The 60,948-nt window shown below is 34.5% G+C and overlaps 5 protein-coding genes and 1 long non-coding RNA gene across 6 annotated transcripts; 2 read left to right on the top strand and 4 right to left on the bottom strand.

Annotated features, from left to right (window-relative positions):
• The first annotated feature begins 2,534 nt into the window (after positions 1 to 2,534).
• LOC108225866 (formin-like protein 5) lies at positions 2,535 to 3,336 on the top strand. Its single transcript, XM_064079594.1, has one exon. The coding sequence runs from the start codon at positions 2,673 to 2,675 to the stop codon at positions 3,183 to 3,185; it is 513 nt and encodes a 170-aa protein (XP_063935664.1). The 5' UTR covers positions 2,535 to 2,672; the 3' UTR covers positions 3,186 to 3,336.
• Positions 3,337 to 5,681: 2,345 nt separating this feature from the next.
• Positions 5,682 to 7,615, top strand: LOC108224347 (protein NODULATION SIGNALING PATHWAY 1). Its single transcript, XM_017398927.2, has one exon. It carries the CDS (start codon positions 5,819 to 5,821, stop codon positions 7,469 to 7,471), a length of 1,653 nt encoding a protein of 550 aa, XP_017254416.1. The 5' UTR covers positions 5,682 to 5,818; the 3' UTR covers positions 7,472 to 7,615.
• A 176-nt stretch (positions 7,616 to 7,791) lies between these two features.
• On the bottom strand, positions 7,792 to 11,142 carry LOC108224348 (E3 ubiquitin-protein ligase SPL2). Its single transcript, XM_017398928.2, has 6 exons — positions 10,670 to 11,142; positions 9,898 to 9,999; positions 9,480 to 9,650; positions 9,185 to 9,306; positions 8,588 to 8,707; positions 7,792 to 8,274 (listed from the first exon to the last, which is right to left on the bottom strand). The coding sequence occupies exons 1-6, from the start codon at positions 11,021 to 11,023 to the stop codon at positions 7,983 to 7,985; spliced, it is 1,161 nt and encodes a 386-aa protein (XP_017254417.2). The 5' UTR covers positions 11,024 to 11,142; the 3' UTR covers positions 7,792 to 7,982.
• Positions 11,143 to 12,185: 1,043 nt separating this feature from the next.
• Positions 12,186 to 16,631, bottom strand: LOC108228022 (probable GTP diphosphokinase RSH2, chloroplastic). Its single transcript, XM_017403481.2, has 6 exons — positions 15,715 to 16,631; positions 15,423 to 15,608; positions 14,423 to 14,883; positions 13,639 to 13,797; positions 12,991 to 13,342; positions 12,186 to 12,773 (listed from the first exon to the last, which is right to left on the bottom strand). The coding sequence occupies exons 1-6, from the start codon at positions 16,288 to 16,290 to the stop codon at positions 12,465 to 12,467; spliced, it is 2,043 nt and encodes a 680-aa protein (XP_017258970.1). The 5' UTR covers positions 16,291 to 16,631; the 3' UTR covers positions 12,186 to 12,464.
• Positions 16,632 to 21,791: 5,160 nt separating this feature from the next.
• Positions 21,792 to 22,178, bottom strand: LOC135147200 (uncharacterized). The gene has a single exon (XM_064080059.1). The coding sequence runs from the start codon at positions 22,176 to 22,178 to the stop codon at positions 21,792 to 21,794; it is 387 nt and encodes a 128-aa protein (XP_063936129.1).
• Positions 22,179 to 26,450: 4,272 nt separating this feature from the next.
• LOC135147370 (uncharacterized) lies at positions 26,451 to 28,295 on the bottom strand. The gene is made up of 3 exons (XR_010284932.1): positions 27,642 to 28,295; positions 26,930 to 27,065; positions 26,451 to 26,731 (listed from the first exon to the last, which is right to left on the bottom strand). It is a non-coding gene; the product is annotated as an uncharacterized LOC135147370 (long non-coding RNA).
• Positions 28,296 to 60,948: the final 32,653 nt, after the last annotated feature.

Here is a 60,948-nt window from a genome sequence, read left to right as displayed (position 1 = left end):
GATCCCCATCTTTTTCTTGTCTCTAGACTCTATAGATATACACAGCCTTGAAGCATGCATTATAATTCTTCTTCTTGTAACCCGTGATCTTGATCTTCTCTCCCATTATTCTTGTTCAAAGATTCCATCTCGTTGCCAAAATAAACAAGCTCAATTTCATAACAATGAACCTGTTATTATCCAAATGAAGAAGTCATTCAAACAAACACTTAAAAAACACATAAAAGAATATCGGAGAAAAGGATGCAAAGTTTTCAATTCAAACGCTATTAAGAATCTCAAATACATAAAATACAACACCAACAAGAATCTTTTCGAGTATGAGAAAAACATCATCAAGAACAATACCTTAAGTCCCCCAAAGATATAAACAAACAAGCTGTTTTTTCCGGCACAAATATGCATAGTAAGTTACAATATCATAGAAACAATCTTTGTTGGTGTATCAGAAACGGAACCCATAATCTCTCTTCAGAGCTCTTCGTTAAACTTGCAGCGTCTATATTAATTCTGTAAGTATCCATGTGATATAGATTTGTGATTTATAACGCATATGTGAATTGATTGAAGATATTATTTGATTTCCAATTATAAAATATTCTTGCATTAAATGTAATTCCAAATTTCGCGTTGCTTCTATATATGATGAATATACGCAGCTTGTATAATACAAAGAAACATGCTACAGCCTTTAATTTTTAAGAAAAATTACAAGATTGCCATTATTATATGTATAAAGTAATTTATTAGAATACTTAATTATCAACGGCTTAGATGGTGGTCTCTTGGGTCTCTTTAAAAGGCTGGTCTCCCTGGAACTCGACCCTATATATATATATATATATATATATAGGGTAGCACTCCATAGCATGCTCTCTTATATGGAGTTACGTAGCACATCATTATAAATATACACATAATATATATTCTATTATATTTTTTATGAAATATAATTGCAAATTTTGATTATTAAACCGAAAACGATGTTATACAATTTTTTTTTATTCCAAAGATCATCTAAAATTATGCAATATCTCAACATGATTCTATAACAGAATAATAATCATCCAGAATTATTCTGTTGTAGAATAGTTTCGAAAATATACTTTTTTTAATCAAATTTTAAGTGTTAAATTACTTAAAATAGATTTATTTTATAGTATTTTATATTAAAATCACATTTTATATGTATTCTATAACAGAATTTATTATAAAATTGATGATTTATAATGGCGCGCTATGTAACTCCATATAAGGAGTCCCTCTCTGGAATGTTGGCCTATATATATATATATACACACATATATATATATACATATACATATACATATACATATATATATATATATATATATAATAATAATAATAATAATAATAATAATAATAATGAAATTTTGGCGCTACTTTTTGATTTGATTTTATTTCAAAATTTTCTGACTCCAGAAAACATTCGCCCTTGGCTTGATTCTATCCATTCTTCCATTAATAAGTACAACTAAACAATTGATGTTTAGTGCACTGGTCTTGCTAAAAATGATTAATACTGAAATCAAAATTTGTATCATATTGACCGGTTAGCATTGATCAGTCTATTTCAGGTTAAATATATTTCAGATTTCAATTATGAATAATCAGGTTGACGATACGGGAATCGAGTGACAATTCATACGGAATATATAGTCGACTTCTGATCCACTTTATTCTTTAATGTGGCATGAACATATTAATGAATTTTTTTTCTGTCGATTTTGGATCGAATATGTGACTGATTCAGTTTATTTGATTGTCTGAAAATGTATGTAGGATGTTCATTATTCTATCATAATTTATTGTTTCATGTCTTATTGCAGGGTTGAATTGTCGTTATTACATTCTATGTTACATTATTTCAATATCAGTGTAACTTTTTTTTTCCTAAAAGTAAGTATATTCTTATAATAAATAAAAACATAATTTTTTTTATTTATATCAATATTTATAACCTATAATGTATTTATAAAATATTTGAAATTTATGAAGAATATATTTTGTTATATAATCTATAATATGTGAATAAAGAAATATATTTGTATCGAAATAGTGAAAAAATATTTTAAAATAGTGTAATGACCAGAGAGTTGGGTTGGGAGGTGGGCACACATCGCATCAGCATCAGAATTTACATCTGCCAATTTTTCTGATTATACGAAGTCAACAAACATATAGAGGTAAGTTGACCATTTAATTTATGAAAACCCGAAAACTAAAAAGAAAAAACAAAGGGTGGGCCCACATTATTACACGATCTATCTCACTGCATCTCATCATGTCCAAATTCTCAGCTGGTAAAGTAACTAGTACAGCTCTGTCTTACTGTATGTCTGTATCTATATCTGTATGTATATCTCTGTTAAATTTAACAATCAACTTAATTAATCAGCCTATCCTTACATTCTCTTCTCTTCTCTTCTATTTACATAAACAATTACTAGTAAAGATCCCATCTTTATTTGTTTTGTTGCTTTCTTGATTTATGAACCCTAGTTTCTGTTTCAAGATGCAGCCCAGATCCTGATTTATATGAAGACATATGTGTTGTAGACTTGCGGTGCTTGTTCTATTGATTTCAAGATGTGGGTCAGATCCTAAAATTTGATTACTTGTGAGTTGCAATTTACTCTACTAAGTGTTTGATGGATTCCCCTCTGTTAGCTACTCTAGTTTTAGTTGTTCTGGGCATTTTTAATCTGCTTGCTGATTCGCAATCGATATCGAATCTAGTCCCACCATTTCCCCCTCCCCCACCACCGCCTCCCCCTCCACCTCCACCACCACCACCATTGTCACCCCCTCCACCTCTAACACCCCTCATTCCACCACCTCCTCCGCTAGCTATATCAATGCCACCTCCACCTCCACTCCGTCTTCTTCGGGGCGAAAGTCCTTCACCCCCTCCTAAGAAAATTGAGAATCTTTGGAATCCCCCACCACCTCCACAGAAGAAGCCTGTACTACCACGACATAGTTTGCGTAATTATCATAAGCATAAACCTCCGCGAAGACTACCACCTTCCGAAGAAAAGCTCAATTTGGGGAAGAAAGTTGGATTGCTGTTTACGGGAATTGTGGCTATATTGCAAGTTTGTGTGGTAGCTTTCTTGGTTATTAAGTCCCGGCAAATGTTCAAGGACCAAGATGTTCATTAAACATTCGATCTTTCTTAAGAAATTATAATCAATTCCGGGCATTTGATTTCTGAGGGAGTGTTTGATGGTGTTAGCTAAACATGGATTTACAGATTCTGGATAACTTCGAGTTGTGGGCATCCACATTTGGGTCGCCGCTCTTGTAAATGGGTAATCTTATAAGCATTCTTTTAGGATTTGTTTGATTCATTTCACTGCTCTTAACACGGCCTATATGTAGATCTTGAGATATCTCTTCTAGTCTTCTTCTTTCACTTTATGTTGTTAGCCACCATTTTTCTTAATATAAACTGGGAGGTGATTCTTGGAGAGATATTGTCTTGTTTGATGATCAATTTTTAGATTTCTAATATGATATTGTCTTAAAATTAAGATTATCCTTATATTGTACTTAAGTATCAGTTAGTATTGACGACTTTGTTCCATATGGCATGCGTTTATGCAATGATTTTTACAATACTACATAAGAGTGTCAACTTCGCCCTGGTTTAAGTGTTTATGAACTTTTCTGTTATGAGCTGATTTCTGTTTGAAGAAGCATGCCTTTTGTTTGTTTTTTTTTTTTTTACTGGTATTGGGATTACATACCTAAAGTATTAGATACTTAATGCTTGTAGCATTACATGGTAGTCTATTGTGCTTTATCGAGTCGTAAAAGTTTGGCTTATATACATTAATGCTACATCTTACTGTTAATTAGTATGTACCTATCGGACTGAGTTGGTTCTCAAAAATTCAACCATAGTTCCCTAAGAGCAACAGTTTCTGACTGCAAAATAGAGTTGACTAGTGCTTTACATGTCTTCTTTATCCTCTTAAAAAGTAGAATGCAAATCTGAATAATAAATGTCATCTACATTACCCTATTACAGTCCTCGCGATTTATATAATTATGTACTAATTAAAAATGGGTCTGATGTAGAAGAACGGTTAGTCCTTCCTGATGAACAATTGTTTTCGGCAATATGTTCATCTGTATTTCCGAGAGCTTAGGATTGAGTTTCATAGGCAATACCCCTCACATAAAAGAGCATTATATTTTCCATGCATCAAGTACACTTCATATTAGGATATTCTTGGAACTAGTAGTGGATGATTTCAGACTGTGGCACCAATATTTGCAATTCAGCATAGTAAAGTGACCAAAATGGACTTGTTGAAGTTGAAGGCTTGAAGCTGTGGTAGGCTTGGTAAATAGTTAGCAGGGTGGCTGTGTTTGCAATTTAAATCCAATTCATAGTGGCTACTAGTGCAATGACTATCAATGCAAAAGCTTAAAATTTGGATATAACTATATAGTTAAATGAGATTATTGCTTAAAATTTGAATATAACTCTATAGTTAATGAGATTGTTGCGTATACTTATGATAAGCGTAGAACTCTAGAACCAAACATCAATATACTCCTATTTTGATTATTCATATAACAAAAATCAACTTGTTGATCATCAATCACAAGGTATCTTCACTTGATCGAACATGAATTATATGAGTTTTAAAATTATGCTTTGAGTTACAGAAATAATAAGTAGGATTTGTATGATATTTTTAAGTGATCAACATTAAGAGGTTGATCATTTAGTTGAAGCAAGGGAGATATGATGAGAAATGAAAAGTTGATCCTCCATGTCAAAGTTGATTAATAACCAAGATTAGGTCCTGTGATTCTATTTTTTGTAATTGAATGTGACAGCTACTCAGGAAATTAAAATGGTGGAAACAAGCTATGTATCATTTCATTGCTAAAATGAGCTGCTTAAGGACAAGTTAGTTGATACATATCCTGATGCTTGCCATTACTATTTTATGCAAGAAACTTCCCTTTTTTTACAAACTAAGACAACTGTTTGGAACACCTAATCAATGTGTTCCAGAAACAATCATGTTCGCTCACAAACAGTTTGCTTTTCGGCTTTATTCATAAACGAGTTGAACTTGAACACAATATTGAAGTTGGGTTGGAATTTTGTTTATTAAATAGTTCGGCGAACCAAATTGAAAAACAATGACTCAGCTTGAGTCGAACTTGGACACAATATCAAAGTTGGATTGAAATTTCATTATAAAATAATTGGTGAACCGAATCGAAATGACTCAGCTCGAGTCGAACTTGAACACAATATCAAGGTGTTGGGGTGGAATTTGGTTATAAAATAATTGGCGAACCGAATCGAAACACAATGAGTCAGCTCTTCCCTCTAATGGGTGGGTTACAAGTCAATGAGCTTCATGGAAACATGCACTAACCAATGAATGGCCCGGAAAGAACGAGTCCTGAGACAAAAACACCTCATATTTTTTATCACTTGATTTGTTTTGTGAGCCGTCTCCTAAAAAATAAAACACAAAATCCACCAATCACCATCCCCATGACTAGAAAACACTTGCTGTCTCCCATGGATCTCAACAACCATGACAGATAATTGCATAAGTTAATCCCCAAAACAAGATGAACACATCTTCTTCCGCTAATAAAATAGCCTTAATACAACATCACATCTTACGAAAACAGCACGCCTAGGCCTGGCCTTCAATATGCCATTCACCGTCCTTTGTGAAACCAATTAAACATTATATATCACCCTACCAACAAGATTACAGCAAACACTTTACAACATTTCTCAGTTTCCACAATGACTCTTGAAGAGCCTGAGCCTGAGCCTAACCCCACCTCGGATTACACTTTGGATTGGATGGAAGGTTCGTTATCGTACCTTCCATCGTTCTTCGAAGATCCTTATAGCTCTGGTGATCCTTATAGCTCTGGAGATCTTAATGATGACTCTTGGTTGGATATTGGTCAGGACCTTGATCAAGAATTGCTCAACACTAGTCTTGCTTCTATAAACTATAACTCCACCTCTACGACCACTACCGCGACAAGCACTCCGCTCATTCATCCTGTTGTATCCGGTCAGAAGAAGCGGAAAATAAGTGATGAACCGAATCAGAAGCCGTCTCAGCCCAACAAAAGGAGTCAGAACCGGCCTAACAACGAGCCGGATGATGGAAACCAGACGGTTTTAGATCAAGGGGTCCCGAAAAAGGGTGGCAACAGAAGAGGAAGTGGCAAAATAGTTGGGAGTAACTGCAGTAACGGTAATAACAAAGAAGGGAGATGGGCAGAACAGCTGCTGAATCCTTGTGCCATAGCTATCACCGCAGGAAATCTGAACCGTGTTCAGCACCTGCTCTATGTTCTTCATGAGCTTGCCTCGAGCACCGGGGATGCCAACCATCGCCTCGCATCACACGGCCTCCAAGCACTCACCCGCCATCTATCTCCGTCTCACACATACTCTGCTTCGGCTACCACCATGAATTTCGCTTCTGCCAAGCCCAGGTTTTTTAAAGAATCTTTGATCAATTTCAATGATATCAACCCATGGTTTACTATTCCCAACAACATTGCAAATTCTTCAATACTCCAAATACTCTCTCAACAAAATTCCTCAAGTAATCTTCATATTGTTGATATTGGAGTCTCTCATGGAGTTCAATGGCCCATACTTATCGATGGCCTCACTCGTCGACCAGGGGGGCCGCCTCCGTTGGTTCGACTCACCGTGATTGCTCCGGTTGTCAGCAATAATCAATCCTTGGACACTCCATTTGCTGTTGGTCCACCGGATTACAATTTCATACCACAACTCACTGCATATGCAAAAACATTGAATGTTAACTTGCATATCAATAGAATCGAGAACCATTCTTTACAAAGTCTAAATGCTCAAGTCCTTGGTTGTTCTTCTGATGAAACGTTAATCGTTTGTGCTCAATTTAGAGTCCACCAGTTGAACCACAACAACCCGGATGACAGAACAAAGTTCTTGAAAGTACTGAGGAGTTTGGAGCCTAAAGGGGTGATACTAAGTGAAAACGATATGGACTGCAGCTGCAACAACTGTGGGAATTTTGCAACCGGATTTTCACGGCGAGTGGAATATATGTGGAGGTTCTTGGACTCTACGAGTGCAGCATATAAAGGACGAGACAGCGAAGAAAGGAGGATGATTGAAGGAGAAACCGCAAAGGCATTGTCAAATGCCGGTGAGATGAATGACAGGAAAGAGAAGTGGTGCGAGATAATGAGGCGTGTAGGGTTCAGTGGAGAAGTTTTTGGAGAGGATGCCGTTGATGGAGCTCGAGTGCTGTTAAAGAAGTATGATAGTAACTGGGAAATGAGAGTGGAAGAGAAGGATCGATGTGCAGGGCTCTGGTGGAAAGGACAACCAGTTTCATTTTGCTCCTTGTGGACTATTGATAGGAAACTGAACCAAAAGTGAGCAGTTGATTAAGAGTCTTGAAGATGAGTGAGAAAAAATGTAATCTAGATAGACAAAGTCATGAGGGCAATTTATTCTCTAGTCTGCTTAGTTGGTTAGAAGGTTCTTTTAAATACATGGTATGAATATCACCATTATTGTTCATACTGTTTCTGCAAGCAAAAATTTGGTAAAATTCCCAGAACAATATTCATGGAGGCTAGTTTTCCAGACTCTTATAGCATAGATATTAATTTACATTGTTAACCCACTTTAATTGAATAGAGAGCAGGCCATTCTTCAGATTGTGAAGAATACTAGTAAGCAGAACAAACAGGACAAATAACTAAAATTTCTTCTACTGAATTTAGCTCAAACAAAATGTTTCAGTTATCACCTATATTATAAGAAAAATATAACACACAGTTGCAAAAATCTCTATCCCATGTATTCCAACAGCAAACAGTTGCTTTCAGTCATCTAAGTCTATACACTACATTTGTACCGGAAATGTACCCAACCCTAGAAAATCTCAAGAATCATATATCCTGACTGAAGTGCGAATTGACTGCCTGCAAACTGGACATTTGGGTGATATTTCACGCTCTATAGACAGTGCACAGCGCTGGCAACAAACTAGATGCCCACATGGAATGAATGCGGACCTTCGCCTCATCATTAGGCAGATCACACACAGCTCCCCATCTGGAATATCCCCAGTTTCCTCATCTGCTATAACCTGAGCATCCGGCTCATTGCTAGCAGCAGAATTATCTTGCTGGATGCGCCTAACTTGCCTCCATTCTTTCCATCTATTCCAGTTCCTAAAACAATTTAAAGGTTTTGAGTCTTTTGACTGATCAGATGTGTTCCTTTTATTTACACATATATATATTTTAAACTGATTTATGAACTAAGCTCAACAAGGAGCACACACGAATATAACTACATACAGGAGTGGTCAATTCTTTCCCTCACATTCTGTTTTCTTTATATAGAAATGATCATAAATACCTAATCCACAACCACCTCGAAAATATACCAATTTTTTTATATTTCTTTTTTGTATTTTGGAACCTACCATCCTTCATGCTGTCTAAACAAAGCCTGAAATACAAGTGAATAATATTATATTACCTTACAGCCGCATAACTTAGCACGCCTATTGCTAGAGAACTAAGAACCACTCCCCCCCAAAACAAAACTTTTGTTCTAAACGCGAGATCTACCAACATCTGTTCCTTGGTCATGTCAGACCTGCAAAAGCACATCAAAAAGAGAGAATTACAAGATCATCACACTATTGAGATGATTAGAAACTATGATCAGAAAATCTGACAGAAGGAAATCTGATATGTCCTATTACATAAGGTGTCCGTAACTTAGCTTTTTACTCATACCTAGGAATACAAGAAAAACTATAAAATACACCATCTAAAATTGAAAACGATAACAGGCTGGGGCACATGCATATATAGTTGGCCTTCCTAATTTGCTACAGAGCAAAATGCTAATTGACTTTAAATCTAATTATGTTTCACCATAACTTGTCGTGATGCTTATAGAAGATTATAATAGTTTTGAACATATTCGGCAAATGAACAATTATGGGGGACAAGAAACACTGAATATTGGTCCTGAAATATTAAGAGGGATGAAATAATTCTCTTAAACATAAAGCTCCTCAGAACAGTACTATATATCAGAGCACCACAAACTTATTTAAGTCCGTACATGAAATAGGGCAGATCCTTGCACGATTTGATCTCAGGAGTCCCATTTTTCAAACTGCAAGTCCCAACCGCAGTAATATCTTTTCCTAATGGAAGAATTTTCTCTTCGTCCAACAGTCCGACCTTCAAGTAAAAGACAAACTCGATTCAAAGGTTTCTGATAGTATTAAACATTAATAATATGGTGAAAAACAGTTGTTGTAGATATCAAAGCAATGAGACACTCGAGCTTTATATAGAACCATATTAAATGATTAGCATTTATTCTTTTAAACAAACAATTAAATAGAACTCACAGGGTACTCATGGCCAAAAAGTGCCTGTAGAAATGTATAAGGAGAAGCTGTGATCGGCTGTAAGTGGTGATAAACAGTTACAAGAGGTATTGGATGTCTTGAGCCGTCCATGTTTACAACGACATAATCAGAATATGGCCAAACTCCACCATCAACAAGAATAAAAGGAACCTATTAGAATATCATGTCAGAGAAGAAACACAATTGGCGTTAACAAAAAAATTGCTTGACCTAAACGTATAAATGAACCAATAAATTCTACAAAGTATTAAGTATAAGTAAGTGATGACAGTCATGTCCATTTCAAAACAGAGAATTTACTAAATGAGGAATTTACAAAGCTTCATTTAAATGGTACAAGCATCTAATATATAAACCAAGAAGACAAAAGAAAAAAGAAATAATAAGTCTTCAATACCGTTCTTAATGATGAAGACTCTTGCTCTTTCCATGATCTTGCAAAGAGGGAACGTATATCTGATGTCCATCCAAAAAATCCTCTCCATTCGTTGTATATACACTTCAAGGTCACCCCATGGTATCAGAAAATAAGTTCACACAGAATGTATATACTTTACGAACATAACATACATTAGAATACAATATTCGATAGAACTCCCACCGATTCTAATCTGCTAGATTTAATCTTAATTAACTTTTTACTCAAATATCCTATCTTAACTTACATCAGATTAATGATGCTTTATTTTTTCATACCAATTATACAATTGTGCTGTTCTCAATTCAGATACAGCCATGAATTTTCAATTAAAAAATTAATTCTATCTTGGAACTGATTGTATTTTCAATTCAATAATACCTATAGCTATGTTTTGTTCTATTATCAATTCGATTATAGCCATCCATAATTAATTATATTTTTGAACCAATAATATTATTAAAAACCTATAGCTGTGTTTCATCTATTTTCTTAACAGTTACTCATTTGTGCTATGAATTGATTGATCATTATGAAAATTTAGTTGTATATGTTTGCTACATTGCTCTATCCACTTCAGTGAACTAAAGTATGATATGAGATACGAAACAGGTTAGCTACCTTTCACAACTTAAAAGTTCAATAAATTAGTTATCCTAACCGCTTCCACATCCTAAAATAAATATTGAAATCTCATCGCAACACTTCAATTCCAATATATTCATACGAACTTAATTAAACACAAATATACCGTTTGTGTTCGCAACAAAACAACGCCTTTCTCGCCGGACTCAGGCGAGACGAGAGCATGATTAGGCCTCAAACTTTTCCAATTGCCTTCTACAACCGACTTTGCCTCAACCGAGCCACGAACAACGATGATCCTACCTTCATCGGAGCCTTGATCGGAAGAAGATAGCACCGACCGGAGATCAGAGACGCGAACGGCCGGAGCGTCTTGAATTTTCCGCAACGCCGACGAAGAAGAGCTGTATTTGAGAATGCTACGAACTGCCACGTAAGCTAGGGTTAAACCGAGCACAGCGCCGTCGGCTGCGAGCGCGATTTGCGACAGAACCGCCGCCGCGGCTTGGTCCACAGACATCGGAGTTGATTCACTTGAAATTCAATTGCCTGTTATACATACACTTTTCCTGTATCTATAGTTGTGTACACTTAGATAAGAGAAGAGAGTGAACAACACAGTAAACAAAGCAAACTGCTACTGTGTGAGAATTTTAATCACTCGGGCAGATAGGTTTTTTGGTGCAAATTTTATTATTCGAAAACATAATCGGATTTTTTTGATTATAGAAAAATTATAAATAAGCTAAAGGTTGTAAGACATCAATACTATCTATATTATACTATAATATAATTTATAGTCGTACAAATTTTTCGTTTGGTTATATTTGTTTGATTTGGTACTCTTTCTATAGAACTAGAAGTTTACAATATATCAAGATTGTTAAACAATCTTAAATACTAAAAATACTCATCTTTTATTAAAAGACAAAAACTTTATCATTATCCTTTTAAATTTAATTTATAATTAGTTGAAAAAAATTGAAACTATTTTTAATAACATATATTAATACTAATAAATACTTATAAATATATGTATAACTTATAAAAGACAAATTGAAAGTCAAATAAAAAATTTATATAAAAAAGCGTGAATATTCTTAACTAATATTCTTTTTCTTATAAATAAAAAATAAAGAATTATATACTAGCATGGGTTAAAAGCTAGTATTTTAAATATAAGAAATTCTATATACTAAGAGGACTTTATATATATTTAGTTTCACGGTCAAATTTGTGCTTATCAACATTTTCTACAAATTAAACACAAGTATCACAATATTCCAATACAGATGATTCCAAGAAAAAATGAAAAATATAATAGTCCTCACACGAATGAATCTTCTAATTTCTATCGATTATTATTCCTTCGATCATTCTCATTTCTTTATATTTTTTTAACTGCCCGACACGCATTTTAAAACGTATATAAAACAAAATTTCATAATTATTTTTGAAATTCTTTTTCTTATAATAAATTAGATAGTAAATATTTATTCAGAAGCAAAAAAATTCAAAATAATTTATCAAAGTATATTTTATAAAAATATTAAAAATGTGTGCTTAACCCGGTGGACGAAAGCAGTATTAGCAGACCAGGCCACAACTCAAGTTTATAATAAACATTTTGTACTATGTTTTTGTAGCAGAGCCATGTTAGCTTAAACGTTCTTCACAGAATATATCTTGAATCCAACGTATCACTTGAAAATTGATGCAGAATCAGTTGTTGAATCGAAGCCTGCCATGACAAATTTAAGTCCCCTCTACTCTACACAAGCTTTGTACAACTTTTATATACAAGAGGTTTACATCCATGGAAAGGAATTTATAATTGTCAGCTCCATAAAATTCGAGTCCCAGGCCGGACAAAGGACATACTTTACAATGACTTGTGGTGTATATGCAGATATTTGGTGGTTGAGTGAAATTTGTACTAGTAAAAGGGTTACACGTAGGAATTATCTTTTCCACCCGGCCATACTATTGGTGGCAGGCGCCATGCTCGACACAGATAGACCGCGGTCATACATACGCTGAATCTCTTCTCTGTACACCGGCAATGACTTATCGGGGATGGTGGGGGTTAGTTCTACCACATCCCCCATTTTCAGCTGGTAGTTGGGGTCAGTTATGGGTTCATGGTTCAACCTTGGGCGCAGTTCTTCTTTCATCGGGATTCCATATGGAGACCACCTAGCAAATCCTCGACCAGTTTTTTCAAGCAAATCATTGACAGTAGAATTGGCCGGAAACTCCTGAACTGACATCTGTTTAGCAAGAAAAAAAATGTTAATAACAATGCAATGGTGATGCTTTAAGCAGCCTACATACTATCAAATTTCCCCTTGCAGAATATCCTGTCAACTAAGTGATCTTGTGTGTGAATATTAACTATCTTCATTCCATTTCAGAAGGACATAGTGGACTTACATAACATTCTGAATATGAGAATTTAGGAAAAACATATGAATGCAAGTAACAAACCTTATCGTTTCCGATCAATATGATAAAAACCGGTCCATCTGCCCCACAATAAGGCTTTAAGCTATGTGGACAATCCTTGGAATGTGAAGGGAAAGTGCAGGGTGGCTTTACTGATTGACGATAACCCATGGTTGATTGGTCTTTCACCATGGTTTCACATTGCCAAGTAACAACCCAGCGAGCCCACTCAACCATTTGATGTACAAATGAAGAGTATCTGCAATCACCTTCCTTGTATCTCCAATGAGCTGCAATTCCAAATTCCGCCTGTAGGTGCATCTTTTTCGTTCTAATCTGAACTTCCAAAGGGACAATGTCTTCCCCTACTACTACTGTGTGCAAAGACTGATATCTACAAAAAGCAAAATGGCACATCGTTTCAGTATAAGACTCCCGCCAGAAATGTTGTTTTTGTGCCTGGTGCAATGATTAAGTGTCTACTTGCTATCTGATAGGTCAGGGGTATATCCTCCAAGATTCTTTTATCTTTGTTTTGTCTTTTAGAAAGGTTTAGTTTGCATACATGAAGACATGTCCCTGCATAAATGGTGGAGCCTTGTGCACTATGTAAAGCCATATTTCGGGTATAAGATTTCTAAAAATATATATTTCTGTAAGAACTATGATGATGATCAACATATTACTTACCCATTACACTTCGGATAGATTATATAGTCTTTAAACTTTCCAGGTACTTGAGACCATAATTGATGAACAATTCCCAGCGCCAGATAGCAGTCATCCTCATTTTCAACAATCAATCGCAGCCCATGAATGTCATGAACTTCATCCATGCTCAACCTCTTTCTGCACATTATATAAAATATATTAGAAATTTAATTCAAATAGCAAAAAAACAAAAAACAAGAAACAAAGTGCAACTCGGTAATAAGTTAGTATAACCTCCAGGGACTTTTTAACTGATTTATCTTTTGTTTCTTGAACATTTGGGTTGGTTAAGATTGTATTCACGGAAAATTGTAAAGTTGGCTCTTTTTATAGCGAATCCTTCACTGCTCTTCTGCTCAAAATAAAGAGAGACCCTTCCAGTCTATACTCGATCCCAATTCACTGTTTAGAGTAATTTAAAGGGGAAAATGTTTCTTTATAAGGGAAAAAACCATATTCAAGCTTGTCATATAAGTGATATCCTCCCATACCTTATATATCGTTAGCAATTTAACAAAAGCCTGATTCAAATTGGGTAGAGTAATTGCTTGAATGTTTAGTCAGTTCATGAAATAACTAGCAATTACGTCATAAACAGATTCACCAATTTTAGAATCTAATGTTGATTGTTACCTACTTTTCAAAGCCTGCACACGCTGCACATGCAACAGCAATAATGTATTTCAGGGGGATACTTACACACATATGGTGAGTGTGTGTGTGTGTGTGTAGGGAGAGAGAGGGAAGTAGAGAGAGACTATACTTTATCATCTTGCGATGGATGCTGTACAAGCTTTTGTGCCGCCCTGATAGAACATGATACGGAATGGCTCCATTCTTGAGAGCAGTCTCCAGTCTTTCAAGGGATAAAGTGATCTTTGTCTCATCAAAGGATTTCACAAGTTTTGAGGACAACTCTTTGTGCTGTTCAGGATTAAGATGTTTAAAACAGAGATTTTCTAGCTGCTCTTTCCAACTATAGATTCCCAAACGGTTGGCAAGTGGAGCAAATATCTCCAAAGTTTCCTTGGCAAACCTCTTTTGCTTCTTCAAGGGTAAAACATCTAGGGTCATCATATTATGCAATCTATCTGCCAATTTTATGAGGACAGCCCTAGCATCAGCCATAGCAAGGAACATCGTGTGCAGACGATCAGCCTCAACAGTCTTACTTGCTGTGTTGCTTTCTCGGGCAAGCTTGCTCAATTGACTTAACTTAGAAACCTGCATAAATACAGCACAAGACGAGTTATTACCTAAGGACAAAATTTGATACAATGATCATTTCAACAAGCAATAGTGCAATACTAATAATAATAAATAATAATTAAAAAAAAAAAGCTCCAATGATGTTGTGAACATCTGTATATGTTAAATGCTGCATGGAATTGTAGAGAGACTCCCAAGGAGAAAAATAATCTTAAGATCTGCAAATATATCAGTGCAGTGTACTGATATAAACAAGTATATGCACGCAGCCGCTTTAAGCTTGAGGTGATAAAGTCATCCGTGATATATCAGTGCGGCGTACTGATATAAACAAGTATATGCACGCAGCCACTTTAAACTTGAGGTGACAAAGTCATCCGTGATGCCTTAGCCAGAGCACAAAATACATAAGCATCTGCCTCTCCCATTTAAAGTAAGATAATACATTCTAACTTATTTGATTATTTTACAACACTAAAATTTGCCAAATCATGATAAGTGATAACACTATGACAAGTTCAGGTTGACAATTAACACTCAATGAAGTATCATACCCCTTCTACTAGATCAGCAACCTCAGCTCCAAACGTCCCGTAAATATAATCGAAGGTCATAAAAGAATCATCAAGTGTGTCATGGAGAAGACCAGCCGCAACTACGGTAGAATTGGCACCTATTACCGCCAGCAAGATTGCAGTCTCCACACAATGTTGCAAATAAGGATCCCCACTTGCTCGGATCTGCAATTTCACAAAAGTTAACAAAAATTACAACAAAAACACATTTCCTCATCCTTGGTAACTAACGGTCAAAGGTCCTCAGTAACATTTAAAGAGCAAACTATACCTGTCCTCTATGAGCTTTCTCGGCCTCGTGAAAAGCCTTTACTACAAGATCATCATAAAACATACTATGCCTCGACTGCGCATTCACCAACAAATCCTTGGCAGCACAATTATCCTCCTCCATATTAAAAGTCAATTCATCGAGTTCACCTAAATGTCGATAATCGACACTAACAGCACGACCAATAAACAATCCATTACTCCTCCTAACCTTACCGCAACCACTAAACTCCCCACTCTCCTTCCCAAACTTCAACGGACTCGAACTACACGAAACCGGTCCCTGAAAAACCGAGACAGGACTACAATCTCGCTTCGCAAAGGAATTCAAATAAGGCGAGTAACAATACGAGCTAGTCAAGTCATCGATCTTCTCGTGTCGTAAATCATCAGTTACGCATGTAGAGGCAGCGTTTCTCCCTGAGGGCGAAGAAAACAGATACGAGAGGCCGCCGATCATCGGAGACGACGATCGGCCGATTGAATCGAAATCATACGAGGAATTCGATGAAATTGAACACGGAAACGTCGTCGTATTTGGTGGATTTGCGTATAGCGCGGTCGTCGGAACTGCCATTGAAATCTGGAACCCTAAACCCCCAATTATAAAATTAATGAGTTGAAGAAATGTTAATCTAAAAAACTTTGAAAGAAAAGAATTTTGGAGGTGGATTTGAATTGAAAGAATGAAAAGAAACGAAGAATAGGAAAGCTGGGAATCTATATATAGAAAGTTTACAGATACTAGTACTTTCCAAGGTGTAATCGGGATACCTGAGCTTGCAAGTAGTTGAATTTAATGGCGAAGCATAGATATTTAGCGAGTTGGTTATACAAAACAAGAGTTTAATTACGGAAATGTCCAGGCTGTGAGGTTGAAATAACGGATATTGTAAAGGAAGTTAAAGCATTAGTCGTCGACTGGGCTAGTGGGAGTTATTTTATTTTTATACTAATAATTTGTTATGGTTACTGAGATCTGAGTTTAGCGAATCAATCTAGGATAATACTACCTCCATCCCAAATTAACAAATGAGCTAATTAATTTTGGGCACGTAACTTAAGGTGCATTGATCGTATAGTTCCGAAATTTTTTTAAAAAAATTTTCTTTGATAAATGAAAATTTCATATTTAAATTTTTATTTGCAAAAATAAAATTTCAAAAATAAATAATATAGCTATGCGGTCAATAGACATTAAAATGCGTACCCGAACTTATCGAGCTCATCTAATTTGGGATGGAGGTAGTAAAAAAATTAGTAACAATTAAATGGATTTAATCCTTACGAATCTGATGATCGGTTGATTACAGCATAGAGGAGTCCACTTAGTTAAAATATGTTTTCTTTTTCTTCTAGAAGGGCATAACGTCATACACAGTATTAAAACAACAATAAATCACATACAAGTACAATATTACGTGCAAATGGGGTAAACATATTCGACATATTGTTGTAAAAAATTTATTTGTATGGTTAATTTTATATAAAGATGTTAAAAATCATTCGGGATAACCTCAATATTAATAATTAACAATTTTATATAAAGATGTTAAAAATCATTCGGGTTAAAATACTTTCGATTTTTTTTAAAATAATAAATAACTTTTTTTATATTTAATCAAAAATTGGTGAATTTTATTTCTGTAAAATTGAAATAAGCATGGGAGAGAGCAGTTAAAATTAAAAAGTGAATTTTGAAAATTTCAACTTATTACCCTTGACTCAAGTGCTCTAATATTCGTTTCCTAGAATAACCTTCAAAGTAACACAGGGACTGAGGTTAGAATACAAGTTGTGTAACCTTCTGAGCAGCCGGAGACTGCGGGGGAACATAGAATCTACGAATAAACAGATGCATGCAATGAGGCAGAAAACGTTAACTTAACGAGTTGCTTAACCACTTTCCTTATTCTTTGTTCGAGTACCACTACCACCCATGACTCTTCCTTTGTTTTTATTACACCACCGATGTCTTTGATTTCTCAAGCGTTCATATCATCCTATTTTCAACGCATGCTACGTCCACATGCCCCGTTGTTTGGTTTGTCGGCGCTTTCTTAATCAACTCATGCTCACGAAGTCTGACCGTTAAGTAATAGTGCTAGTCGATGAAAAGGCAGTGAATTGGGTTCACTAATATTCGTACTCCCCGTAGAATCTGTATTCCTAAAACTAGGGTTTTGAGAATCGACTCCCAAAACTAGCCGTCACTTCTCCATTCTTCACTTTCATCCTCTTCATCCATCAAATCCTTTTAGCTCTCCCATCTTCTCCACTATTTACAGTTTTTTGTTTTTCAATAAAATCGAGTCTTGTTTAAATCTCGAAGATTCCAATCGAGTTTTATTCTCGGATTTGAGCTTGGGCTTGATTGTTTTCTGAATAAATCAGATTTTTTGAAATCAAAGGTCCGATTGTGTTTTCCTGTCTCGCCTTTTGGCGTGTGTTGATTTAGTACCCAAATTTTGGATGATTCTTCGTTGTTATATTTGTGGTTGTTATGTCTTTCTGTGTTATCAATGAGAATAATTGGGATAGAGTTTTGGGAGATCTGGCTTATCACATCATTAATAATTTCGGCATGTTTATAGCTGGCTCCCAGCATGTAGATAGCTGGGGTATGTTTGGAACGGTGGCGATCGCATGTGCTCACCTTTCACAAATTATAGTTGTTCATTATTCGAGGACTCTTGTTGCTCATTGCTTAGTTTTTACAACTGAGTCGCCTGAACACCGCAACAGCCATGAAACTATTGTGAAGGTCAATTGTGAAGCTATCATTTTCGGGATTGATGTAGGCTGGATTACTCGAGAAACCTTTGTATTCATTTTCAATTTCAAGAATCCTTGGATTCAGTGTGTTAAGCAGTCTGGAAATTTATTGTTTATCAACCTGATTGCATTGTCAGTTGGGGATTTGTCCCGACTAGACTTGTTTTAATTTAATAGAATGAATTTACATTTTGTCAAAAAAAAAAAATATTCGTACTCCCCGTACGGCTTCCTATTGTTTGAATTTTAATTCTTCTTTGATTTTACATAATTCTTGTTTTTTATGTATATTTAATTAAAAATAAGTTGGCTGAGTCCACTGTTGATAAATATAATTCTTGAACAACTTATTTTATTATTATTAAAATAAAAAATAAATTCATCATTTAAATAAATAATAAATGAAATTTTTTGTCATTATTATAATTTTAATAACTTAAAAATTATTTATAATAATTATTGTTCAAGTAGAGAATATTAACTACACACTTAACATATTAAGTCAAGTCATTATAAATTATAATCATATTTATAAAATCGGTTCTAGTGCATGTGTAAGCTAGTAATATTATTAAATTTTGGAATATTTTATCAATATACCAACTTTTTACAAATTATTTATAGAAATACTGTCAAGCTGAATTTTTTAAAAAATACAATTTTTTTTCGAATTATTTACGAAAATATGACATGCAACTTCTGCAACCTTATTTGCAACATCAGTTTGCAACTGTTGCAAATAAAGTTACATAGTTGCAAATGAAATTTCTCATTTGCAACTGTTTCAAACGAGGTTGCAGAAGTTGTAAGTCGTCATAGTTGCAAATGAAAATTCCCAAGTTTCGCGTGGGTTGTAAGAACGTCCAAATCCGACATCCGGAACTCAAGATATGGCCCAAACAGTGCAGAAATCGGGTTGAACCCAACAAATCCGAATTTTAATAGAATTTAGCTACAAAATAGCTATTTTAGCTTTAAATCCTTCTCAACTTGGAATTCTTTATTCCATACAATAAAACATGAAAATATATTAAATAAATATCCAAATCAGTGCAAAATATAATTAAATATGAGAATAAAATTATATAGAATATATATAAAAATATATTCTATCCACACTAAGCTTTTGCACGTCCTCGGGCAAATAAGCGAAATAAAAACTAAGTCCTAACTAACTAACACCACTTTCGTAGATGACACGATTGCATTGAGCGTATGCAACAAGCCGTTAAACCCCTCAGCAGCCCTAATAGGACGAGTTTTGTCTCGTGAGGGTTTATAGTGAATATACCCACAAAATTCATTATTTTCTACCAAGTCTCAAAAATGCAACTAATATGGATGCAAACTAAATGAAAATGCATGTGATACAATCATGAAAGTTTCAACCTCGTCAACGAATATCCTCAGAATTACAACAATCAAGGCATTCATCTATCCAACATGTCAGTCATACAACTCATCCACTGCAAGTGCGGAGTGCATCGTGTGTGTGCTTAACATGCTCTCTAGTGAAACAAAACAGAGACCAACAAAATTCAACAGAGTTTTAACCATGAGTCGTTTATCAGAATAATGCTTAAACGCTTCGTTACATTAGAGTCAACTACAGCTCAGGGTCGCAAAAGAACTTCTATGCCTCTCTTATTTTTTTTCTATATTTTTTTTATTCTTTTTTTTTTCATGCTCGGTCTAAGGTCAGGACGCTTCTCAGGGTAAGTGAGTTACGACCACCATAAGACTTCGTAAACTCTTTTTTTCCACTTTTTTTTAAGTCAAGTAATTCTCCAGTAATCAATGGTTGCGAAAAGTCACCAAGAAAATTTATTTCTAGTACAATTGCACTTAATACCAGCACAAGTACCTGGATCGTCCCTTTCACATGACGATGCATTTTTAACTACTGATCTCAAAGGAGTACCTGATACTTTATTTTCAATATTCTATTTTTTTTTTCCATTTTTTTTAGAAAGGCATATACATCCTAAAGTTCCCCTAAACTTAAGATTTACATACTCTAAGCTCAAAAGGAAATAGTCAAAATTCTACACTCGACTCATAGATAAAACTCAAGAATTAAGTTAGTCTAAGTCTTGTCTCTAGAGCATTTTATAGTGTATTTAAAATTTCCGCACAAACAATTTCTAAGCATGCAAGAGATCACATATGATCAAGACTACTAGCCAAGAAATTATGCAAATAAACTCATCATAAGAAGTCAACTCGGTATTATATACTTTCATGAAATTATGCAAGCTAAAAGAAATTAAAAAAACTACTCAAAAAAATGCATACAAAATTAAATAACTACATGCTCTAATTTAAATGCAACTAACATGAATTTCTAATTTTTTTTGGATTTCATAATATATAATTTTTTTTGATTTTTTTAATCATTGAGAAAACATCCCCACACTAAAGTGGTTCATTGTCCTCAATGAACAAATATGATAGATATATAAAATATATTAATATAATTATATAATATTAATTAGAAAGAAAACTTCCCTGAGATTGCTTGAAATGGCTCTGGCTTTCTAAGAGTTTTATTAAAGTAATGCACTCCCCAAACAAATGCATTGGTTGGCACACCGGTTGGATGTGGCTCCTAAATTCTTCCTCCCTTCCAGAGGTGCAGTGTTCGAATTTCCTGTAAAGGAAGCAAAATGGGCTTGAGTTATGTGGGCCGCGCAGCCCAAGTCGCTGCTATGTACTTCTTGTGGAAAGTAGGCTAGTCTAGATGGGCTTTAATACACTGGGCTGGACTGCGATACGGAAAGTAGGCTGGTCTAGATGGGCTTTAATACACTGGGCTGGACTGCGATACGGAAGAGTAAAGCGCGGAGACTGTTAGCGCTGAAAAATGGTGGATGGCCAGTAGCTCTAAACCCCAGTGTAATAAAAAATAATCGCCGGCATTCGTAGTTGCTTATGCGCGCAAAGAACCTCATAGCTTTGCACCGCGGAGTAGAAAAAGGAAAACCCCGGGTTTGATCTACTGCTCATTGCTTCTAAAATACACATGCCCTGCTTTTTTTCTTCAAAAACAATTCTTCCAAAATTTAAATAAAACACCGAGTGTTTTAAATAAATTATTCTCTCAGCTAATAAATTACCTGAAACACTTCATAAAAAATTCATCAAGGCATCTCGTGGGAGTAAACAAAATAAAAATAAAAATCCTAAAATCCTAAAAATAAATTTACAAAAATATATTATATAATATAATTAACTTACAGAGACCTTGGGTTGCCTCCCAAGAAGCGCTCTTTTAAAGTCATTAGCTTGACTTTTCAGCTCGAATTAAGCTTTCAAGGAGGGGTTGTCGAGACAAAATGTCTCAATTTTTTCGACAAATGCACCATCCACATACAATTTCAAACGCTGACCATTCACTTTGAACTTGGTCTCGTCTTGTCCCATAATCTCAATAGCACCATCAAATTTAACATCAGTCACAGTGAATGGTCCGGACCATCTAGATTTAAGCTTCCCAAGGAACAGTCGAAGCCTCGAATTAAACAATAACACCTTATCACCAACTTGAAAGTCTCTTCGTTGGATCAATTTGTCATGCATTTTCTTTGTCCTCTCCTTGTAAAGTCGAGAATTGTCATAAGCATCAAAACGAAGCTCATCCAATTCATTCATTTGAAGAAGCCTGACTTCACCTGCGGCCTCTAAATCCATATTTAGCTCTTTTATCGCCCAAAAAGCACGATGTTCGAGCTCAACTGGCAAATGACATGCCTTTCCATAGATTAAGCGATACGGAGTAGTGCCAATAGGAGTCTTGTAGGCTGTCCGATAAGCCCATAAAGCATCATCCAACTTCAAGGACCAATCCTTTCGGGATTTTGCAACAACTTTTTCCAAGATGCTTTTAATTTGACGATTTGAAACTTCAACTTGGCCACTTGTTTGAGGAAGACTAGCTTTTTTTTGCCCGTGCTACGCACACGGGTATTGATTCTTTGATTTTTTATCAACTTAACCTATACTTTCTGTCTTGATTAACCCCAAATCTGACGGGTAATTGGCGTGTTCAAACTACTTATTATGAGTTTTAAGTTATAAAATTTAACGTGTTTATTAGCATTTTGGGCGGTGCTACACACGTGGTATGATTTTTTGTTTTTTTTACCTAGTTAACCTATATATTTTTTTATTAACAAACAGTATGATATAAGATATAAGTTATGAAAGGCACGCATGTAAGAGTCAAAATATTCAAGTTATGTTATTTGTGATCAGTACGTTTTAGATGTTAATTATAATATATACGAATGTCGATTGAAAAAAATAAAATCACGCAACAGAAATTATAACGACGCGGACTATATAAATCTTTGTATTTAGAAACATGAATAATTATAAACTTAACCTGATTATGCAGATTATAAAGCTTCCATCCATTCCTTAATTGTAAAATTAAGGTGAATATGCTAATGACAGAGTTTCCTCCGTCCTTAATAAAAATTAATAAATAGGTTAAAAAATAATTAACCTTAATCGAATACATCAATAAAGGAATACATATGTAGTCATAATTCAGTTACATTACTAAAATTATATGTTACAATTATTGCCTATACTGAAAATTAATAATAAGAAGATATACGTGATAAATATCTACAATGGAATAGATTATGTATTGACTTTATCACGGAATAGATTTTTCATTTGTATCATTAATATAACCAAATATTTAATATAATAATGATAATAATTCATTTTTGGAACAAAAATTTATAAGTTTATGGATCTATCATCAAATCATTATTTGTATAGTTAAAATAATAAAATAATAGTAGGTAATTGTTTCTAATATATTTATAAAAGACATGAAAATAGTAATGACTATATAATTAAAATTTCTCGGCGTCGCCTAACGGCGACCCCTCGTATCTTAAATAAAATAACAAAAAAATTATAATAAACTTTCTGCGAAAAAATTTATTCTTAAATTATTTAAATGAAAATATGCTCATTTGTAAAAAAAAAATTAAAATAAAATAATGCTCATATCATTTTGGCCCATGCTACGCACACATGTATGAATTTTTTGTTTTTTTTATCAAGTTAACCTATACATTTTTTTATTAAGAAACATTATGATATGAGATATAAGTTATGAAAGGCAACATATGTAAGAGTCAAAATACTCGAGTTATGTTATTGATGATCAGTACGTTGTAGATGTTAAAGATAATATATACGAATGTCGATTGAAAAAAAATAAAATCACGTAACAGAAATTATAACGACGCGGACTATATCTTTGTATTTAGAAACATAAATAATTTTAAATTTAACCTGATTATACAGATTATAAAGCTTTCATTCATTCCTCAATTATAAAATTAAGGTGAATATGCTAACGATAGAGTCTCCTCCGTCCTTAATAATAATTGATAAATAGGTTAAGAAATAATTAACCTTAAACGAATATATCAATAAAGGAATACATATGTAGTCATAATTCAGTTACATTACTAAAATTATATGCTACAATTATTGCCTATATTGAAAATTGATAATAAGCAGATATACGTGATAATTATTTATAATGAAATAGATTTTGTATTATTTTTATAACGGAATAGATTTTCATTAATATCATTAATATAACCAAATATTTAATATAATAATAATTTTTAGTGTTTTGAATAAGAAATTATAATTTTAAAGATCTATTATTAAATCATTATTTGTATAGTTAAAATAAAAAAAATATTAGGTAATTTTTTTTGAAATATTTATAAAAGAGATAAAAATAGTAATGACTGTATGATTAAAATTTCTCGGGGTCGCCTAATGGCGATCCCTCGTATCTTAATTAAAATAACAAAAAATTATAATTAACTGTATGTAAAAAATTTTATTGTTAAGTTATTTAAATGAAAATATGCTCATAGCATTTTGGCCCGTGCGTAGCACACGAGGTATGATTTTTTGTTTTTTTTTATTTAGTTAAGCTATACAATTTTCATTAACAAACAGTATGATATGAGATATAAGTTATGAAAGACAATGTATGTAAGAATCAAAATAATCGTGTTATGTTATTGGCGATAAGTACGTTGTAAATGTTAAAGATAATATATACGGATTCGATTGAAAAAAAAATAAAACTACGCAACAGAATTTATAACGACGCGGACTATATAAATCTTTGTATTTAAAAACAGAAATCATACGAAAAATTGAATGTGGTGAAATGGAAACTGCACAAATTATACGAAAAAATATTGTAGTGATATATGCTAAAATTAGTGAACATTAAATTAAGTTTGATTATATTTTCTTATTTGCATATGGATTATAGCTTGCTAGATCCATGTACTTAGAAATTTAAAAAATCTAATATATAAAAACTTCATCATCAGGAACTAAAATTGTGGAGTTAAAAAGTGTTCCATTGATATGAAATTATATAAATAAAGTCTAGATTTGAAAATTGAATTTGGTGAATATGGAAACCAGTACATATATAAGAAAAAAGAATTGTAATAATTAATGTCAAAATCAGTGAAAATTAAATAAACATCGACTACCTTTTTATATTTACATATGAGTTATAGCAGGCTAGACCTATTTATCCAGAAATTTAAAAAGTCAAATATATAAAAACTTACTTATCAAGACCTAAAATTGTGGAGTGAAAAGATACTCTATTAATAATGCAATTATAACAAAAAGTCTTGATTTTAAATTTTAATATAATGAACATAGAAACCACATAAATTAAACGAAAAATTATTGTAATAATAGATGTCATAATCAGTGGAAATCAAATGAAGCTTGATTTCCTTATTCGCATATAAGCTATAGCAGTTCAGATCCATGTATCGAAAGTTTGAAATATCTTGTATATGAAAACTTCCTTATCAAGAGCTGAGATTATGGAGTGAGAAAAGATTCCATTAATTTAAAATTATAACAAAAAGTATTGATTTGCTTATTGAATACAGTGTATATGGAAGCCACTATATTTATACAAAAATGAATTGTAATCATAAATGTCAAAATCATTGAAAATCAAATAAATTTTGACTATGTTTCCTTATTTACATATAAGTTATAGCAAGGTAGATTCATGTATCTGAAAATTTAAAAAGTCTAATATATAGAAACTTCCTTATCAAGAGTTAAAACCGTGGAGTGAAAAAATACTCCGTTAATCAGAAATTATAACAAAAAGTCGATTTGAAAATTGAATATAGTGAAAATAGAAACCGCACAAATTATACGAAAAAAATATTGTAGTGATAAATTCTAAAATAAGTGGACATCAAATTATATTTGACTACGTTTCCTTACTTGCGAGTTATAGCAGTCTATACGCATGTGTCGGAAAATATAAAAAAAATTAATATATAGAAACTTTATTATCAAGAGCTAAAATTTTGGTGTTAAAAAGTGTTCCATTGATTAGGAATTATAACAAAAAATCTTGATTTGGAAATTGAATGTATTAACTATGGAAACCAGTATATATTATACCAAAAAAGAGTGTAATAAAAACGGCCAAAATCAGTTAAATCATATAAACTTTGACTACTGTTCCTTATTTAAATATGGGTTATAGCAGGCTAGACCCATGCATCCAAACATTAAAAAGTCGAATATATAAAAACTTCCTTAGCAAGAGCTAATATTATGGAATCCAAAAAAAACTCTATTAATTTGAAATTATAACAAAAAGTCTTGATTTAAAAATTGAATATAATGAACATAGAAACCGAAAAAATTAAATGAAAAAGCTTTTTGTAATTAATGTCAAAATCATTGGAAATCAAATAAAACTTGACTTTCCTATTTGCATATGAGCTATAACAGTCTAGATCTATGTATCCGAATATTTAAAAATCTAATATATAAAAACTCCGTTATTAAGAGCTAAAATTGTGGAGTGAAAAAAGACTCCATTAATTTGAAATTACAACAAAAAGTCTAGATTTGAAAATTGAATATAGTGAAAATGGAAACCACTACATATTATACAAAAAAAGATTGTAATAATAAATGCCAAAATCATTGAAAACCAAATATATTTTGACTATATTTCTCTATTTACATATGAGTTGTAGGAGGTTAGATCCATGTATCTGGACGGAAATTGCATCATATTCATTCTCGGTGTCTCTTGTCAATAAAGCAGATGTTGAGGAAAAGTGAATACAAATCTTCACACGATGAGCATCCGATGGTGGCCGGGACGAATCATCTCTATTCAGCAGCTGCAAGGAAAACTCAATAACAAAAAGTGGCTCAATAAATACAGTGGAGGACACATATGCATCATCATAATCATTATCAATACGAAAGGAAATTATGCAAAAATAATGTAAAATAAATTAATTACAAATTATCATGCCATCTATACAATATAAAAAAACTCAAAAACTGGAACAGAAATAAAAAAAAAAAAAACATACACCAATGCTAAGCGACAATCCCATATGTGTAGGTCGTATACTTTCATAAAAGCCTCTCCAGCTTTCCAAACTTTCAGTCAGTGGCTACCTTAATCCATTATCATGTGAATCAAATGAGCGCCCCACATGAAAACACCTATTAAATAACATACACAAACTTATTACAAATTGTTGTATATCACACAAATGATTCTGCATGAAGACATTAACAGCAATACGATCACGTCCAAGACTTTTTAGAAATCAAGACCAAGAGTACTGTATCTTGAAAATAAATACTTATGGAAACTTTACTCTAGTGTGGAAATCAATCATGAACTCATTTGTGATACTTGAACTGATTTTACTCTAAGATCTTCATATATTTCTTTTAATATTAATCTGAAACACAAATAGAGTTTAAAGAGATTAACATGTTAGGAAAAGAAAAATATTGCATGAATCAAACAACACAAAGAACAAACAGTTTTGTTTAGACATTCTAACAAACACTTTATGACTTATGAATTATACTAACCATAAATCAGAAATCATACATGACAAACTATAACAACATCAAAATAAATTGAATCCAAAAGAATTAAAAGACAAAACACAGAGATTATTTTATGCACAACACAAATCCCAACACGAAGAGTTAAAAATGATGTTCAAAAAATAGTCCCAGGTTCTATACCAAATCGTGCATGTCGTTGAACAAACCATCAAATACCTGGTGCATGTGTTTTCTTTTGATTCTTGGAAATTGTCTCAACACTTGGACCACGTCCTTTTCTTTTGGCACCTGCAGAAATAAAATTTTACGATTATAATCGAGGATTTCGATGCTGCAACATAACGTACCATAAAAAGGATTGCAAAACCTGTTGACGACGTTGAATCTGTCTCCATGCTAAAAAAACACGACCACCGTTATCACTGCAATATAAAACAGATGTTACTACCAAACACTATGCAAATCGAGAGAGAAAAAAAACGATCAAATGATTACAGATGCAAACGGATTATAAGAATCTCAAATAAAAAACAGCATAGAGCGTAATGGAGGTGGAAGAGATTGATTGAGATAATTAAGTATGGATTTGTTCTGATTAACTGTCATGATTGATTGAGATAATTAAGCGTAATGGAGTGGCATGATTGAAGGAACTGCATTCAATGCTATTTTCAAATTTTGATATGATTGGAAGATGTTGTAGATCCAATCTAATTTGGTTCGGGTCACATAAAGATCCGAAATATCTTTTCATAATGTTAATTTGAATGAGGAAGATGTTGGGTCGATCCAGAGCTTAATGGGTTGATCCAAGAGCATGTGAAATTACCGTATCAGCCTTAAAAAATGACTCATGCATTAAGAAGTATATAGATAAGCTAGGCCAACCTTGTGGGTAACACCATATTTCTTGAGCAAAGTTTCAAATTGTCGGTGGCGAAAATGAGACCCGCCATCACTAATTACAGTCCTTGGAACACCAAAGCGTGGAAATATAATCTTTTTAAACAGCTTCATAACAACCTTAGAATCATTGGTTGTTTATGCAATAGCTTCCACCCACTTGGAGACGTAGTCAACTGCAACTAAGATGTATCTATTTCCGCAAGAAGCTGGGAAGGGTCCCATGAAGTCAACACCCCATACATCAAAAATCTCAACCTCTAGAATCCCGGTTTGTGGCATCTCTTGACGTTTAGAAATATTACCCGTCCTCTGACAAGCATCACAAGAAAGACAAAAAGCACGAGCATCTTTGAATAGAGAAGGCCAGTAGAAACCAGATTGAAGTACCTTTGCAGCAGTCTTCGAAGGACCATGCTGACCTCCACATGGAAGAGAATGACAATGTTGGAGAATGTCGTTTACTTCACCCTCGGGGACACATTTACGAAAGATTCCATCAGCACACTTCCGATACAAGAAAGGGTCATCCCAAAAGTATTGTTTAGCATCATGATAAAACCTCTTTCGTTGTTGATAAGTCAAATCTGGAGGATGGGATCCACTCACACAAAAATTTGCAAAGTCTGCATACTATGGGGTTCTTGCGGCAACAGCAAATAAGTGGTCATCAGGGAAGAAATCATCAATAGGAATGTCAGGAACAACATCAGATTTGAACTGCAATCATGAAAGATGGTCTGCAACCACATTCTCAACACCCTTCTTATCTATGATTTCCAAGTCAAATTCCTGGAGTAATAGAATCCAATGAATAAGCCTCGGTTTTGCTTCCTTCTTGGCCAATAGATATTTAAGTGCTGAATGATCAGTGTGAACAATGACTTTGGAACCGATGAGATAAGTTCGGAACTTATCAAGAGCATAAACAACAGCTAAGAGTTCCTTCTCGGTAGTAGCATAATTCACCTGAGCTCCATCCAAGGATTTACTTGCATAGTAAATTGCGTGCAAAACCTTATCTTTCCGTTGACCGAGAACAGCTCCAATAGAATAATCACTCGCATCACACATGATCTCAAATGGAAGATTCCAATCTGGAGGTTGTATAATCGGTGCACTTATCAAAGCCTATTTGATCCTGTAAAAAGACTCCAAAAAAGCATCAGTAAAATCAATTGTGGCATCCTTAACCAACAATTGAGTTAGGGGTTTTGCAATTTTTTAAAAATCTTTAATAAAACGTCGATAAAACCCCGCATGACTCAAGAAACTCCTAACTCCCTTAACATTAACAGGAGGAGGAAGTTTCTCGATCACCTCAATTTTTGCTCTATCAACCTGGATGCCATGTTCAGAAATAAGATGACCAAGTACCACTCCTTCAGTGACCATGAAGTGGCACTTTTCCCAATTTATAACCAAATTGACCTCTTCACATCTTTTAAGCACTTCTGAAAGATTATGCAAACACACATCAAAATCAGAACCATAAACACTGAAATCATCCATAAATACTTCCATAATAGACTCAATGAAATCAAAAAATATGGATGTCATGCAACGTTGAAAAGTAGCAGGCGCATTGCACAGTCCAAAAGGCACCCTTCGATATGCGAAAGTACCATATGGACATGTGAATGTAGTCTTTTCCTGATCATCAGGGTGTATAGGGATCTTGAAGAACCCTGAATACCCATCTAGATAGCAAAAGAACTTATGTTTAGCAAGTCTTTCAAGCATTTGATCAATGAATAGGATAGGATAATGATCCTTTTTGGTGGCAATGTTTAACCTACGATAGTCAATACACATTCGACAGTCTGTGATAACTCTAGTGGGAATCAATTCATTTTTATCATTCTTGATTATAGTGCTCCCTCCTTTTTTAGGAACTACCTGAACCGGGCTCACCCATTTAGAATCAGAAATTGGGTAGATGATGCCCGCATCAAGTAGTTTTATCACCTCTTTTATAACTACCTCTTGCATGTTAGGGTTCAAGCGACGTTGTCCCTGTATGCAAGGCTTATGATCATCATCAAGATTAATTCTATGCATGCAAAAATCTGGGCTAATTCCCTTAAGATCATCAATACTATACCCAATAGCTTTCCTATGCATACGCAACACAACAAGCAGTTGAGAAATTTGATTATCATCAAGTTTAGAACTAACAATCGCAGGACAAGACTCATCATCATCAAGAAACACATACTTAAGACTAGATGGCAAAGGTTTTAACTCTAACTTTTTCACTTGAGGTTAATCATAAGGAGTGATAACATTTGTTACCTCACAGTTCCTCAAATTTGCCTTACCATCAAGCTCAAGAATTAGTGAATCAATTTTAGCATGTCCTTCTCCTTCGTAAGCTTCGAGCATAAGGACTGCTTCCAATGGATCATCTAGTAAAACCTGTGGTAGCTCATCTTGGACAATTGCATCAATGACATCTATCCTGCAACAAGTATTCTCAAGCATAGGGGACTTAAGAGCAGATGTTAGAGTAAAAGTACTTTTATTATCCCCTACACACAAAGTTAATGTCCCATTTTTGACATCAATAACAGCACCAGCAGTAGAGAAAAATGGTCTACCTAAAATAATGGGAATTTGACTATCCTCTTCCATGTCCAAAACCACAAAGTCTACAGGAATGTAAAATTTTCCAACTCTAACAGGCACATCCTCTAAAATACCCAAAGGATATTTTATAGAACGATCTGCCATTTGCAATGTCATTTGTGTGCATTTAAGATCTCCCATGTTTAATTTTTGAAAAATGGAGAGAGGCATAACAGAGACGCTAGCGCCTAAGTCACATAAAGCTTTGTCAATAAAAAATGCACCCAAGTGACATGGAATTGAAAAACTTCCAGGATCTTTAAGTTTAGGTGGAGACTTATTTTGTAAATTGCACTACACTCTTCAGTGAAAGCAACTGTCTCCACCTCACCAAAAGATCGTTTCTTTGTAAGAATATCCTTTAGAAACTTTGCGTATGATGGAACTTGAGAAATTAAATCAGTGAAAGGAACTGTTACCTCAAGATTTTTGACAAGTTTCATAAACTTACCAAACTGTTGGTCTACCTTTGTCTTGTTCATCCTGCTAGGGAATGGCAGATTGGGCACAAAAGGTGGAGGAGCATTAACTGTCTTCTCGGTATCATCATTCTTGCTTCCTTCAGTTCCACCCTTGTTTGTCAAATCACCAATTCCATTCACCTTATCATCATTGGAGCTTCCTGTTTCTTTCTCCTTAATCACATCATCAGCATGCATTGGAGGACCATCATATGTGAGACCATTCCTCAAAGAAATAACATTTATATTCTCCTTCGAATGAGTTGGTTGAGATGGTAGAGAACCAGGTTGCCTTGTAGTTGAAGAGCTGACTAATTGTGCAATCTGAGTCTCCATCATCATGTTGTGAGTCCTCAACTCTTTAATCTCCCTCATGTTGTCTTCTTGATTCTTTTGCATTTTAATCAATATCTTCATCACGTCGCTTGTCTGATCAGGCTGTACAGCTTGACTACCTTGATAAATTATGTTGCTGATGGGGTTTCTGAAATCCAGGAGGATTCATAGGTCCCTGAGTAGGCCTGTACTGTTGTTGCTGAGGATGCTGATATTGTTGCTGTTGATTGGGAGGAGGGAGATTTTGAGTGCTATTATTCCTGTATGAGAAATTAGGATGATCTCTCCACCCCGGATTGTAAGTGTTGGAGTACGGATTATATTGTTGCCTCTGCTGAAAAGCATTTGCCTACTCCATCTGAAAATTTTGTGCATTCTGAACATTGTACAAACAATCATTACCAAGGTGGCCTTGTGTTAGGTCCAGATATGATTGTAGAAGGGGGGGTTGAATACAATCAGTACTAAATCGTCGCGGAAGTGAATCTGATTGAATATGATTTGTTAATCAGATTTTAATAAATTAATATAACAATGTTTGAAGTCGTTATATAATTAAAATGTTTCAGTTTTAATGTCCACTAAAGTTCGTAGAATAAATTCGACAGGGTATATTCTAGATTTAGTGATTAAAACAACCGGGTTATCAAAGCACAGAAAACTGTGGATATAACGATCAAGCAAGTTACGAACAACTTGAAAGCTTTACAAATGCTTTGATTACAAAGTGAATGAACACTAAAAATGAAGGATGCAATGCCATATTTATAGGCAAAGCATTTGTACTTGTAAGACAATTGAAAGACAAGACAATTGTGAGTAGCAAAGACAAAGTAGCAAGGGCAAGACAATTTTAGATTGCCTTGCAAGCACAAGACACTGCAGAAAGACAATTTTAAGGCTAGCAAGACAATTTAACACTCGGTCAGACAATCTCCATTCGGTCAGACAATTGAGATTTGTCTTGTAAGCATTGCCTCGGTCAGACAATCAAGATTGTCTTGCTGTTCTTCATTCGGTCAGACAATTGAGATTGTCTTGCTGTTCTTCATTCGGTCAGACAATCTTAGATTGTCTGGGAAGACACAGACAATTGTCTTGCAGACAATTACAAATTCTCGGTAGGACAATCCTCTTTTGTCTTGGCAGTGGATTCTGGAACTTAGTAAGACAACTGAGATTGTCTTGTAAGTTTCATAACATTCGGTAAGACAATCTAAAGAGATTGTCTTGCCGAATCCTTTACAATTTAACAAGACAAAACAGATTGTCTTGTTGCTTAAGTGTAGGTGATTGAAATGTAATTTGTAGATTATATTTAAATAGAAAATTATCCACTTAATTAATTTAATCATATAAATTCATAAATTAAATTAATTCGAGAGTGAATTAATTTAACAAATAAATTACATAATTAATTTAATTATTTGAGAAGTGAAATAATAATCTATTAAATATTTAATCACCCATTCATCAGTAGAATTGCTTCCCGTCTTCTTTAAACATTAATAACTCCGTCTTGATCAGTCGAACGAACGAACCACCAACTCTGCTTGACTTCAAATATTTAATTTGAATAACTGATACACAGATGTACTGTCTGGTTCATCTGTATCTAGTTAAATCAAATATTCTTTGTCAGATAAACATTAAGGAATTGATTTGTTCGTTGAGTCTTCGTCTTGTAAGTACTTCTTCATTAAATGGAATCTTCTGATAAAATAAAGTATAGAAACTTTATATCTTCTGAACTCCTGGACGTGCCACAAAAGATTATTTGTGCACTGAGGCTTGAACATATTAATGAACTTCTTTCAGTGGTGTGCAGCAGCATCCTGGAATTTATCTGACATACAATTCCCATAAATCATTTGACGTTCTTCGTACGGATTCCGTTGATTTGCTATTTACTGAGCTTTCTTATCTGAGTTGAGTTGTACCTCTTTAAATACAAATAGGCTGAACATATGCCTTTCAATCTCCCCCTATTTGTTTGTTAACATAACATGCAAATTTCCTAGAGGATAACTCAACTAACAGATAAGACAAAGATTTAAACAAAGGAATGTAAATAGCAAAAGTTTATGGCTTGCATTAAACATTAAACCATATTCACAATAGATTACAAAAGGATGTTCTTTGAACATATCTAACAAAATATCCTAATCAATCTATTCACTCAGAACGAGTGACTTCTCCTTCTTCAGCATCTGAACAGTGAATAATTGGAGTAGAAGGCTCATTCTGAGTAGGCTCTTCAGCTGCAGTGGATTCTCCACGCTTCTTTCTTTCACGAGCCAATGAGAGATAATATTGAACCTCAATATCCACAGGGTCTTCGATGAAATCTGCTGGCTGAGATTGGTTGATATACTTCATCTTCCTGAAGTATTGTTGAATGTTTCTCCTTGTGCAGTAGTTTACAATCTCAGTATCAGCATCAGCTTTGGCCTTAGTAGCGAAGCCCTTGGTACGTAGAATTGTAGATACAAGAAGCAACTGACTCACATCATACTTAAGAAGATGTTGGTGGTCCAGGTAGAAGGTTCCAAATTTTCTCTCGTGAATGAACTTGACACAGTAAGGCTTTCTGACAACTTGTGGACTGTTATGAATAGCACAATCCATAAGTCTGTCACGTAGGAGTTCATTCAGATTCGAGCTGCGTCTGATCTTGTTACGAATCACCCAGATTTCAGTTAGAGATAGAAACTTGAATAAATCAATTGAAACCCTGAATGTTCCGTTTCTCTGAGTAGAAATAATGATCTCCCATTCATTGAGAAGATTCTTGACACCAATAGTTATATATTCTAACTCGAGAGCAAGAGCACGCATAAACATATCTTCATTAGGGTTAGCCTCTCTCAGGTCATAAATGAAGGATTTGAATTTACCATCATTGAAAGGTTCCCGTTGAGGTCCAGAGAGGATTTGTCTTGCAATATCCCAGCTTTCACCAACTTTCCTGGAGATATCCTCTCTCTTTTCCTTGCACTTAGCATCCCACAGTTTCTGTTTCTCCAGCTTGACCAACTCATCAGTTGTCCTCTTCTCATCCACCAGTTTCTGCAGTTCCTGAAGCTTTGCTTTGCTAGCTTCATGTTGAGCTTTAAACATCTTGACCTTTTCCATGTGCTCAGGATCTACAGACTGATCTTCATTGAAAAGAAAGCCTTCCTCGAAACGACCTTCTTCCTCAGCTTCAAAATAAGCAGAGTCAAATGCATCATCATCATCAACATCTTCAGGAATATTGTCATAATCCTGATTAGTGAAGATGTTCTCAGTTTCAGGCATTTTGCCTTTGGATTTGCTAGCTGCAGAAGAATCCTTTCCACTTGCTCCTTCTCCACCCTTATCACTCCTATCAGAATCACCACCCTTATCACTCCTGTCACCAGCACCAGCATTGCCACCAGCATTGCTGTCATCCTTATCTTTGTCACCAGCATTGCCACCAGCATTGCTGTCATCCTTATCTTTGTCATCCTTATCCTTCTCCCCCTTAGTTGAGGGATCCTCTGGAGTAGACTGAGATGTTGACGGATTGATCTTTAAGTGTTGAACAACTTGAGCCAAAGTTTGCTCCAAGTTGTCAAGCTTCGTCAGACAGAGCTCCTGAGTTGTATCAAATTTGTCCATCCTAGAGTGAATACCCTTGACATGAGCATCTAATTCCTGTTTGAGGGAAGAGAATGAAGGATCAACAACCTTTTCTTGTAGAGTCACCAACTCTCCACTTCTGAATCTTGCATTCTCAGCATTCAACCTTTCTATCTCAGCCCTGAGAGCAGCCATTTGTTCCTGTAACAGATCTGTGTTGGTGTGTGCACTCACCTCACGAACACTCAAAGATTTTTCACTATCCTCGCGTGCATGTGTTTCGCTCGGTGTTTGCCTGATTTCACTCGTAGTTTTCACACCGTCACCAGTACCTGTATAGACAACCATAGTTCCCTGAGATGGAACTGTAGGTTGTGAAGGAACAAATTGTCCTTCAGATGCCTGTGAAGGCTGATGTACTTGCAGGTTGCCAAGTATAGCCTGATCCAAAAAGAAAGAGTGATCAGAGAGTTTTTCATATGACAATTTTTGAATATCTGTGCTCTCTCTAAGTGAAGAATTAAAAGACAAAGGTTCAACTAGCGTGAGTGCTAGTTGTGTGCTTGACTCTTTACAGGATACCGCGGTCGGACGGCCAATTTCAATAAATGCATTCTGTGGAGAGAATGAATCTAGAGACTGTATATTTACCATGTCAGTGTCCAAATCCTTTTGGGAGGAAATGGATGTGGCTGCAGTTGTCTCCGGTTCTTCCACCCTTTGCTTCTTATGAGACAGAGCTGCGGGTTCTCTCAGAATAGCACTCCCACTCTGTTTCCGGGCTACCTTTCGAACAACTGGTGTATGAGTAGTGTCGGTTGATGTGTTTGACGAAGAATCAGTTGTTGAAACGAAAACGTCAGCTTGGTTATGAACCTGGGTGTTTACAGGTTCAATGCTGGGAGTCTGGAAATCAAATCCAATATCACAATCAAAATCTGCAATATCAATATTAAAGGTATCAGTGAGATTAGAAAGTACCTGAGCTACCTGTAAATCTGTCCTGAAGTCCTGTAGCTCTGGATTGATAGCAGAATCAGCAGGCAGAGGCTGAGAAGTGGATTGTGGTGGAGGAATGGTATGTGTATGTGTATGTGAAGGTGTTGGTTCAGATTGAGAGGGAAGAATGGAGGCTTGTTGGTCTGGGAAGAAGTTGTATTGTGGAGGGGATTGGTGTTGAGATTGGTGAGGAGAATTGTATGATGATTGGTGAGGTGATTGTTGTGGTGAATTGTAAGGAGGGTTGTAGGGAGAGTAATGTGAGGATTGGCTGGATGACTGATAGTCTTGAAGTAGTTGAAGTGGTTGATAGTTTTGAGGAGGTGATTGTTGTTGCGGTTGTTCTTGTGGTTGAGCTTGTTGTTGAGCTTGTTGTGGTTGATATTGTTGCTGTTGTAGTGGTTCTGGAACTTGTACAGGCTGAAAAGGAACACTGAATTGCTCGAGCATGAATGGAGTCACCACCAGTGGTACATTATCATGCTTTTTCTTGTTGACCAGCCTAGTTTGGATCTTGGCACAAGTCCTCTGAATAGGAACAACAGGAGAATCGACGTACATGTGCCTATCATCATCATTCATTTTATCATTCATAAACAACATCAGGAATCTGGGGTAGAAGCATTCAACTTTGTCATTCCTCTGAATTGATCTCTGTGAAACAGACCCCATCTTTCTGATAATCTCCCTCAGCAATATCTTCCCAAAATTGATTCGACGGTTGTAAGCTATGCTGAATCCAAAGATCTGCAGCATTGAAGATATATTGCCAAAATTCTTTCTATTTGTGGGAGCAAACACCTTGGCAAGGGTGTCAAAGAACACATCCCATTCAGCTTTCAGATTTCCCTTTGACATCTTCGGGAGAAAAATCTGACCTTGATAGTGAATATCCTGAAAGAATTGTCTCAGTTCATCCTCTGAGGGATCTGGCTCAAAATTGTCCCTTGGAAGTCCTAAGATTCGGTTCACATCATCGACAGTGATTACAATCCTCTTCCGGTTAGGTAAATCCCCTATTATCTTGTAATTCTCCAGGGTTGTAGAGTTGACATCATTTGAGTAGAAGTCAAACAGAGGTTGCAGCTTGACTTGAATATCTGCAGTCAGTGCCGTACTGACTAAACTCTGCCTCGAAAGAAATCTGACCCATGTCCGGAATCTATCAGAGCAATCATCAGGGTTGAGGCTGGCACAGTAATTAGTCTCAGCAATCACGAATTCTCCGGCCATTTTTAATAATTAAAAATTGAATTAAGCGAGAATTTTTCAAATTAAATGTGAATTCCCAAATATCTCGCAAATTTCAACTAATAATTAAACTTGATTAATTAATTAATAATTCGAAATATTTGAATAATATCGAATTAAAAGTTAATTAACCCAAATGGCACTTAGACAATTTAAACTCAACTAGATAATCATCAACCAAACCCTTAAGTCCAAATGAAACCGCTTTGCCAAACAAGTCCCAAAGTCCAAAAACCAATTTTGCTCAATAACACACGCGCCAAACAGTCCCTTAAATCGAAAAAAACCCAAAACTTCAATCAAGAACCCTAGATTTCGAAAGGTAAGAAACTCAGATTGTAAGCTTCGATTAATCAAGCAAACGGTACTTCAAAGTCAGTAAGTTCAAGAACAGGTGTAGAACCCAGAAAATCCAAAAGCACTGAGTTGAATCGGACGAAAATCGGGCAGCACTTCGTGATAAAATCGAGCAATAAACGAGTATCCAGCAAGCTACAAGGCTTGAAAACAGTTAACACAGCAAGTTTTACACACAAAACTTGAAAAAGAATGGCGATTGGGAGAGAAATCGAAGTTGGGGAAGATGAAGTTTTGCTAAGACAATCGGAGATTGTCTTGAAGGGTTGTATATATACGACTTTGTAAGACAAAAGGGGTTTAGAACTCGGGGCGACAATTTCTTGGAATTGTCTTGCCGAGCGTAGGTGAGGGGTTAGAAAGGAAGTGTATAAGACAATGTGATTGTCTTATAGATAGACTTGGTGTGACAAACTCAGTAAGACAAACGAGGTTTGTCTTACCGAAACGAAATTGAGGTGTGTAGAACAAGTCAGTTATCATTTGTCTATGCGAGTAAGACAATCGGAATTGTCTTACCGAAATGTGAGTTAACCGGTGATAAAGGAGTCTCAGTAAGACAAATTAATTGTCTTACCGAAACCAGAAAGAAACTGAGCAAGACAAACCAAAGAAATTGTCTTGCTGAGAAGAAAAGATAGATTTTTAAAGATAAAACTTTTTGTAATTAAAATAAAAATAAAAATAAAAACAATACTATATATTACACAAGTATTTTTGTAAATTTCAACTTTTAATTAAATATAAATACTTACGACTTTAACTTTAATTCAAAAAGATGAATTAACTTAAAATCAAATATTTATGCTTAATTAATTTTGAAAAATACAAAATAATTACAAATAATTATCTAAATGCTTAGGGAATAGTACAGGGGAGTGTATGAGCACTTAGAAAATTACAGACTAATATACAACCATGCATAATTACTCAGAATATTATCAGATAACATACAGAAAATCATATAAAATCTAATAATATTGATATAATTATACAGAAAATTCACATAAATATATAAAAACATATAATGCATATGAAAAATATATACAAGAGAACTATGTCATATTTAACATCCCTAACTCACAAACCAGCTTAGAGAAAGTGGATTCATCCAGTGGTTTAGTGAAGATGTCAGCAATTTGCTCAGTCGTGGGTACAAAATGTAACACCACTGTACCATTCATGACATGTTCTCGAATGAAATGATACCTGATATCAATGTGCTTGGTTCTTGAATGTTGAACCGGATTGTTGGAAATGGCTATGGCACTTGTATTATCACAAAATATGGGAATTTTGTTTACTACAACACCATAATCATTCAGTTGATTCTTGATCCACAAGATCTGAGCACAGCAGCTTCCAGCAGCTATATACTCAGCTTCAGCAGTAGAAGTAGACACGGAGTGCTGCTTCTTGCTATACCAGGAAACCAACCGACGTCCTAGAAATTGACAGCTTCCAGACGTACTCTTCCTATCAATCCTGCATCCTGCATAATCAGAATCTGTATAGCCGGTTAAGTCAAAACCAGTATTCTTAGGGTACCAAATACCTAAACCAGGTGTACCCTTAAGATATCTAAAGATTCTTTTGACGGCTATAAGATGTGATTCCTTAGGATCAGCTTGGAACCTAGCACACAAACATGTTGCAAACATGATATCTGGTCTACTTGCAGTAAGATAAAGTAGAGAGCCAATCATACCTCGATAGCTTGTGATATCAACTTTCTTACCAGATTTATCCTGGTCAAGCTTTGTGGCAGTGGCCATGGGTGTCTTTGTCGGTGAAGAATCTTCTAGATTGAACTTTCGAAGAAGATCTCTGACATACTTGGATTGGCAAATGAATATTCCATCTTCCTTTTGGCTTACTTGAAGACCAAGGAAGTAGGACAGCTCACCCATCATACTCATCTCATAGTTACTCTGCATCAACTTAGCAAATCTCTTGCACAAGTTATCGTTAGTAGAACCAAATATAATGTCATCAACATATATTTGTACAAATATCATATCCTTATCATGCAATTTGTAAAAGAGAGTTTTGTCTATGACACCCCTAGTAAAATTGTTTTCAATTAAAAACTCAGAGAGAGTGTCATACCATGTCCTTGGTGACTGCTTGAGTCCATAGACAGCTTTGAATAGGAAGTATACAAAATCAGCAAACTCTGGATTTTCAAAGCCAGGGGGCTGTTCCAGATATACTTCTTCTTCTAGCTTTTCATTCAGAAATGCACTTTTCACATCCATTTGATATACCTTGAAGTTTGAGTGTGCAGCAAATGCAAGAAATATTCTGATGGCTTCAAGACGAGCAACTGGAGCATAGGTTTCATCATAATCAATTCCTTCTTCTTGTGAATAACCTTTTGCCACCAGTCTGGCTTTGTTTCTTACAACAATGCCATCACCATCTAACTTGTTACGGAAGACCCATCTAGCTCCAATTGTAGATTTTCCTTTTGGTCTTGGAACTAGGGCCCAGACTTCTTGTCTCTCAAATTGATTAAGTTCTTCTTGCATGGCAAGAACCCAATCAGGATCAGCAAGTGCTTCTTCTATTTTCTTTGGTTCTAGTTGAGATAGAAACCCAGAGAATAGGCATTCATTTGTCGTAGCACTTCTAGTTCTAACACCAACATCAGGATCACCAATAATTAAATCAAAGGGATGATCTCTGCTCCAAATCCTTTCCCTTGGAAGATGTGTCCTTGATGATTCACCAGTATTATCATTAAGCTGAAATGTGTGACTAGTTGATCCATCAGCTCCCCCTGAGTTGTTGCCAGGTTGACTTGATGATCCACCACTGGCATTAGTGGAATCTCCAGCATCATTGCCATTTCCTCCACCATTGTCTGGATCATTATCATCGTTGTCATCTCCTGTTGCAACCTCAGGTGGTATATCATCATCTGAATCAGAGTCTGGATAGTTGTCAAACTTTAGAGACTCAGATGGATCAGCAGATTGTATACTAGGAAGTTTAGTGTCATCAAATGTAACATTGACACTAACTTTCACTGACAGAGTATCAATTATAAAAACTCTATAAGCATTATTTGTATAACCAACAAAAATTGCTTCAGAAGCCTTTGGCTCAAACTTGTTCAAGTTCTCTTCACCATCCTTGAGAACATAACACTTGGCTCCAAAGACATGAAGATGTTTGACATAAGGTTTCTTGTTGTTATACAGATGAAATGGAGTTTTCATATGATCCTTGTTGATCAAAGTTCTATTCTGGGTATAGCAGGCAGTAGACACAGCTTCAGCCCAAAAGTACAGAGGAAGCTTTGCTTCAGCAATCATAGTCCTTGCTGCTTCGATCAGTGTACGATTCTTTCTTTCGACTACTCCATTCTGCTGAGGAGTCCTTGGTGCTGAATACTGCCTTCTAATTCCCTTTTCAGAGTAAAAGTTGATTAGAGTTTGATTTTTGAACTCAGTTCCATTGTCTGATCTTACAGCTTTTACAGGAACACCTTTCTCTAACTCAACCAACTTGATATGATCAATTACTGTCAGGGGAGTTTCATCCTTAGAAGCCAGGAAGTAAACCCATGTAAATTTTGAGAAGTCATCCACAATAACCAAGGCATATCTTCCTCCATCAATGGATGTAACATTCACAGGGCCAAACAAATCCATATGCAACAAATGAAGTGGATCTGTAATGGTATTGATGGTTTTGCCTTTGTGGGATGCTCTCTTCGCTTTTCCTTTCTGACAAGCTTCACAAAGATCATCAGTTGAGAATTCCAGGGAAGGCAACCCTCTCACTAGATCTCTCTTGACTAGAGAGTTCATGGTTTTGAAGTTGAGGTGTGAGAGCTTCTTATGCCATAACCAACTATCTTCAGCAGACGCTTTGGCGTAGAAACAGTGAACTTCGTTTCCTGGTCCTGAAGACAAATCAGCTACGAATATATTGCCTTTCCTTATGCCACATAGTGAAGGACGCTTATCCTTGATATGTTTAATGATACATATCTCCTTTTCAAAATGAACATAATAACCTTTGTCACAGAATTGACTGACACTCAAGAGATTATGTTGAAGTCCTTCAACTATTGCAATATCTTCTATGATAATCCTTCCAATTTTATACTTGCCATATCCCACAGTACGACCTTTGCTATTATCAGCAAAACTGACTGTAGGGCCAGCTCCTTCTCTTATGTCTTCCAGCAGGGATCTATTGCCAGTCATGTGCATTGACGCTCCACTGTCAAGCACCCAGGTAACACGAACAATTCCACTGGCACCCTGCAAAAGACAATTTGTTTAAACATTCTTTGGGACCCACACTTGATTGGGTCCAGCAAACTTAAAGAACTGATTTCTATCAGGTGTAACAACAGAGCCTCTTGGACTGATACTTGGTTCAGACTTGACTGAACTTACTTCCTTAACAACAGCCTTAAAAACCTTAGTTTTAGGCTTTGGAACATAAGTCTCCTTTCTCTTATGAGAAGGACTAGCAGTCTTTGATCTAGCATGCTTGTTGTTTGTGTGTTGTCTAGGTGATGTGTTTTCATTTTTAGCATGCAAATTTTTAAAATAAGCAGACATCAAATTGAAAGCACAAGTCATACAATTATCAACACTACAAGATTTATGACATGCATCAAAAGCAGGAACAACAGAAATATCAGTCATAGTAGTAGGAACATCAATAGATTCTACTCTAACCTTGTTATCAGATTTAAAGTTCTCAGTAGAATGACATCTATTGTTCTTGTTCTTACTATTAACAAAATTATTGGGCTTGTTGAATTTAGTTCTTTCAGAGTTGACACCTAAACCAGCTTTAGGCAACCTAACATTGCCTTTCACTTTGATCGGTTTCAGGTTTGTCAGAATCTCATCTCTCATCTCATTACTCTCTTTCATTTTAAGGTCTTCCTGTTTTAGTTCATATCTGATGTCAACAGGAGTCTCTAAAAGAGGTTCAGCTTCTGAGGTTTTAAACAAAGGTTTAAGGGAATCTTTCAAAACAAAAGGAATCCCTCTTTCCTCAGCACTCTTCTTAAAAGGAGTAATGTTACTAGCTTTACCTACAGATTTGTTATAGTCAAAGCCTATTCCAACAGTTCTCTTGATCTCTTGTTTATCATTAAGTTCTTTGACTATCAAGGAGGCATCCTTAAAGGCTTTACATTTCACTTTCTCTTCGTCTAGCTGAAGTCTTAAAGCAATCTCACCTTTCTCTAGAACTTTGACTTTAGCACATTGTAATCCTAAATCCATAGTCAATTGTTCTATTTTAGGTTTTAATACTTTCATCTCATTCATCTTATAAGCATGAATTTCTAAGACTAAAGTATCAATTTTAAGATTAGCAGCTTTCATCTTTTTAATAGCATCATCTCTTTCAAGTCCTAATTTCATAAACAGTTTAGGGCATGTAGGATCTACCTGAAAGCTTCCAGCAGGAGGAGGTGAAGATGATCCAGTATTAGCCATGAAAGCAACATTCCCTAGCTGCTCCTCTTCATCACTATCTGTATCATCCCAGCTTTTGCCTTCTGCCAGATAAGATTTGCTTTTGAAACTTTGACTTCCAGAAGTACCATGATGCTTTCTAACCAGTGCATCATACTTCTGCTTCAGCTCATCATACGAATCTTTTCTTTTTCCTTGAACCTTGGGCTGTTTGCATTCAGTTGCAAAGTGTCCAGGTTCACCACAATTGAAGCATTTAAACTTGCTTCTGTCCACCATCCCAGTCTTGTATCCTCCTTTGCTTGTAGAAGATGAATAGCCTCCCTTCTGAAACTTACTAACAGTAGGTTTGTATTTATAGGAAGGGTTCTTCCGGAATCTCATGTTTCCAAACTTCTTGGCAAACAGTGATAGAGATTGATCTTCTAACTGTTCAAGCTCTTCCATTGTATAGAACTCTTCGTCACCACAGGAAGAAGCAGTCTGACCCATCTCAGGTACAACAAATTCCTGAGTGGTTTTAGAAGGAACAACAACATCCTTCTTCTTTTCTTCCAGTACAGGTGACTCAACAACTAGAGCTCTCGAATGGTTCTGTGTTTTACCCCAGCCATATCTCTGTTTACTCTGAACTTGCTCCAGTTCATAAGTTTTCAAAACTCCGTAGAGTCTTTCCAGAGAAATCTCATTCAGATCTCTGCTTTCCCTGATGGCAGTGATTCTGTGTTCCAGATGTTCAGGAAGGGTTAAGAGAAACTTCATATTGACCTCTTTCTTGTCGTAGAATTTCCCATTCAGATTTAAATTATTTATCAAATTATTAAGTCTGATAAATACTTCTGAAATCCCTTCACCGGGATGGGAACCAAACTGTTCATACTGAGCCATCAGTATCTCTTTCTTGTTTTCCCTAACTTCCTCTGAGCCTTCATTGATAATCTCTAACGTATCCCAGATTTGCTTGGCGTTCTTACAATTTACAACAGCATTGTACATCACTGGATCTAGAGATTCAACCAAAATTAGTTGAAGAGCATCATCTAAATTCATCTGTTCACTCTCTTCATCTGTGTACTCAGAAAGTTCTTTTGGAATGATCTGATGAGGTATTAACACACCATCCTCTTCGTGTGCTAATATGACATTCATCGGAGTAGTAACACCTTTGTCCAAAATCCCGATGTATTTTCTGTTCGCAGTGCGGAGGAATAGGAACATGTGCCTCTTCCATAGACCAAAGTGTTCCTTGCTGAACGGTGGGATTTTGATGCTACTGATCTTTTGTGTACTCATGTTTAAGGATTTGAAGTGAATAGTGTTTGGATGAGATTTGGATTTTTGAAAGAAAAATATTTTAAATCAAAATTAATTTTTGGAATAAAATTAATTCGAATAAAAAATATTTGGACGTTACAGAGTGTGTATAGGATCTGATACGGAAAATGGTATCAACCGCTCTGATGCCAATTGTTAGGTCCAGATATGATTGTAGAAGGGGGGGTTGAATACAATCAGTACTAAATCGTCGCGGAAGTGAATCTGATTGAATATGATTTGTTAATCAGATTTTAATAAATTAATATAACAATGTTTGAAGTCGTTATATAATTAAAATGGTTCAGTTTTAATGTCCACTAAAGTTCGTAGAATAAATTCGACAGGGTATATTCTAGATTTAGTGATTAAAACAACCGGGTTATCAAAGCACAGAAAACTGTGGATATAACGATCAAGCAAGTTACGAACAACTTGAAAGCTTTACAAATGCTTTGATTACAAAGTGAATGAACACTAAAAATGAAGGATGCAATGCCATATTTATAGGCAAAGCATTTGTACTTGTAAGACAATTGAAAGACAAGACAATTGTGAGTAGCAAAGACAAAGTAGCAAGGGCAAGACAATTTTAGATTGCCTTGCAAGCACAAGACACTGCAGAAAGACAATTTTAAGGCTAGCAAGACAATTTAACACTCGGTCAGACAATCTCCATTCGGTCAGACAATTGAGAATTGTCTTGTAAGCATTGCCTCGGTCAGACAATCAAGATTGTCTTGCTGTTCTTCATTCGGTCAGACAATTGAGATTGTCTTGCTGTTCTTCATTCGGTCAGACAATCTTAGATTGTCTGGGAAGACACAGACAATTGTCTTGCAGACAATTACAAATTCTCGGTAGGACAATCCTCTTTTGTCTTGGCAGTGGATTCTGGAACTTAGTAAGACAACTGAGATTGTCTTGTAAGTTTCATAACATTCGGTAAGACAATCTAAAGAGATTGTCTTGCCGAATCCTTTACAATTTAACAAGACAAAACAGATTGTCTTGTTGCTTAAGTGTAGGTGATTGAAATGTAATTTGTAGATTATATTTAAATAGAAAATTATCCACTTAATTAATTTAATCATATAAATTCATAAATTAAATTAATTCGAGAGTGAATTAATTTAACAAATAAATTACATAATTAATTTAATTATTTGAGAAGTGAAATAATAATCTATTAAATATTTAATCACCCATTCATCAGTAGAATTGCTTCCCGTCTTCTTTAAACATTAATAACTCCGTCTTGATCAGTCGAACGAACGAACCACCAACTCTGCTTGACTTCAAATATTTAATTTGAATAACTGATACACAGATGTACTGTCTGGTTCATCTGTATCTAGTTAAATCAAATATTCTTTGTCAAATAAACATTAAGGAATTGATTTGTTCGTTGAGTCTTCGTCTTGTAAGTACTTCTTCATTAAATGGAATCTTCTGATAAAATAAAGTATAGAAACTTTATATCTTCTGAACTCCTGGACGTGCCACAAAAGATTATTTGTGCACTGAGGCTTGAACATATTAATGAACTTCTTTCAGTGGTGTGCAGCAGCATCCTGGAATTTATCTGACATACAATTCCCATAAATCATTTGACGTTCTTCGTACGGATTCCGTTGATTTGCTATTTACTGAGCTTTCTTATCTGAGTTGAGTTGTACCTCTTTAAATACAAATAGGCTGAACATATGCCTTTCACCTTGAACACCACATACTTCACAAACTTGAATATTCATAGGAGCCACAGAAGACAGTGCATTAATACTCATAGGTTGAGTATTAGAGGCTTGTGAAGTTTTCAGCGAGTGAATCTCTTGTGTCAATGTTGCGTTGAGATGATAAAAGAGAATAAGCATCAACTTCAAGTTTACCCCCTTTCTTAGGTGCTCTCGGGTTATTGAAGTGATTTGCAGCTAGATTTGAAAGAAAAGCATAACCATCATCAACTCCCTTGTCTAGAAAAACACCACCTACAGCATTATCTACTGTGCTCTTCGTTTCAGAGTCAAGGCCATAATAGAAACGCTTGAGAAGAAACCACTTCTCAAGACCATGATGAGGATACGTGGGTTGAATATCTTTGAATCTGTCCCATGCATCCTTAAGAGTTTCATCATATTCTTGTTTGAAAGTGGTCAACTTGTCAACCAATTCATTAGTTTTGTTGGGAGGGAAATACTCAGTGAGAAAGGCTTGAGCAATTGCATCCCACTCGGTCACATTGATATCATTCAACCACTTTTGAGCTTTCACGAAGTGAAAACCCGAACAACATAACATTCACTTCATCTGTAGTGACTCCATGAAATTTGATAATAGAGCAGAGCTATTGAAACTTTTGCAGGTGAAGTGTGGGGTCTTCAGTTGGAAGACCAGCAAACTGATTCTGTTGGATCATCGTGAGCAACGCCGGTTTGATCTCAAAGTTTGCTGCTTGAATATTTGGCAAAGCAAGGCTAGTAGGCACACCACTCGGAGAGGGTTGTGAGTAGTTCTTCAAAGATTTATTAGGAAGATCACCCATTTTAATCTTTGGCCCTTGTTTCCCTTTCTTTTGTTGATCAAGATATTGTTGTAGAGTAGTGTCAAAATCAGGATCAAGAGTAGTTGATTCCACGTCTCCTGTAGACCTGGGCATGAACAACTAAACAAGGAAAACAGTGAAAACAGACTCAGTTGGAACGAAAGCTCCAATGAGACAAAGGAAACAATCTAAATAATCAAACTAAAATCTATGGAAACTAGCCGTCTCCCTAGCAGCGGCGCCAAAAACTTGATGTGTTATTTTATAACTAACCGCAAGCGCACGGTGTCTATTGTAGTGTATACTGGCAAATGCGGGTCGTATCCTCAAGGAGACAGATGCTATCAATCTTTATTCAGTTCTACTCGATTGTTTCCAAATCAAAACAATTATAGAAAATTAGCGCCTCCCCGGCAGCGGCGCCAAAAACTTGATGTGTAAATTTATATCTACCGCAAGTGCACGGTGCCTGTTGTAAACGGATACTAGCAAGTACGGGTCGAATCCACAGGGAGACAAGTTTCAAGAATCTTAATCCGACTATTGCAAATTGTTTCACAAGACAAACAAATATTGAGGATTTTTTTACCAACTAAATTATGCAATATAAAGATGATTTATATCAATTAACTAAAGACTAGGACAATTCAGGTTCACCATGCTTACACCAAAATAGCCATTCATATAGTAATTCAACAAGTCATGTAATTAGAGCAATTGTTAATCTCTCTCAAGTATTAACACTCTCAGGAATCCATTGATGCTCTCACATTCAAATTCAATTCTGCTAATTGTATGTGTGCCTCTAGTAGTATATCTCTCGATCATACTCCTATTCGCATAGAATCAATTTATGATACCAGCCGATTACACAATTCGATATTAAAACATATCAATTACAATTAACCAATCAAACAAATAACTATAAAATCATGCCAATATTATAGTGCAACATGGCTTCCCCTTAAGCCCTAGAACACACTACTCAATAATAACTAAACAAACAAAATAACCAAGACAATCAAAAGACATGATAAAACTAATAAGAATAAAGAAGAAAACTAGAGAAGAAAACCCTTAACTTTCAATGTTGTCACATCCATGAAAAGCTATGGCCTCTCCATAAGTCTCTCTCCCTAACCCTAATTCTAATCTAATATTGTCCAATGATAAAACTCATCATATGTCTAATAATAATAAGTCTTTTAATGTTTAAAACAAATATATCAATAAAACTCCAAAACCAAGTAGGATTTAGTCTCAAAATTCGTAGCTTTCTTTTCTGTCCAGTTTTCGGGCTTTTCCAGTTGGATTTGGCTTCTTGGGCTTTCTCTGAATTAAAGAAAATTTCCCAAGCTTTCCGTGGGCTGTAAGAACGTCCAAATCCGACATCCGGAACTCAAGATATGGCCCAAACAGTGCAGAAATCGGATTGATCCCAACAAATCCGAATTTTAATAGAATTTAGCTACAAAATAGCTATTTTAGCTTCAAATCCTTCTCAACTTGAAATTCTTTATTCCCTACAATAAAACATGAAAATATATTAAATAAATATCCAAATCAGTGCAAAATATAATTAAATATGAGAATAAAATCATATAAAATATATATAAAAATATATTTTATCATAAATCGTATATACAATTATATTATATATCACTTTTAAGTCAGATATGTGTAATATATCATTCATAAAATTTAATATCATAAAATATTATTAATTATTTTTTTTGATTATTAGACGAAAATCTTTACTTGCTTTTATCTATCAGAAAATAATATGTAAAAGTAATATTTAATCAACATTTATGGTATAATCAATATATCAAAATTTGGAGAATGAAAGATTTGAACTCAAATAGCTTAAATTTTAATATTATAGTGTTAAGTTGTTAATTAACTTAAAAAGCTCACAATATCGGGAAATGAGATTAATTTGGATCATAATTTATCAACATCGGTTTAGAATGAATCGGTGATAGTCCAAAAATTTGTAAAAATCAATTTTCTGCACCAGAGCTAAAATAACCAGTTTTTCTCAATCAACCAGTGATGAGTGAACTATGTGAAGTATGAGGTGTCATGAGTGATCATCTGCAAATTTGCAATAAGAACCTCTCACATATATAAGTTATAACTTATATTAACCCAAGAAAGAACATAGTTTCTGCTATGAAGAAGAAAAGCAGGCTTGAAAAACGAGTACCGTTAATTCTCGAAAATAATAATAATAATAATAATTTATGTCATGTGGTTATAAGATATTTTATTATTATTATTATTATTATTATTATTATTATTATTATTATTATTATTTTCTTTAATAATTTGGTGTCAATCAGTCATCCCATGTAGTTAGAAGATCGGAGGAGTGATGTGGAAAGCACAAGCAAGGTTGACAATACCACGCGAAAGCATGTGCAAAATAATCTTCAATTTCGTAGGAATGCTGCTCTGCTGTTCACTAAACGTGTAAGCTACTGTTATGCCTTATGCGTATGTGTACACTTCAAGCTTGAGTCATGTTTGGAGGCGGTTTGCCTAAACTTAACTTATTTTTGGTGATGTTTAGAGGTTGTTTGACAAAATTTAATTTTTAAAAATAATGGTTTATTTCTGAAATAAATATATTAAATTTTATATTTTTTGTAAAATAAATTTCTATTTTTTGTCAAATAAGAAATATGAAATGATCTCTTTGACATTTATATCCTAAACATATATAAAAATGGCATTTTTATAAAATAAAATTTTATTTTTTAAAATATGTGATTGCCAAACATCACCGAATGTGTTTGCTGCTGCAGGTAGAAAGTAGAGTTGGAGTTTGAGGACGTTCATTTGCCTAACGCCTGATTTTACATACATAGTTTTCTACGGGCAGTCATTTAATAATATAATACTAGCCTTTAACTTTCGGAGCGGTTATATAGTTCGTAATTTATTATTTATAATTTAAATTTTAACATTATTTTATTAATATTTTAGTATTAATGGATTGAATTTTAATTAAATTATATTATTCAACTGACTATATTTTCTCCCGATTACTTGAAAATGGACAAATCCTAATAAATATAAATAAATAAATATATATATATATATATATATATATATATATATATATATATATATGTATGTATGTATGTATATATAAGGATTTTAGTACATTTAATCCGAATTTAGTACACGTAGATTTAAAAAAAAAAATCAGAAAATTCAAATCTTTTCCAAACATAGCCAATCGTGTAATACCTTTGAACGATTCATAATCTAATCAATCGAATTTCAACGTAATTTTGTAATTGGTTTTTTTGACAACAATAACTTTTAATATTAGAGTTAGAAAGGGTTATGTAATGGTTCGTGTTTATATTGAAATAGAACACGTTAAAGTTAAAAAGAGTTATATGAAGATTTTTGTTAAAGGAAGATATTTAAAATTGTATATTTATAATTTTATTTATAACATCATTATAATTTTTTTAATGAAATATTATTTGATAATGGATTGTTAAGAGTGTTTTTAGTATTTGAAATGGTATATAATACTAATAGACTCCACATTTGTAGACTTGTGATACCAAAAGGAGAGTACCAAACCAAAAAATATAACTAAAACTTTAGACTACAAATTATACTCATGTTGGCTTATTATAGTATAGTATAGATATGTGTGGATTTGCTTCCTTCCGTGGAAATACGTTTGTAAATTACATGATTCTGGTTTATGAAATATTCGAATGCATAATCCCAGAGTGGTGTACTTTTTAAAAAAAAAAACATTTACAACAGCAATCGAGTCGAACATACATAAAACAGATCATATCGCTGATTAATCTAGTCCTTATAAAGACACAATCAAACAATTTGTTGAAATTGATATATCTTCACCAAAACCGTTTCGAGTCATCAATCATAATTGCAATCTCATATCAATCTTTATCATTGAATCAGACCCTTATAAATCCGGCAGATTTAACATCCTGAAAATCAAATCACACCAAAAAACACACCAGGCTTTCACATGGAGAGAATAAACAAACCCCAATCAATTGGGAACAAATCTCACCCAAAAAAGGATTTTATCAAACACAAAGACAATCTCGAAAGATTGAAATCCTTACATTGGAGGATTATTATTGAAAAACAAAAATAAAACAAAGAAAATAATTGGTCGGGGTTTTCCAAACCGATTAAACCCCGGGCGGCGGCTTGAAAAAAAAGAGGTTGAGAGAGAATTTTTTCCAGAGTGGTGTATCTTAAAACTAAATTCTGATCATATCTTTCTATTTTATTAGTATAGTATTTTAGAAATCGATATTTTATTAGAGAAAATAAGTAATTGGAAAATGAGATAGACGTGACAATCACGTTTTTCGTGTTTTTTATAACTGAAAGATATGTAAAATAAGTAATTGGAAAATGCGATTTTCATATACCCGTTTGAAAATCACATCGCATTATAAATTAGATGTTATGTACTCCCTCCGTCTCAATTAACAAAGCAGCTTTTTTGGAAGCTGACGAGTGATGAATACTGTTGACAAACTTAAGCTGTATATGCTCACGAAATGTAGAAGACAATGTAGAGAGCAAAACAATTGTTTCAGTTATGCAAAACTTGCAGAGAAAGACAAGCACAGAGTCTGTTATATAGAAGCACATCCTAACAAACTCTCAGTTGTGTAACAATGACCATATGACTCTTAGCTATATATGAATATATTGTTCTATCCTTCAACACGCACCCTCAAGCTGAGCTGGAGGATTGACAGCTCCAAGCTTGGACAAGAGATAAGATTGCTGACAGTTGCTTAGTTAGGATATCTGCAACTTGTTCAGTAGTAGACACATGCTGTGTGTGCATCTCTCTAGACTTAAGCTTGTCTATAATGAAATGACAATCCACTTCAACATGCTTTGTACGCTCGTGAAGGACGGGGTTAGCAGCCAGAGATATAGCAGCCTGATTATCACAGTACAATGCAGTAGATGGTAGGTTTTTGATACCCATATCCTTCAACAACGCATGTAACCAAGATACTTCACACGCAGTCATGGCCATTGCACGATACTTTGCCTCTGCAGTTGAGCGAGCAACAACAGCTTGCTTTTTACTTTTCCAGGAAATAGGAGAAGAGCCAAGCAAGATACAAAAACCAGTTGTAGACCTGCGTGTAGTAGGACAACTAGCCCAGTCACTGTCACAGAATGCTTGTAGTTGAACTGCAGAAGATGCAGCCAGCAAAATACCCTACTGTGATGTGCCACGTAAATAACGAAGCAGTTTCTTAGCTGCCTGCATATGTGTAGTAGTGGGCTGATGCATAAACTGACTGAGCACATGTACAACAAACGTTATATCCGGTCGAGTGACCGTAAGGTATATCAATTTTCCCATCAGACGCTGATACTCACTTGGATTCTGCAGTGGATCACCAGTGTGTGGTGTAAGCTTCAAATGACAGTCTAATGGCACCTTAACTGATGAAGCTGTGTCCATATGAAATTCTTTTAACAAGTCCATGATATATTTGTGATTTGTGTTGTGACACAAAGAACCCAGCTGAACTTCTTGCAATCACTAAACCGAGGAAGTAGTTGACAGGCTCCAAATCCTTCATATGAAATGTTTGAGACACCATATGCTTGAGGTTATCAATTGCAGACTCACTGTCACCAGCAATGAGCAAGTCATCTACATATATCAGAATAAGAGTAGTAGAGGACTCTGTAATCTTAGTGAACAGACTAGCATCACTCTGAGATGGACTGAAACCAAGTGAAATGAGTGTATCTGACAACTTCTTAAACCACTGTCGTGGTGCCTGTCTTAAACCATACAGACTTTTAAGCAACTTACACACCCATTTTGCATTTGCTTTTGCTGCTGAAACATGCTGTTGTCCAGTTGTTATTCTGCTACCAAGTGAAGTGTAGCCCAGAGGTAATGACATATACACATCTTCATCAAGATCGCCATACAAGAAAGCGTTTGTCACATCCATTTGAACAGTGGTCCAATCGTACACAGCAGCAATAGCTAGTAAAGCACGAACCGTAGACATTTTTGCCACCGGGGCGAATGTCTCTTCATAATCCACCCCTTATTGTTGTTTACAGCCAAGCACTACGAATCTGCTTTTATAGCGTTCAATGCTTCCTTCAGGTTTGAATTTTGTTTTGAACAGCCATTGACTCCTTATTGTTTTCTTATTTGGAGGCAACTCGACAATTTCCCAAGTGCCATTGCGTTCTAAAGCATCCAGCTCAAGGTTCATTGCTGCAACCCAATGGTCATGAAGCACTGCTTGGGAAAAGAATTTGGGATCTACAACATGAGAGATTGTAGCTTGAAAGCAATGAAACTCAGAAAAAAAATTCTCAAATAGCAGACTGAGCAATGTTTGTTGCTTTGCTTGTTACAAATGAAGTGTACTCTTGTAACCAAGATGGAGGCTTAGTGTTTCGCTGAGACCGCCGTGGTGGTGGTGGTGAAGTTATATCAGGCTGTGAAGCACTATCAGCAGGAGTGATGTTGTGTGATGTTATGTTGTTAGTTGGAGGTGGATGTACAGCCACAAAATCATCCACATCAACATACACAGGAGAAGGAGGCGGCATGGAAACCGGCAGAGGATTCATGTATGGTTTTGAGTCTGCAGAATTGAAAGGAAATAAATCCTCATGAAACTCTGCATCTCTGGAGACAAATGTAGTATTGCTGAGAAGATTGAGAAATTTATATCCTTTTTTCAAGCTAGGATAACCGAGAAACACACATGGTACAGCTTTTCGTGCAAATTTATCAGTTGTTGGTTCAGGATTTGCCATCATGGCCAAGCAACCAAACACTCTAAGGCCAGTGTAATCAACCTCTTCTTCAAACAACAATTCATAAGGAACCTTGTTATTTAGTGCAGCTGTTGGTAATCGATTCATTGACAACTGCCATCACACAATCACCCCAGTACACTAAAGACAATCTGGACTGAAATCTCAAAGCTCTAGATAGCTCAAGAATTTGACGATGCTTACGCTCTACTCGAGAGTTTTGTTGTGGTCTGTATGGACAAGAAGTCTGATGAACTATTCCATGTTTCTTATAGAATGCAACAACATGAGCATCAGAAAACTCAGGAGCATTATCCGAGCGCAAAGTCTTAACAGAAGATTTAAAATGATTGGCAATGTATTGTTGGAAATTGACAAATCTCTCCAAGAAATCAGACTTGTGTTTTAACAAAAAAAAAATCCAAGTCATACGAGTATGATCATCTACTAGTGTAAGGAAGTAACGAAAATTACCCCTTACGCACACTTTGTAAGGACCCCATATATCAAGATGGACAAGATCAAATGTCTTAGAAGCATGACTTGTACTCTGGTGATATGGAAGCTTAGTGAATTTAGAAAGAGGACAAGTAATACATACTTGAGCAGCAGAGTCAGTAGATAAATGCTTGAATTTGGGCATGTTCTGCATAGTAGTTTTTGAGACATGTCCAAGACGCTTATGCCAAAGAGAGAAGTCATTGTAAACAGCAACATTTGACCTGCTCTGTAATGGATCAACAAAACAATACAATCCATTATCAATAACACCAGTAGCTAAGATGCTGTTGCCAACATTTGATAAAATGATACACTCAGTTGGTGTGAATGTAGCATAACATCCATTATCTTGAGCTAGCTTCCGAATAGAGAGCAAATTGTGATTAAATGTTGGTACATAAAGTACATTTTTCAAGAGCAAGCCATTTTGCAGAGTCAAATTGCCAATGTGAGTGATGGCTGCTACACCACCATTAGGTAGATTGATCACACTATTCGAAGGAGCCTGCTTAACATCAACAAGACCATCCAGGAAGGCAGTCATATGGTTTGTTGCACCTGTATCTACTATCCACTTGTGAACATCAGCGGTAGCAAAAGTCAAGCAACAGTTGACCATGCCAGAAAATGACTCATCAAGCTCATCATCTGTATCAGTATGAGGGATCAGTTTTAATAATTGTTGTAGTTGTTGAGAAGTCAAAGTCACATTATCCAAGGTAACAATAGCTGCTAATTGAGCACTGTTACTCATACGCTTGTTGCCAGACCATTTAGGATGAGTAGATTGCTGCGTGGAGAGAGGTTTATCATTTGTTTTAGACTTGTACTTATCATGCCACTTAGGATAACCGATTTTCATCCAGCATCGATCAGATGTGTGACCTTTTTTGTGGCACACAGTACACTCAAACACCTTCCCTGGACCTGTAGTTCCTTGACTAAACATAGCAGCACAGTCAAGATCAGAGGAATTCTCAGTATGTAACACTTCTCGTTGAGATTCTTCTTGCTGAATCGCAGCACAAGCAACTTCAACAGTTGGAAGAGACATTATCATCAGTAATTGACTACGCTGAGATGCATAGACCTCATTCAAACCGTTTAGAAATTGAAACAACTTAGCTTCATCACGCAGAGTATCAATTTTCCTCAACAACGCCTCAACATCAGGTGTGATGACGGCGACAGCAGGCAACACATTTAGACACTCAATTTCATCCCAAATGCCAGTTAATTTCGTATAATACTCAGCCATTGTTAACTGATTTTGCTTTTATTCAAACAAATCCTTATTTAATTTGTACTTTCTCGAGCCATTAGTGAGCATAAAACATTTTTCCAAAACAGTCCAAATCTCAGCAGCAGCAGTAACATACAGGATTGAGTTACGAATTGATTCAGAAACATTATTGTGAAGCCAGGATATTACCAAATTATTGCAAGTATCCCACTGAGTAGCATCAACAAGATCCGTTGTGCTTCTCAAAACGCTTCCAGTCACAAACCCTAATTGCGCTTTGTAGCAAGTTGAATCTCAAAAGACCGCTTCCATGAACGAAAATCACTCGCACCTTGAAGCTTTGAGACGATAATAGATGTAGGTCTATCCGAAAGATGGAGAAACAAAGAATTCTGTAAATTACTAAATGTGAATCGAGCACCAGCAGCCATGGAAATGAAGCTCGAAGAACACACTCGATCGTGAAACAACTCTCAGCGATCACAAATTAACAAGAGAATGAAAACTCTACACTCGATCTGCATATACAATGCTCTGATACCATGTTGACAAACTTAAGCTGTATATGCTCACGAAATGTAGAAGACAATGTAGAGAGCAAAACAATTGTTTCAGTTTTGCAAAACTTGGAGGGAAAGACAAGCACAGAGTCTGTTATATATAAGCACATCCTAACAAACTTTCAGTTGTGTAACAATGACCATATGACCCTTAGCTATATACGAATATATTGTTCTATCCTTCAACAAATACTAAACATGATACAAGGGACAAGATTCAACATTATACCTAACCTAGCGTTTAAAACATTAGAAATTTGATGTTTAATTGTGTATATCAATCAAAGGAGGGTCGTTTGTTTTTCGCATTTTCCTGTGTTTTGCTTTCAAAACATGAGAAAAATTAGAGAGGGCCATGTATTTTGTTCTTTTTCTGCATTTTGCTTTCAAAGCAGAAGACAAGTAAGCATTACATAAATAGTTGGGATTCCTTAAAGAAAAAAAGAGGGTATACTACACAATTTATAAGACGGGGTGATAATTAAGAAAAAAAGTTTACTAGATAGCTCAAAATATTTTCTCAATTTTTTTTTTCAAATTTCGCATGTCATCTTTATATTGGATATCCAGTCATTAAATAGACATGAACGTCTCTGTAGTTACATAAATTTCACCAATATAATCATCCCAAATTGACCCATCATCTATCTAGGGATTATAATATTTTAAGAGATTATTTTAATCAAGAGAATCGAATTATTTGATCCCCTGAACCATATTAGAGAGGATTGTAATTTTATCCCTTGTCCAACAAAACGAATGTGTGACAATAATTTCAAAGAGTTATAACACTTAAGCTAATCCCAAATATGATTTTTGTCAAACAAATTGGGATTAAATTTTTAAAAAACTATGATCATATTCTTTATTTAATCCCATGAAACAAACAAAATTTTAATTACCAATATATATGTCGAAATAGTACAATTTGTCGTAAACTTCTTTTATATGAATCCACTAAATAGTTATCTAATGAGTAAATTTAATTTTGTTAAATGATTTAGTAATTTATTTTAATTGTATGAACACAGTTAAATCCTCAATATAGGTATTCAAAGTCATGACTATCTTAATTATTTACCCATGCACTCAAGTTAATTTTGCCATCAGCGCAGCAACCCAAATAAAAATTTGCTCCTCATCTGCACGCCCTGGCCCAAAAATTAGCTTGGGCTAGTTTAGAACATTTTATTTGTCTATGAGTTTGGTATATACTGCCAGCCTCAAACTGTGTCAAATACGTGTAGATAATTTAAAATTTTTGTGTTTATAGATTAAATTCTAATTTCTTTATATTATTTTGTATATGAAAAATAAAAAAATAATATATTAAAATTTTATTAGTCAATTAATTATAGTTTCCGAAATTATATTTTCTTTTAGAGATTTTACTTTTACAATATTTATTTGTATATTGTAGATGGGTATTAGAAATAATATATAATATAAATATATTTTATCGATGATACTTTTATTTATTTTTATTTAAAAGAAAAAATAATAATTTTGCATCAATAACATATATTTATATTAGTACCAAAGTTATAAAAAGAAAATTAAAAAATACTTTCAAAAAAGAATATATTTTCAAAAATATTAAATTTTAAAAAACAAATCAAATATACGGTTTGCAATTGTTGCAAACATATTTACATTCAACCAAAATTGGAGTAAGATCCTGGGAGAACTCATATTATCAAGACAACCGAGAGAACTACTACATCTGCCGTTGATTAAGAATCTTAATATAATTATATTCTGAAATAATATCCTTACAAAATCAATCAAATCTAATGAGGCTGGAGGTATATTGGTACTATCAAAAAACAAGAAATCAATGACAACTTATTACCAAATTTAATGATATTTCTTGCTGTATTTAATTTCTAAAAGATCTGATCAATTTTATATTATAATGAGTAAATTAAAATCAATGAAACATAACAATTCTTTCAGAAACCTTCTCACATCAAGCATAATACACGATGCGATCATAACGGAATTGATGATTTCGACGAATTCACACGATCAATAACAAAGGTAAGATACGTCAAATATTTTGGGGTTTAGAGCTCTATGGAGTGTTCCTGAGATGAGCAAAAGCAATAGTAATGGCTGCATAAGGCGTGAGTACTTGAGTTTTTCTCACTGATTTTGGTGTTTCGTTCTTGTGTTTCATGATGGGATAAAATAAAGGATTGGGCTAGGGTTTTATGTAGAATTTTTTGTGTGCCTCCCCACGTAATTTGCTTGTAAGGTCTAAACAAGGAGACTGTTGTTTGTCTAGATGCCGGGACTATCTTGAAGTTTTAAAATTCAGAGGCATAATTTTCTGGTTTATAGAGATCGGATTATAGTTTATTAGGTGTTTTTTTGGTTTCACAAACCTGGGTGCCTCATATGTGTTCCCTGTGTTTTTTTATGTTGAGGTTCTATGCAATCGTGAGGTATTCTGCAGATTTGGATGTTAGTTCCCTCTTGATAAATAACTGTTAGGTACTAGTATGGTTTCGCAGTTCTCAGCACAGAAGTCTCATTTTGTTGGTCATTTTTTTTGTCATTGTTTATACGATTTGGTTTTGTTTATGCTCGTTGCTGGTGACATAATTTCTGGAGTAAGGATAAGGTGGGTCTGCTATGAAGAACATCACAATCCTGACTAAAGAAGAAGAAGATGATGATGCCTCTGAGAATGCAGCAACAACTTACAACAGCATCGCCAGATGTTTTATATATCCTAGCCAGATGTTTTATATATCCTAGCCAGATGTTTTATATATCCTAGCACACATGGTGATGGGCTTCAAACTAGGAATGAATAGAGGAATCCTAGTACCTTAGCTTATTTCTCTCCCCCAATTCATAAAAAAAATTCTAATCCTACAACTCCCAAAGTCATATTATACACTAAGATTCTGTGAATTTTTTTGTTATGTGTTCCATCCGTCTCTAGGATTTTATCTATACTCATCTTCTCAGTGTTCTCTTAACAATTCTATACTATTCTTCTTAGTATTCTCTTGACAATTCTAAATATTTAAAAGTCATGATTCTAGCAAGTTTGTAAAATTTTTGTCAAGATTCCATTATGCATGTTAATATTCTGTTCGAGGTTTATAGAAATCCCAGAATATCTTTTCTTAGAACCAGAGAACCAAAGTATCCACCATTGATCAGATTGTCAAATCCTCACGGTTGTTAAATTAAGAGTTTTTAATATGGAAAACTTCTATTAATTGCACATGGGTTCCATTTCACGAAAAATATTAAGCAAATATTCTTAACACTGAAAAATCAGTCAAACAACTCCATAAATCAATCAAACACCTCGATAGGTGCTGATTATGTTTGGAAACTATTTGCATATTTTTTGCATATTGAATTAGCATTAAACTATATGAAATATTTTGTGGAATCTTATTTTATAAAATATCCAAACTCTAGAAAATCTTCAACAAAAAAGTATTAGAGAATCATAATTAAAAAAAAATTGAAACACTATAGAGAATCTTCAATAAAAGACACTTTAGAGCATCTTAATTTATGTAATATCCAAACACTCTAGAGAATCTTCAACAAGAATATCTAAAAATTATTTTTCTAGAATCTAGAACAATCTAAAAGGCATTCTAAAAAATATTTTAGAGAATATTAATTGATAAAATTTTCACAATAATAATTTTAAAAAAATATTTTTATTCTCTATTATATTCTATTATATAATTCCCTCACTATATTAATATTTTATATAAAAAAATATGAGGTGTTTCGTTAGTCGATCATATGTATATCTATCTATAATATGATTTTCTTATGTGTTTTTTTAAAGTAAATTTTAATTTCATAAAACTAATTTTAATGATACATTAATTACGATTCTACGCATTAAATTTTCTATATAACGCAAATTAAAAATACTTAATTTAAATCTATAAAAGACTTAAGAGAATATAATTAAAATATTCTTTATTATAAAATACTTAACTAATATTGTTAAAAGGCATCTAAACACTTTGGAACATAGTTAATAGAATTTTTTTTTTTTTGAGAGCAAATAGAATTTTTTTTATTATCTAATTTAACATATTTGATTTAACATATTAGAACACTTAGCAAGATATTTTTCAACTTAATATTATTGTGTGTCAAACATTTTTTATATAATATTATTAAATTTATAATGAGTGTTCAACTAACAATATAAAAGTTAATATAAATTACATGATCAAGTCTACGTAATAGGTATATTAAGATTCCACTAAATCTTTTATGAAGTGTTTCATTAGTTGGTCATATTTAACATATAAATTTATTATGTGTTCTTTTCAAACAAAATAGAATTTAATTTAAAATAATTTAGTGGTACATTAATGAAGATTCTATTGATTAATGTATTAAACTTTGTATAGAATGACAACCAAGATTTTAAATACATTTTTATTATGTATTAGAGATTTTTAATATTTTTTAAAATTGTTATAAGGATTTTACTAACAATATAAAATTTATTATAACTTTTTAAATGT

Source organism: Daucus carota, chromosome 6 (genome assembly GCF_001625215.2).
Source record: "Daucus carota subsp. sativus chromosome 6, DH1 v3.0, whole genome shotgun sequence".
Taxonomy (NCBI): Eukaryota; Viridiplantae; Streptophyta; class Magnoliopsida; order Apiales; family Apiaceae; genus Daucus; species Daucus carota.
Note: the sequence above shows the minus strand (reverse complement) of the source record. Positions and strands in the feature narration are given on the sequence as shown.

Bases quoted from the DNA above. Each gene is read 5' to 3' on its own strand.
- LOC108225866 (XM_064079594.1), top strand. From the start codon at position 2,673: ATGGATTCCCCTCTGTTAGCTACTCTAGTTTTAGTTGTTCTGGGCATT.
- LOC108224347 (XM_017398927.2), top strand. From the start codon at position 5,819: ATGACTCTTGAAGAGCCTGAGCCTGAGCCTAACCCCACCTCGGATTAC.
- LOC108224348 (XM_017398928.2), bottom strand. From the start codon at position 11,023: ATGTCTGTGGACCAAGCCGCGGCGGCGGTTCTGTCGCAAATCGCGCTC. The intron at 10,000-10,669 runs GTATATTTGTGT...GTGACCTTGAAG, and splicing joins TTTTGTTGCGAACACAAACG to TGTATATACAACGAATGGAG. The intron at 8,275-8,587 runs GTAATATAATAT...AAATTGTTTTAG, and splicing joins CTAAGTTATGCGGCTGTAAG to GAACTGGAATAGATGGAAAG.
- LOC108228022 (XM_017403481.2), bottom strand. From the start codon at position 16,290: ATGGCAGTTCCGACGACCGCGCTATACGCAAATCCACCAAATACGACG. The intron at 15,609-15,714 runs GTATAGTTTGCT...GTGAAATTGCAG, and splicing joins AGAAAGCTCATAGAGGACAG to ATCCGAGCAAGTGGGGATCC. The intron at 14,884-15,422 runs GTATGATACTTC...GTATTTATGCAG, and splicing joins TTGCTGATCTAGTAGAAGGG to GTTTCTAAGTTAAGTCAATT.
- LOC135147200 (XM_064080059.1), bottom strand. From the start codon at position 22,178: ATGGATTTAGAGGCCGCAGGTGAAGTCAGGCTTCTTCAAATGAATGAA.